Source organism: Choloepus didactylus, chromosome X (genome assembly GCF_015220235.1).
Source record: "Choloepus didactylus isolate mChoDid1 chromosome X, mChoDid1.pri, whole genome shotgun sequence".
Lineage (NCBI taxonomy): Eukaryota > Metazoa > Chordata > Mammalia > Pilosa > Megalonychidae > Choloepus > Choloepus didactylus.
Window position 1 is genome coordinate 192,923,870 of NC_051334.1, and position 72,089 is coordinate 192,995,958.

At 38.9% G+C, this 72,089-nt stretch overlaps 1 protein-coding gene across 1 annotated transcript; it reads right to left on the reverse strand.

Moving 5' to 3' along the window:
• Positions 1–20,069: 20,069 nt before the first annotated feature.
• Positions 20,070–34,938, reverse strand: RAB39B (RAB39B, member RAS oncogene family). Its single transcript, XM_037822450.1, has 2 exons — positions 34,516–34,938; positions 20,070–22,981 (listed from the first exon to the last, which is right to left on the reverse strand). Exons 1-2 carry the CDS (start codon positions 34,728–34,730, stop codon positions 22,555–22,557), a joined length of 642 nt encoding a protein of 213 aa, XP_037678378.1. The 5' UTR covers positions 34,731–34,938; the 3' UTR covers positions 20,070–22,554.
• Positions 34,939–72,089: the final 37,151 nt, after the last annotated feature.

A 72,089-nucleotide genomic window follows, 5' to 3' on the forward strand; every position in this document is an offset into this window, starting at 1 on the left:
CACCCCTGGGAGTAATGTCCCACATAGGGGGGAGGGCAGTGAGTTTACCTGCCAAGTTGGCTTAGAGAGAGAGGCCACATATGAGCAACAAAAGAGGTTCTCTGGGGGTGACTCTTAGGCACAATTATAAGTAGGCGTAGCCTCTCCTTTGCAGTAACAAGCTTCATAAGGGCAAGCACCAAGATTGAAGGCTCATCCTACCAAATTGTTAGTCCTCAATGTTTGTGAGAATATCAGGAATTCCCCAGGTGGGGAAGTTTAATATTTCCACATTTTCCCCCAGTCCCTCAAGGGGGGCTTTGCAAATACATTTTTATTCTCTGTCCAAATTACTCTGGGATATCTTGGGGTTTCACACTAACCTGTACAAACCCAACCAGATTTCTCTCCCTATTCAATGTTCCATGTAATTATGGTGTTTGAATAAACTGACCATACAAGTTAAATTATATAGTGTGCTACAGAAAATATGGATTTTACACCAAATAAACATCTCTTCCTTTGGTCTCACCCAGAAGATGAACTTTTAAAACACCATCAATATTGTCTTTCACCCTTCAGTCTGATTTACCTTAGTCCTAACCAAGTCCATTTCATTCATCTGTAATTGAAGTCTGATATCTTTTTCAGCCTCTTTATCATTTGCTGTATGGGGTAATGCTGACATTCATCGCTGTCAAACTCTGGTTCTGAGTCTCAGGTGTCATGTCACACAGATACCTAAAGTTCCAGGGACTGACCAGGTTAGACACAAAGAGCTCAGCATCTCAGAATTTAGCAATAGCCATTACAACTCAGGAATAGATGTAACTGCTGTAAGAACTTAGAATCTAGGAACCTTTACCATAAGCCTTCCCCTGATAAGCTATGCTCTCAGATTCAATTCTCAGAGCTTGCACATTATAGTTAGTCCAAATTAGTGAGGCATTATAATGTTTTTTTTCTTTTTTTTTTCATTTCTGGTTTGTTTCACTTAACACGCTGTCCTCAGTGTCCATGAACCTCACAACTTCACTCCTTCTTGTAGCAGCTCAATATTCCATTGTATATATACACCACAGTTCACCATTGTATTCATCTGTCGATGTACCCTTAGGCCACCTCCATCCACTGCAAATCATGAATTCTGACACTATAAACCCCATGGTGCAAATGTCTATTTGTGTCCCCCCTTTCAGTTCTTCCAGATATATACCCAATAACCATGTTTCAGAACCATGTGGCAACCCAGTGCTTAGCTTCCTGTGGAGCCACCACACTGCCCTCCAGGTTGGCTGCACCATTTTACTTCCCCACCAACAGTAATTAGGTACATCCCTTTCTCCACATTTTCTCCAGAACTTGTATCCCACTGTTTATTTTTTAGATGGTTTCATTCACACACCATACATTGCATCCTAAGTGAATAATCAATTGTTCCCTGTATAATCACATAACTATGCATTCACCAGCACTATCTATCTTAGGACATTTCCATTTCTTCTGGAAAGAAAGAGGAAGAGGTGAAAAAAGTAAAAAGAAAAAGAGTAAAAAATAACAACTAAGAAGCAACAAAAGAAAAAATAAAATGAAATACAATAAAAAATCAGAGAACAACACTGAAACCAAGAATCCCATACCCTTCCCTTATATCCCCTTCTTATAGACTTTTAGCTTTGGTATATTGCCTTTGTTACAATTAAGGGAAACATATTACAATGCTACTGTTAGCTATAGACTCTAGTTTGCATTGATTGTATTTTTCCCCAGTATCACCCCATTTTTAACACCTTGCAAAGTTGACATTCATTTTTTTTCCCTCAGGTAAAAACATATTTGTACATTTAATCACACTCATTGGCCACTCTAGGTTTCACTAAGTTATGCAGTCCCAGTCATTATCTTCTATCTTTCCTTCTGGTGTCCAACATGCCCCTAACCTTCCTCTTTTGGTCATGCTCACAGTCATCTTTGTTCAGCATACTTACATTATTGTGCTGCCATCATCCAATATTGCACTCCAAACCTCGCTCTCCTGTCTTTTCCTATCTGCCTGTAGTGTTCTCTAGTATTTTCTGTAGAGCCAGTATCTTGTTCACAAACTCTCATTGTCTGTCTGTCAAAGAATATTTTAAACTGTCTCTCATTTTTGAAGGATGGTTTTGCCAGATATAGAATTCTTGGTTGGCAGTTTTTCTCTTCAGTCTCTTAAATATATCATACCACTGCCTACTTGCTTCCATAGTTTCTACTGAGAAATCCTCATATAGTCTTATTGAGTTTCCCTTGAATGTGATGGATTGGTTTTCTCTTGTTCCTTTCAGAATTCTCTGTGACATTTGATAATCTGATTATTAAGTGTCTTGGCATAGGTCTATTCTGATCTTTCTGCTTGGGGTATGCTGTGCTTCTTGGATCTGTAATTTTATGTCTTTCATAAGAGATGAGAAATTTTCAGTGAGTATTTCCTCCATTATTGTTTCTGCCCCTTTTCTCCTTCTGGGACACCTATGACACATACATTCATGCACTTCATGTTGTCATTCTGTTTCCTGAGATGCTGCTTATATTTTTCCATTCTTCTCCCTATTTGTTCTCTTGTGTGCAGGATTTCAGATGTCCTGTCCTCAAGCTCATGAATCTTTTCTTCTGCCTCTTCAAATATGCTGTTATATGTCTCCATTGATTTCATCTATTGTATTGTGCCTTTTGTTCCCATAAGTTCTGCCAATTGTTTTTTCAGACTTTCAAGTTTTTCCTCATGTTCACCCAACATCTTCTTTATATCCTTTATCTCTTTTGCCATATCTTTCCTTAACCCATTGATTTGATTTTTGAATTGATTTAGCATATTTTTTTGAAGATCTTTAATTAGTTGTTTCAACTCCTGTATCTCCGTTGAAGTGTAGGTTTGTTCCTTTGACTGGGCCATATCTTCATTTTTCCTAATGTGACTCATAATTTTTTGTTGTCTAGGCATCTGGTTTGCTTCATTACCCCAATCAGATTTTCCCAGACAAGATGGGCTCAAGTCTCAGGAGGAAGGTTTAATCAGTATTAAGTTTCCCTGAGGAGCAGGTTGTCAGACTTTCCTGTGAGGCCTGTAGACTCTGTGCTTTTCCTATCCTGTCCATCAGGTAACACTTGTCAGCCTGCAGCTCCCCACTGGTGTAAAGAGGTGCAGTCCCTTTAATCTCAGTGGACCTTGTCCTGGCCAAGGGCTGAGAGTGTCAGAAGCCAAACTTAAGTTGTTTCTGATTTTTTTTCCCCCAGGCCCTAGGGTCTGAGTTCTCTGAGGGAGGGTAGCCATTTGAACTGGGCCCCACCCCCCTTTTCTTACGGAAGATACACCTTTTAGGGAGTTATTTCCTACAGTTGAATTCCTCCATTGTCTCCCTGCCTCTGCTAACTCCACTGTTGCCTGGGTCAGCACTGACAATTGAAAATGCCTGAGGCTTTCTCTAATGAGCTGCTTAGAATGAGAGAAAAAAGAGCAAAAGCCCCTTTTCAGAGCCAGTCCCCAGCCCCCCAGTTTCACTGGTTGACCAGTGTTGGGACCAGGTTCTCTGTGCCCCTTTCCTTGGGACACAGCCATTTTCCAGTATTCTGAGTTCAGCCATCTCCAAAAGCCTGCTTTTATTTATTTATGTATTTCTTTTTCATTCAGCCCTGCCTCCTCTCTGCCAGGAGGAACCTCAGATCCCTTTCCTATTTGCTCTGGGTTTATCTGTGCTTGTAACTTGTATTCAGTAGTCCAAATTTGTTAATTAAAATCTCAATTGGAGCTTGGTTGAGTTACTTGCCCTTGCTTCAGGTAACCAGCTTCTTTTTTCCAGAGGGAATTATTTCAGCTCAGCCTGCCATGCTGGTGGGGGAGGGTCACCAGCTCCACAGTTTGGGGAGATTTACTTACACTTTATGCTGTGATCTCAGCCATTCCACCCATTCCAGGCTGGTGTATGATGCATGTCCAGTCACAGATGTCCCCCAACAGTTGTTCCAGACTATATACCAATTGTTCCTGGCTATTTACTGGTTGCTTTGGAGGACTAACTAAATTACATCTCTCTATGCTGCCATCTTGCCCTGCCTCACAGAAGCCAAAGTTTTAAAACACAGTTAATATCATCCTCTACCTGTTAGTCTGATCTACCCCAATCTCAACCAAGTCCATTTCATTCATATTTCCAAAGTCTGATCTACTTTTTATCCTCTTTAACAGTTGATTCATGGAGCAATGATGACACTCACAGCTGCCAAACTCTGGCTCTGAGTCCAAGGTACCACACAGATACCCAAAGCCTCAGGGACTGACCAGGTCACACACAAACAGCTCAGCATCTAAAAATTTAGAAATATCTGTTACAACTCACAAATATATGTGACTGCTGTAAGAGCTTATGTTCCGGTTTGCTAATGATGCCATTTTGCAAAACACTAGAAATGGATTGGCTTTTATAAAGGGGGTTTATTTGGTTATAAAGTTACAGTCTTAAGGCCATAAAGTATCCAAGGTAAGGCATCAACAATAGGATGCCTTCACTGGACAAAGTCCATTGGTATTCAAAAAACCTCTTATCTGGAAAGGCATGTGGCTGGCATCTGCCTGCTCCTAGGTTGCGTTTCAAAATGGCATTCTCCAAAATGTCTGTGTCAGCTTCCAACAGCCATCTGCAAAAGTGTCTGTTTCAGCTGCAGCAGCTCCTTCTCTCTGTGAACACTTTTATAGGACTCCAGTGATTCAATTAAGACCCACCCTGAATGGGTAGGGTAACACCTCCATGGAAATTATCCAAAGGTCTTGCCCATAGTTGATTGAGTCACATCTCCATGGAAACATCCAGTCAAAACATCACACCATAATTAAAAAGATTAATCAATCTGCCCCCACAAGATTGCATCAAAGAACATGACTTTTCTGGGGGACATAATATATACAAAACAGCACAGCTTACAATCTAGGAACCTTTACCATAAGCATTCCCCTGATAACCCATGCTTCCAGATTCAATTCTCAGAGTTTGCACATTAATACTAATCCATATTAGTGAGGCATTATAATGTTTGTCTTTTTGTTTCTGGCTTATTTCACTCAACCTACTGTCCTCAAGGTCCATTCACCTAGTTGCATACCTCACAAATTCATTCCTTCTTGCCATTCCCTCATGTAAAAACATTCTTATATTTGTACATTTAATCACACTCATTGACCACTCTAGGTTTCACTAAGTTATGTAGTCCCAGTCATTATCTTCTATCTTTCCTTCTGGTGTCATACCTACCCCTAAACCTCTTCTTTCAACCATATTCACAGTCATCTTTTTCCAGTGTACTTACAATATTGTGCTACCATCACACAGTATTGTGGTATCCATTTCTGGATCTATATACGATCAATCCTGTAGAACACTCTATGCTCCTTCAGCATCAAATGTCTGATCTCTACCCTCTTTCTATCTCCTGATATGTTCATTTCTAAACTGTTCTCCAAACCTCTCTCTCCTGTCTTTTCCTATCTGTCAGTAGCACTCCCTTTAGTATTTCTTGTAAAGGAAGTCCCCTGTTCATGAACTCTCTCAGTGTCTGTTTATCTGTAAATATTTTAAACTCTTCCTTATTTTTCAAGGACAGTTTTGCCAGGTATAAGACTCTTGGTTGGCAGTTTTTCTCTTTCAGTATCTTAATTATATCATACCACTGCCTTCTCACCTCTGTGGTTTCTGCTGAGAGATCCACACTTAGTCTTATCAAGCTGCCCTTGTATGTGATGCATCGCTTTTCTCTTACTGCTTTCAGGATTCTCTCTTTGTCTTTGACATTTGAAAATCTGATTAATAAGTGTCTTGGAGTAGGTCTATTTGGATCAATTCTGTTTGGGGTACACTGTGCTTCTTGGACCTGTAATTTTATGTCTTTCATAAGAGTTGGGAAATTTTCATTGATTATTTCCTCTATTATTCTTTCTGCCCCCTTTCCCTTCTCTTCTCCTTCTGGGACATGTATGACATGTATATTCATGCACTTCATGTTGTTGTTCAGTTCCTGAGACTCTACTCATGTTTTTCCATTCTTTCCCTAGCTGTTCTTTTGTGTGTAGGATTTCAGATGTGCTGTCCTCTAGTTCACTGATCCTTTCTTCTGCCTCTCCAAGTCTGCTGTTATATGTCTCCATTGTGTTTTTCATTTCTTCTGTTGTACCTTTCATCCCCGTAAGTTCTGCCTTTTGTTTTTTCAAACTTATGAATTCTTCCTTATGGTCACCCAGTATCTTCTTTATATCCTTCATCTCTTTTGTCACATTTTCTTTCAACTCTTTGATTTGACTAAGAAGATTTGTTTGAACATCTATAACTAGTTGTTTCAAGTCCTGAATCTCAGTTGATGTGTTAGTTTGTTCCTTTAACTGGGCTATATTTTCATGTTTCCTGGTGTGGCTCATGATTCTTTGCTGTCTAGGCATTTGACTTTCTTGATTAGCTTATTCTGGAGGTTGTTTTCTCTTTTGCTTTGGATTTTCTTGTTGCTTTTCTTTGATCTCTGTTTATCTTTGTCTTGTTGGCCTGTTGTCAGTTGGCTCTGTCCCTGAGTCTTCCCCCCAAATCAGGCACCCCCGATGGCCTGCCACGGGGATGGGCACTGGGCACCCCAGCAAGTTCACTGTGTGTGGTAATACAAATCTGCTGGCTTCCAGAGGTGCTCTATTTTCCACTGGCTAGCAAGACCTGTGTTTGTTTTAGAGCCCTGCCTTAACAGTTGGGTTTTCCCTATTTCTCAGCCCAAAAGGGCCAGGTTTCCATACAGGGTATGTAGACCAGGTCCTGTGCTCCTAAGAAAGGGTCTGAAGCATCTTTTAAAAAATATCTTCATTCCCTTGCACTTTCTGGACTGTCCAGCAGATGGCAGTGTTCAGTAACTTAATCATCCTCAGAGGCTTCTTTGCCTCCAAGTGCAGGCTGTGTCTACCCGGGTGAGCTGAAACTGTGGGATTCCTATGACCTCATTTCCCAGCCAAAATCTGGCTCAATGTGGGGCTCCAGCTGTGGCAAGGTGCTTCCTCAGCTGACCCAGTACTCCAGCCATCTCCAGGGCAAGGAAACTGCCAGCTGCTGCTTCCCTCAAGGGTGGGAGAAGGGTTTTCAGACCCAGGGCTGGCAACAGTCTCTGTCCATGTTTTCTCAGTCTCTTTGTCCTTCACTGACCTGGGCCTTGAAATGTCCTCCCCTGTCCCCTGGGTCTTCAAATGGTGGGGGTGTATCTCACTGCTATGAGAGATTTTAAAATCTGAGCCCCTGGTGGGAGGGGTCCCGTCCACTGATTCTGTGCCTTTCCCACACTGAGACTGAGTGAGGGGGAGGGAGAGGACAGGCTGGTCTGGGATGGAAAATTCCTACCTGATATTTCTTCTCTTTCTTCAGTTTGGCATCTGCAGGGTCCTCCCATCTATATCCTCCTCCAGAGTTTCAAACAATTCAGAATTGTCTTTTTCTTCATTGTATTTCTGGAGAGTAGTTTTCAGTAGCTGTTTACTTCACCATGTTGATGATGTCACTCCCCCCACATCCTCTTAATTCATCTCCTACCATTCTACCCCTTGCTTGTTATGCTCTGGCCATACTGTCCTCCTTATTTTTCCTGGAACATACTCATTTTTCTCTTGCTGTTCTCTCTTCCTCAATAGTGCTTTACCAGATACCTACAGATATCCACATGTTACACTCCTTAACTCTTTCAGGTTTCCACCCAAATATAATTTTATATATAAACTTCATATGGTCACCATATAAACATTTTCCATTTTCTCCCCCCATACATATCCCTTTCCCTCTTCCTTGCTTTATTTTCTCTTAGTACCTAACTCTAGGGTGACCATATGCCATGATTTGCCAGGGGCAACCCTCGTTTATACCTGTTGTAGAACAGTTAACACCTATTAATTATTTTTAGCACCCCTTTCTACTTTCAAAAGTATCCCAGTTTTGTTGATAAATTATGTGGTCACCCCTTATCACAATCTGACATGCTATATATTTCATTTATTTATCTCATTTGTCTATTTCTCATCACTAAAATGTAAGGTCTATCTACGAGGACAGGAATTTTTGTTCTATTCTTCATTTTTCCACAGAACCTACAACAGTACTTGGCTTGAGCATTCATATATTGCATGCAGGAATGAAATGTTTAAAAATCTGTTCTGTTATGACAAAATATGCTTAAATATTTAGAAATAAGTTTGGTCCCTTTAAGAAGAGTTTATTTGGACAAGTTTCCTTGAAATTGCTGTTGATATAAAAATATATTTATGAAGTTGCTGTTCAAAGCTAGTGGAGATTGAAAATACAGTAGTTAAATAATTGGTCTGAAGCTTCATGGCTAATTGATACTATATCAGGTTTCAGCTCTTTTTCTTCCCCTCTTAGGGATAAGTTCCTATCTTTGATGAGCTTGTATTTTTGTAAGAAAATCATGTGTGCAGCAGACACAATTATAATAAAATTATTTAAAAATAAAATGTGATGTCTGTTCTAATAGAGTAAAATGTGTTTTTATCCCATATATACTGTCCTCAGACCAGAGCCCTCTTTATATTGCTTAAGTGATATTTGAACTGGGTGTTATAGGTTGAATATGAGTTTACTTAAAAGGTTGGTGACGGAAGAGCATTTGATGGCATGGGGAATAATATATATGCGATAAAGCACCAAGCTGTGAAAGATAATTACATTTTTAGTGAATAGCAAGCAGTAAAGTGTACCCAGAGCATGGGTTGCTGGGAATTAAAACTGGGAAGGCAACATCTCACTTAGGGTTTTAAGTAGGAGAGTGATTATCAGACTAGCAATTTTAGAATAAATTCTGATTGTAATATGGAGAACAGATGAGAAGAAGGCAATGATGGAAGTGGGGAAATCAATTCTAGGTTAATGGCAGTGGGGATGGAGAGAAATGAACTTGAAAGATTGTGTTAGAATTGGTAGGACTTGGGAACTTACTTGATCTATTGGGGGTGAGGGTAGGTGGGAAGAGTTAAAAATGACTTTCCAAAGACATAATTCATAAAAATAGGGAATTCAGGAATAGGGATTTAGCTGTCATATCATGGTTTGTTGGATTTGTTTTTATGATTGTAGAGTGGAAATTTACGTTAACCAAAAGATTATGAGGACCTGAACTAAACCAGTGTCAGTAGAAGTGAAGTAGTATACAGATTTAAGATTTAAGAGGCAGAATTGACAGAACTTGATGACCAATTGGATGGAGGTGGTGAGAATGAGTGAGAAAATCAAGAAATTTATGGTTAGAATTGTCAAATTCAGAGGTCCAGATTCCATAGTATGGCTACCAGATTCTTTGCAATCTGGCCGAAACCTACCTTTCTGGCTTTTATTTCCCTATGCATTGAGCTATTTATCGTTCTCAGAACATAATAACTTTCTCAGGCACCTTCCTTATGCCTTTTCAGAAGCTGTTTCCTTTGCCTGTAGTAGTTTTCTGACCCTTCTCTATTTGGCATACTCTTGTTTGTAGTTTATGAACTCCCTGGGCTCACTTCTGAACTTCACATGCTTGGATGTGTTCCTAATCAAGCATACCAAAGACAGGTGAACAAAAGGATAGACCACTGCCCAGTTCCCAGACTGGCCACTGGATGGTGCACGAACACAGGAAAGATCCAAGTGACAATGCAAAGGCTTTGAAAAGTGAACTGACATTAGAACCACAGCCCACAGAAGGCAGGTTGGAACTTGCATCCTGAACCTACTCAGGTTGATTGCCTGCTAAAACAAAAATATCAACATTCTCCATAGGATTTAAACAAGATTCAGAGTCTCATACTGTAATCAAAATGTTTCAGGGTACAATAAAAATTACTTGGCATTTAAAGAAACAGGACAAAGTATGAATTTATGAAGATACTATCAAAAATTAATGTTAGGAAGCATTTAAAAGTAAAAATGATAAAACCAAGAACTGGCTCTTTGAATATACAGATAAAAATAGGCAAATCTCTTAAGTAAATAATAAAAAGAGAAAGCACAAATACACACCATTACAAATGAGAGGCTCTATCCAATACAGGTTTAAAAATTATGTTAAGTTCAACTGTATGCAAATGCATTTGAAAATCTAGATGAAATGGATAATTTTCGAGGAAAATATAAATTGCCAAAATTTACTCAAGAGGATGTATGTATTAATCTAGATAGGCTCAGTAATGCTGCAGTATTAACTCCCAATCTCAGTGGCCACATGTCCACTGCAGGCCAGGGTTGGCTCTGCCCCATTCTATCCTCACTTGGAACCCAGGTTGATGAAGCAGGTTCTAGCTGGTAGACTGCCAGTCTTATGGCAGAGGGAAAAGCAAACATGGTGAATCACATGCTGACTAGTTAGAAATGAATGAATACCTATCACTTCTCATATTCTATTGGTCATAGCAAGTCACATAGCCAAACCTAAAGTCAGGGGTAGAGAAGTACAATATATTCCCAGGGAGGGACAGCAAATATTAGTGAACAAAAATGAAGCCTACCACATTTCCTCCTTATGGTTACAAATTCAATTCCCTTCCCTTCCCACAGCCAGAATGCAGTCAACTCCCAAGGGGCAACCCGCAAGTTCTATTCAACACTTGAGCATCAGACTCAAAGTCCAAGACCTTTCATGGGTTCTAGATGTAGTTTCTCTTTTACCAGAGGCCTACAGACTTAAAAGATGAGTAATCTAACCCCCACCCCCACCCCGCCCCGTACAAGCACTGTAACAAGGACATAATTACCACAATAAACAATCCTATTTGGAAAGAGTAATAATGGGAGACACACAGAAGTCATTTGTCCATAGCAATTCTGAACTCCAACTGGGCAAACATTAAAAGGGGTCCTTACCCTGCAAATGGAGAATGTTCCTTGGTTAGGCCCTGATTCTGTTCCCTGGCAGAAACCCAGACCAATGTTCTCCATAGCTCTTTGTGCTGCCCTCTAGAAGGCCTTTCCTCTTTTCATTATCTTTCCTTTTTTCATTATCTTTCCTTTTTTCATTATCTTTCTTGACTATATCTGAAAATATGCCCTGTTTGAGAGATGAGTAGCTTTCTTGACTTGCTTTATTGCCCATGGAAGGTTAGAAGCCCAAAGGTCATTTTGATTCTCAGATTGCCTTAGGTCAGACAAAGAGGGTCTTGAAATTATTGGGGTTGTGGCTCTGGTCCATGGAGTTGATGAAGATCTCTGTTTCTTCTTGCACTCTTCTCTCAACTTAATTTTGGGTTCATTTCATCTACCAGACTGACTGGGAAATGTTACACTCTTAGTCTCTTTTCATTGAGTCATTTTGACCAGCTGGTAGGATTTATTGGATGCCACCATAACTGATTCAGAGGTTGTAACAAATGGTACAATGACCATACTCTTGATTTGAGCCTTGCCACAAGGCTGAGTTTTAATTGACTTTTATTGCTCAAAGGCTTTCTTTTTCTTTTTTTTTTTTTATTAAATTCAGTTTTATTGAAATACATTCACACACCATACAATCATCCATGATATACAATCCACTGTCCACAGTATGATAACAGTTATGCGTTTGTGCCGGTTTGAGTGTATTGTGTCCCCCAAATGCCATTATCTTTGTAGTCTTGTGTGGGGCAGAAGTTTTGGTGCTGGTTGGATTTGCTTGGAGTGTGCCCCACCCAGCTGTGGGAGATAATTTTGATGAGATGTTCCCATGGAGGTGTGGCCCCACCCATTCGGGGTGGGCCTTGATTGGTGGAGCTATATAAATGAGCTGACTCAAAGAGAGAAAAGAGAGTGCAGCTGGGAGTGATGTTTTGAAGAGAAGCAAGCTTGCTAGAAAGGAACGTCCTGGGAGAAAGCCATTTTGAGGCCGGAGCTTTGGAGCAGATGCCAGCTGCCTTCCTAGCTAACAGAGGTTTTCCAGAGGCCATTGCCCATCCTCCGGTGAGGGTACCCGAGTGCTGATGTGTTACCTTGGATGCTTTGTGGCCTTAAGACTGTAATTGTAAATAAACCCCCGTTTTATAAAAGCCTATCCATCTCTGGTGTTTTGCATTCTGCAGCATTAGCAAACTAAGACAGCGTTCATCACCACAATCTATCTCTGAACATTTTCCTTACATCAGAAAGAACCAGAACAAGAATAAAAAATAAAAGTGAAAAAAGAACACCCAAATCATCCCCCTGTCCCACCCCATTTGTCCTTTAGTTTTTATCCCCATTCCTCCACTCATCCGTACACTAGCTAAAGGGGGTGTGATCCACAAGGTCTTCACAATCACACTGTCACCCCTTGTAATCTACATTATTATATAATTGTCTTCAGGAGTCCAGACTGCTGGGTTGGAGTTTGGTAGTTTCAGGTATTTACTTCTAGCTATTCCAATACATTAAAGCCTAAGAGGTGTTATCTATATAGTGCATAAGAATGTCCACCAGAGTGACCTCTCGACTCCATTTGGAGTCTCTCAGCCACTGAAACTATTTCGTCTCATTTTGCATCCCCCTTTTGGTCAAGAAGATACTCTCAGTCCCACGATGCCGGGTCCACATTCATCCCCGGGAGTCATACTCTGCATTGTCAAAGGCTTTCTTAGTTTTATCTTTTACCCATTGGAAATGAGAAAGTTCTATCTTCCAATCTTCAGGTCCTCAAATTTCTGAACTCTCTATTCCTTCATTCCTGCTTGCAAACTGCCCAATTCTTTTCTGAGCTCATTTTTTTTTTCAACTAATAACAACCAAAGCATGCTGCTCAGATCTGTTAGCCCACCTCTTTGCCTAAAACCATAAGTTCATTACAGACATTATTTTCCTTATCAAATGTTTCACCATTTCATAATATATTGCCATACTTCTAGTCTCCAATAACAGTTTCCTCACTGCCCACCAACTGGCCTCAAAGACAGTGCTGTGTATTTTATGTCTTCTTTGTTTTGACAGCTTCTCATTTCTAGGTACCAATTTCTACATCAGTCAGGATAGACTAGGTTATGCTGCAGTAATAAAAACTCAATACCTCAATGGCTTCCCCAACAAATTAATTTCTCATTCATACAACATGTTCTAATAAGGGTGAGCTGTGGCTCTGCTTCATATTATCTTCACTCCAGGACCTAGGCTGATGATAGGATATTTCCAGGCACATGGCCAAGCCTACATCATGGGATGGAAATATTGTCTTATTCCAGAGAAGGGCAATTAATATATGTGAACAATAAAGCAGTCTATTATATGGCTAAAAAATGACTATAACCATAACCATGAAATAAATAGAAAAAATTATCAAAGATCTGCACTGTCTCCCACCAAAAAAAAAGGAAGTGCTGGACCCAAAAGCTTTTATTAGTGAATTCTATCAAACCTTCAAGGAAAAGGCCACCATCATGTTATTTAAACTATTCTAGGGTATGGAAAACAAGACAGATTGCCAATCATTTCATGATTTCATGATGCCAAAACCTGACAGAGAGGACAAAAAACAAAAATCAAAGATCAGCATTTCCCAATGTGCTTCTCACTGAATGACTGTCTTAAAATTCTATGGAAAATACATTCTATGGAAAATACAAATCAACATACATTCTTTGTCCAATAAATTTAGGAGATACCATATAAAATTGCCTCCCATTGGAGAGGCCCAATATATAATAGTATAGTCCTACAGAATACTATTTTATTTTATTTAATCTACAGACTTTCAAATTTATTTGACTCAACCCCCCACCCCCAGATTCCTCTATCTCTGAGGAATGCATTTTTGTAAATATTGCAATAAACCAATTTTAAATATGAATGTAGATGCAAAGATCCTAAGTGAAATATTAGTAAATTACATCAAGCAGCATTTTAAAAATATACCATGAACAAGTAGACTTTATTCTAAGAATGTAAAGAGATATGCTTAAACATAAACAGACTTACTAAGATAATTAAATTAATAGGTTAAAGGAAGAAAACCATTTGATTATCTCAACGGGCACCAGAGAGACATTTGAAAAACTCAACATACATTTTTTTCTATAAGCTTTTAGTAAAATAGTAATACATTGAAAAATTCCATAACCTAATAAACATAATTTAAAGATCAAATGCTAGAAGCATATAATAGCAGGAACAAGACAAAGGTACCCACTATCCCTGCTCTTATTCACCATTTTACTCCAAGTTTTAGCCAGATCATTATTTGTTGATTATAACGTCTTTCTTAGAAACAGAAGACAATCAATTGAAAAACTACTTGAAGTAATAAGAAAGTTCAGTAAGGTGTCAGGTTACAAGATAAACATAGAAATTCACAGATTTCCTATACACTAGCAATGACCATTTAGAAAATGTAATGAGAAAGAGAACTCATGTAGATAATAGCAGAAGTTATCAAATATCTAGGAATAAACATAAAATGTCTAAAACTTATAAGAGTACTATATATTTACTTATGAACATAAAAGTTTGAATTAATGGAATGACATATTCTTGGGTAAATATTGTAAAGATGTGTGTTCCTGCCATATATGAGTGTCAGTAAATAAATGCACATTCAAAGTCCCAACCCTACCTTGGGGGAAACTTGACACATTTATTCCCAAGTTCTAATATAATGCATGTGGTAGGTTGAATTATGTACCCCAACAAAAGATATGTTCTTAATCATAATCTGCACTCCTGTGGTATGAAGCCACATGTAAATAGAACCTTTGGAATATGTTATTTTTAGTCAAGGTGTGGTCAAATGAATCAGGATGGGTCTTAATATTACTGGAGGCCTTATAAGGAAAAGAAACCTGAAGCCAGAAGTCAGAGAAAGTCACAGGGAGGCCAGAAGTCAGTGGAAACTGGAAGAGCAGACACAAGAGGGAGAGATCCCCGTGAGAGAGGAGGCAGAGATGCAAGCCAAGGAACCCCAAAGATTGTGGCAAGCCAGCACCAGAATGCTACAGACTCCAGTGGAAAGTATAGCCTTGCTGACATCTTGATTTTGGACTTCTAGCCAATAAATTCCTGTTGTTAAGCCAACCCACTTCGTGGTATTTGTCATAGCAGCCTGGCAAGCTGAGATACTGCATGAGAATAGCAAAGAACATTTTGAAGGGAAAAAAATAATAAAAACATACTACAGGATTACCATAACTACAACAAGTATTAGGACAGGAATAGACAGATTATTGAACTATAAAATGGGAGTTCAGAAACTGACCCATTTATATATGACAATTTAATATTTGAAAGGGTAGAATTTCCAGTCATTAAAGAAAACATGAAGTAGTCTGTGGATGATGTGGGGATAAATAGCTAGCCATTTGGGGAAAATAGTGTGCTGGTTTGAGTCTATTATGTCCCTCACAAAAGCCATGTTCTTTTAATCCAGTCTTGTGGGTGGAGACTAAATATGGGTGGGATCTTTTGATGAGGTTGTTTCCATGGAGATGTGACCCACCCAACTGTGGGTGAGACCTTTTGATTATATGATTTCCATGGAGGTGTGACCCCACCCATTCAGGGTAGGTCTTGATTAGTTTACTGGAGTCCTTAAGAGAGTTCAGGGAGAGAGAGAGAGAGCTTAGAGCCAACCCAGACATAGACACTTAAAGAGAAGTTGAGAGAGACATTTTGGAAAGAAGCTAAGATGAAGCCCAGAGTTTGCCCACAGGAGAAGCTAAGAGAGGACCCCCAGATGCTGAGAGAAACACCCTGGGAGAAACAAGCAAGGAGACACAGGAGCTGAGATAGAGAAGCTAAGAGGGACAGAAGCCCAGAGACATTTTGGAGAAAGCCATGTAGAAACCAGAACTCGGGAACAAAGGACCAGCGGGCACCAGCCACGAGCCTTCCCAGCTGACAGAGGTGTTCTGGATGCCATCGGCCTTTCCTTGGTGAAGGTATCCTCTTGTTGATGCCTTAGTTTGGACATTTTCATGGCCTTAGAACTGTAAACTTGTGAGCTAATAAACCCCCATTGTAAAAGCCAATCCATTTCTGTTATTTTGCATTCTGGCAGCTTTAGCAAACCAAAACAAATAGTTGTTATCCCTACTTCCACATCCTACACATAAATCAATCCTGAGGGAATCCTAAATCCATATTAGGAAATCATGGAATGGTTTTCTAGTATTTGGGTGGAGAAGGTCTGTCTAAACCTAACAGTTTTGCCAGAAAACACGAATATAATAGACTGTACAAGAAAAAAACAATAGAATGGTACAAAAATCAAAAGATAAAAAATGTTGCCCAAAGGAAATATCTTCTCCAAGCCTTGACCCATAGCCACTCAGTTCCCCAACTCTGAGACAATCACTGTTTCCAGTTTCTTATAGACGACAGATTTATCATCTAAAAATTAAAGACTTCTGTATTACTAAACACCATAAATAAAATTAAAACTCAGAAAAACCTGGAAAAATATTTATAATGTGGTAAAGAACTAATTTCCATTTATAAGGAAATCTTACTAATTAATAAGAAAAATGCCCTTGTGTCAATTAGGACTACTTCTAACTGCAAGCAGCAGAAAACTAATAATCAAAGATATAGAAATTTTAAAAAATACTGATATATTATTCACCTCTCAGATTTGCAAAGAGTTAAAAGATTGACAATAATATCCAGCATAGACATTATCATACATTGTTACTGGGCATTTAGTAAAATCCTTCTAGAGAGCAATCTGATCAATTGTATCAAAATTTTAAATATATAAATTCTTTGAGTTATGAATTACACTTCTAGGATTTTAACTTGAGAACATAATTAGTCAAATATACAAACATATATTTGCATTGCAGAATTGCTTTATAAGAACAAAAAATTGCATGCAACCTAATGTCCACTAATGAGGATCAATTAAATAACTTGTACATCCATACAGTGGAATACTGTTGTGTCAGGAGACTTTCAGCCATAAATGGAAAAAAATGGCATAAACTAAATGAAAATGAATTTATTCTCTCATGTAACAAGGAGTCTTAATATAGTGTGGCTCCAGGATTATTAAATCCTCAGTGACACCATCAAGGACCCAGTTTTCTTCTTTCTGCTTTGCCATCTTCAGTATACTAGTTAATGCTCTTCCTGATAATATTCAACAAATATGTACCAGGGGCCCTGATTGACTGTAGAGAGATAATGATTAGCAAAAAGTGATGTAGCCCCTGCTTTCATATATTTATAGGAAATGATGTCCAAGATATACTGTATGTGAAAAAGGTAATAGCACAGCATGTGTTATATGATAACATTTATGAAAAAGATTCATTTACATGCAAACATATTGTAATACCTAACATTTTCTGGGTACTATTTGACATTTGCCAAGTGTCAGGGCCTGTATTAAGTAAGTACTTTGTATGGATTATCTCATTGCATCCTCACAATAACTCAATCAGTTAAATTCTGTTATTGTCACATTTAATGTATGTGTAAAAACTGAGACTCAGAGAGATTGCATCACACATATATTAGCTGGTAGCATTAGAATTTAACTCACGTCTGTCTTACTCCAAAATCTGAACTCTTAACCACTATGTTAAACAATCTTTTGAAAAGTAAAATAAAAAACCTAGAAGGAAATGGACCAAACTTTGAACAATCATTTTCTTGACCAAAGGCAAGAGGTAGTTGATAGATGGGCAATGGGTAGTGGTTGAAGTTCCTAAAGAAATTTAAAATAGGTGGAGAGTGGACAATCAGAGATTCTAATCAGGGAGGAATTTCAAAGGCTATATAAAATTTGATATGCTTCAGGATAGGTATATATATATGTATTTACTGAAGTGAAGTAACAGTAAAGGTTAATTGGTTAAGGTAGAGCAAGAGAACAGACATTCATTCAAGTACTTATTGACTGCTTACTACCTATGTATGCTACAGGTTGGAGACATACTGGTGAACAAGGTAAGATTCCAACTTTTGTGGCGCTTACAATTGGAAAGACAGGCAGAGGCCAAATCATGTAGGACCTCATAGCCTTGTTAAGAAATGTGAGGTTTATTTGGCATTTATTCTACATTCGTTGAGAAACCACTGGTGGGTTTTAACCAGGGGAATGACTTGATCTGATTTATGTTTTGAAAAGATCACTCTGGCTGTTGAAAATGTATTATGGAGTTGGGAACAAGAGCAGAAATAGGGAGATCAGTTAGGAAGATATTGAAGTAGTTCAGGTAAGAGTTGATAATGCTTTGGACAAAGATGATAGCAATGGAGATGGAGAAATATATTTTGAAGATAGAGCTGACAGTGCTTGATGATCAGTTTTATGTGGGAGGTGAGAGGAAGTGAGTAATTAAGGTTAACTCCTAAGTTTCTGTGTTAAGCGAGGTGGTGGGTAGGGGCCTCATTTACAGAGATGAGGAAGATGGGTGGAAGGAGCATGTCTTGATAGATGTTGATTTCAGTATTGGATATGTTGCTTGAGGAATTTGTGGGTGTTTAGTAGACATGTTGGCTGTATTGGTGTAACACCCTGAAGAGAGGTCTGGAGTCACTCATGTGGCAGTCATCAATACAAAGATGGTAACTAAAGTATGGAAGTAAGATTGCCCAGGAAGAGGGTAGATAGTATGAAAAATATTGGGCCCCAGAGGGGACTGAGAACACCAACTTCCTGAGAACCGACACTACACTGACAAAGGCCACACATGATTTCCTGCTCCCTCAAATCCTATAATATATTTTAGTCCTTTTCTTTCTGAACCTACTGCTGCATTTCGATACAATTGTCCACTCTTTCTTGTGAAACCATACTCTCCAGGTTTCCTATTCTCTCATTATGTTTCCTTTTCCTTTATTTATACCCTAAACTTTGTTGTTCCCAATGGAAGACTAAAGAGTTAGACTCTAGCCAGGTCCAGCTAGCAGGAACAACTTCTGGAGCCATGTCTTATCTGGTTTCGGAAAGCTGCCTGCTCCAGAACTTGATGGAGGTGAGAAAACAACCCATGAAGATATCTCAGAGAAGAGAATTCCAGATAGAGGGAAGAACAAGTGTAAAGAGCCTTAGATGGGAATGTAGTTGATATGTTTGAAGAACAGGAAAGAAGCCTGTGTAGCCAGAATGGAATGAACAAGGGGTCAGCAGTAAGAAACAAAGTTACAGGGATGGGGATGGAATTCATTTCTAAGTGTTTTGTAGGTCATTGGAAGGACTTTAGGTTTTAAGCTGGAGAATTATGAGTTGATGATTGCTTATAATTAATGTTTTATCAGGCTGCTCTGGCTTCTCTGTGGAAATCAGGCTGGCAAGCTACTACAGTCACTCAAGCAACAAGTGATAGTGGCCAGGATCAGTATGTTAAAATAATGAAAAGCTATCAGATTCTGTTTTTATATTTTTAAGGTAACTAGAGACATCACATTTTCCAGATAAATCAGATGTGGGGTGTGAAAAAGAGGCATCAAGGATGACTCCTAGGTTTTTGGAAAGAGTACATGGAAGGACAGAATTGCCATTTACCTAGGAGGGGAAGGCTACGGGAGGAACAGATTTAGGTTGGAACAGAAGGAGCCTGGTTTGGGAAACATTAAGTTTGTGATACTTAATAATAGACATTCAATGGAGATGTTGGATAGGCAGTTGGTTATGAGGCTCTGGAGTCCATGGAAAAGAGACAAGCTGGAGATATAAATTCAGGATTCATTGGTTCATGGATGATATTTACGGCCACAGGACTAAATGAGGTCGCCAAAGGAATTAATGTAAGTGAAGAAAACATGTTGAGGACTGAACTCTGGGGAGTGTTTTAAGGATAAGGGGGTGATGGACTCTGTCCAGTACTGTTGGTGTGTCAAATAAGATGAAGATCAAGAAATGACCCTTGGATTTAGCAATATGGAGGTCATTGGTGACTTTGACCAGAGCATTTCCGTGGTATGAGCAAGAGCCTGATTGGCGAGGTTCGAGAGAGACTGGAAGAATTGGAAACAGGGAATACAGACTTCTGAGGAGTCTTTCTATAAAGGGGAGTGGAGAAACGGGGTGTTAGAATAGTACAGGTTGTATCTTATTGATCTCCGTGGGAGTGTTTGTGTTGCTGTAGTAACAAATTCTGGAAATAGCTTCAACACACTTGGAATCTCACAGTCATGTAATCAACCATTTTACTAAATACAAGCATGTTTTCATTCACATACAGCTAAATAAAGCAATTTTTCACATTTCATTACAGTGCACAACAAAGTGAGGAAAAGTATACAGTACATTTTACTGTGGAATATGAGACAATCTAATCCAACATGCAGTGTGATCTTTGTTACAAGTTAGTTTATCTTTTCTATACCTATGTAGTAAAATAGCTTCTAAAGCTTTACCCTTAGTATTATATTAACACCCGATTTTTTCACACTTATTTGCTAAAACCCACTTATTGCAGTGACAGTAGCACTGAATTCTACTAAAATGATTTTTAAAGATTCTAGAACTTATTTAAGCAATTAAGCTCAGCCACCTCTGCTGGATCTATGCCGAGTATTTTTAAACCTGCCTAAAAAACGCAAGAAATGGGAAAAGTTTACATATAATATAATTTAGTCAAGGAAACCATAGAGAAGTTTTGTTTCTATCCTTTTTTTGAACTGACAGAATCCAGTCAATGCTCATTTACCCACTGGATAATCTTGCTTTCAGTATTTTTAAACATAATTAAGCATAGCAGTTGATGAAAATTTGTGTTAACCCAATTTACCATCTTTTATTTGCCTTCTACAACCATGAAACTGGCAACTTTATTACCTAGGCCAGGTCATGTGAAACAAAGGTAGAGATGATGATTAGTTCATTTGTAGTTGATGCTGTAAATTGGTCCAAGGTGGTTTGCTCATCCAACTTGGGGCACAGGTGGCAAAATAGTTTTCCATAATTTTCATTATTTGGCTTCTTTATTCTGAAATAAACCCCCAAACTTTCAGATTCAGTCACTTTCATACTGAAGTTCAATTTGCCATTCTTAGGCTTTCCTACATAATGGATATGAGAAACCTGACTTTAATCAGGATAGTTTTGTATTATGAAAAGTATGGCTTTTGCCTAGCTGAACTGGCTACAATCCAAAATATAATTTAAAGCATCACCTCTCTTCAATAAGATAATGGAACTTCAGAGCTAGCCATTCCATTTTTTCTGATGCAACTAGTTGTCTGTTCACCTGAGAATTAAGAACTGGACTCTCTAGAATAGACAAGAATCCAGTGTAGGTATATGGCAAACAGATGGCCCATGTCATTGTGAGGTGAGTATTTTATCCTCACCCTACTTCCCATCACTGTATTTGGTTCCTTTCAATAAAATGTCCACTGTTTTAGTGATAAGAACACTTAACAGCCCATGCAGTTCTAATATATTTCAGTTGTGCAATTATTCACTTATTTAAAGCCCTCTTGTCAATAATACCTGAATGGGCTTAGATTCATCCCCAGGTGCCCTCAGGATTATAGCTGAGTTGTAATTAATAAGGAAAACGAATCCTAACATGTAGAGAACATTTATTTACAGTCACCTCTCTTCCAAAGTAAACAATTTAATAACAGTTCGTTCATCTAACAGCAGAGTGATCTGGTGAAAAGAACAGAAATTAGGAGTCAGGAGATCTTGACCATGACCAAGTGAGTCTCCTGGCTCATAGTTTGCTCTTCTGTAAAATGGGGGACAAAAACCTGACAGGCCTATTGTGACGATCAAATAAATAAGATTGCAGTGTTAACTGTAAAGTGCTTGTTAGGTTTACAGCGCCTCCAGTTTAGCAGGTACTCAGTTCACAATTCATGAATTAGTGTTTGCCTCAGGGTTATCAGAGGCAATCCCTGCATTCTTGATGCCAAATACTTCTTAATGAGAGCCCGGGCATGGTCAGAGGGGAGAGTGATTCTTCCTCCTACATATAGAGTAATTTGCGTGATAAAATTTCTTTCCTCTTCCAGATGGTTATTCTATTATAACGGTATCCACATTTTCAAATGTGATTATAATAGCATGTAAATGGCCTCCCTTTTCATATTAACATCATTTTTACTCAAACACCAAAACTCGAAAAGGCCTTAGCAAATAGTCCACTCCCCTCATTTTACAGGTGAGCTGTTTAGAAGCTTATTGGTACTTTAGCCAATCCCAGCACACATATTTTGTGTAGGATATTCTCACTGAATAAATTGATCTTATATCTTATAGTCTTTTTAAGTTCCCAATGTGATACTTTTTCCCCCTTTATATATTTCTTTATGTTCATGACCTAGGAATGAACTGAAATACCAAGAAAAAGTTGACCTGTCTATAGTGTATTTTTCTAGGACCTAGTTCCCCACATCCTAGCCCCTTAATATGTGGTCCACAATGGGCACATGGAGTAGCTAGAAAACAGTGCCTGACCCATGTCAGCAATTCAGTCCCTCAGTCACAGCACTCAGGCCCCACCATTTACCCGCACATAGGGTCTGTCAGAGTCCCCACTGGGAAGGAGGCTCACTTGGTATCCAAAATGGAATCTGAGTTCTCTTCAGTCACACAAGGGTTCTATCAATTTCAATCACTTTTAAGTTCAGGTTGGAGAGCATGTTTTAGAAATAAAAGGGCTGACTAGCACAAACATCTCCTCTCTGATTTGACAACCTCTTCTGAAGAGTGAACTACATTTGGTACAAATCCACTCTTCACCCCTTCCCAGCCCTCCTGGATTGTAATCTCCCCCCTTTTAACCAGTTCATATATGTCTCTTGTCAGGTCTGTGAAGGCTTTCTCCACATTAATGGCATCACGGGCTGATGTTTCAATGTACTTCATACCGTACGCAGCAGCCAGTTTCTCTGCCTCATGTCGAGTCACTTGCCTCTGTGTATCCAGGTCACACTTGTGACCCACCAGAACAAATACAATTTGGTAGGGCTGAACGTGTACTTTGGTCTCTTCTAACCATTCATGGACATTCTGGAAGGACCTGCGGTTGGTAATGTCAAATAAAAGAAGACCACCTACTGAGTTCCTGTAGTAGGCGCGAGTGATGGATCTAAAACACAAGAAAGAAGCAAAGAATAAAGGCCATGCCAAAACTCTTGCTCTTCATTTTACTTAGATACTGTATACTAGTGTTTCTGATTACTGACAGTCAGTAAAATTGATTTCCTCTTTTTTAACAAGGGGATAGGTCATTCCATAATAAGAATGGCATGTGAATTTTCAATTGGGCAAAACTTTGAGTTGGCTTCTTGTAGAAATGAATGCTCATGCATTTTCCCTCAATTCAGCAATGGTTAGTGACCCTGGGAGACCACTGAGTTCTATTTCTTGCCTTCATACAAAACCACAACTAACTCTCTCACCCCCAAATCTGAATAACTGACAGAAACTTCCTCTTCTACAAAATAGTATACCTAGGTTACAGGGTTATCATGAGGCAAAACGAAATAATGGATTTTAAAGTGTTCTGCGACTGGAGAATTCACTACAAACATTAGTAGTTGAAATAGGATATTATTTTTAATAAAAATGAATTTCATGGTTAACAGAGACAGGCCAATTCAGGAGCAACCAGCTGGGAAAACTGCCAGCATGCCCTAATCTACTAGAACATAACTAGGGTCTTCTTCACAGTTAAGTAATTTTCCTCACAGAGTCCATACTCTTATCCTTTTGTTAGCCATATTTCTCTGTTTTCAAATGCAATGGTGGTACATTTTTGTTGGTTAGTCTCATAGGCTGATGTCTTAACACTACACCCTCATGTTCACAGTTTCATGGCCTAAAGCACTGTTAGTGACTTTCCTGTTGGTTATTATCACATGTACTTTTATCAGACATTTGTGTGCACTTTTCTCAACTCAGCATCGAGAATATTAATTCCTCTAGAGTGGGACCTAACCCTAGATTTCTCTTTGTTTATAAGCCTCTCAGTGCTTTGCAGCTAGGAGGGTGTTAGTAAAGTATGGAACCTAACTAAGAGTTTCAGTAATTCACATTACTACAGAGATCCTCAGCCCTCAGGATGGTGAAGGGGACTCAGATTTTCTCCAGGTACCTTTGCTCAACATTGCATAAGAGACTTTAGATCTTGAAGAAAATCTACTAGCTGTCTTGAATAAAAATCACCTTCTGCATCCTTAGATGGAGAGGAGTAGGTAGGAGCTTGTGGATAGGGTAAAAGTAAAAGTAAAGTGAACAAAACATTTTCTGTGCTATGTTGAGAATAAGCTAGGGGTGGGGTATATTTGTGTGTGTGTGTGTGTTGAGTTAGGGATAAAATGGAGGAAGGAGAAGTAACAGTAAAAAGAGAACCAGTGGTATAGTCAGACAGATCTGGGAGGTAATAAAACAGTGGTTACCAGCTCAAGCTTTGGAATCAAACCAAGTGGATTTGAGCAGTGACCCTGACTCCATCACTAACTAGTTGTGTGCCCTTGGACAAGTCACTATCCTTTTCTGAGCCTCAACTTTTTTATCTATAAAATGGAAAAGGAGAGGCGGGGCAAGATGGCAGACTGGTGAGCTGTAAGTTTTAGTTACTCCTCCAGGAAAGTAGGTAAAAAGCCAGGAACTGCGTGGACTGGACACCACAGAGCAATCTGTCTTTGGGCATACTTCATACAACACTCATGAAAACGTGGAACTGCTGAGATCACCGAAATCTGTAAGTTTTTGCGGCCAGGGGACCCGCGCCCCTCCCTGCCAGGCTCAGTCTCGGGGGAGGAGGGGCTGTCAGCTCCAGGAAGGAGAAGGGAGAATTGCAGTGGCTGCTCTCATCGGAAACTCATTCTACTGATTCAAACTCCAACCATAGATAGACTGAGGCCAGACACCAGAGACTCTGAGAGCAGCCAGCCCAGCAGAGAGGAGACGGGCATAGAAGGAAAACAACACGAGAAGCTCCAAAGTAAAAGCAGAGGATTTTTGGAGTTCTGGTGAACACAGAAAGGGGAAGGGCGGAGATCAGGCCTTGAGGCGCATATGCAAATCCCGAAGCAAGGCTGATCTCTCTGCCCAGGGCACCTTTCCTTAATGGCCCTGGTTGCTTTGTCTATTAGCATTTCAATAACCCATTAGATCTCTGAGGAGGGCCGTTTTTTTTTTTTTTTTTTTTTTTAAATCCTTTTTGCTTTTTCTAAAACAATTACTCTAAGAAGCTCAATACAGAAAGCTTCAAAGAATTGAAATTTGGGCACGTCAAGTCAAGAGCAGAAATAAGAGAGCTCTGAGACAAAAGGCAATAATCCAGTGGCTGAGAAAATTCACTAAACAACACAACTTCCCAAGAAAAGGGGGGTGTCCGCTCACAGCCACCATCCTGGTGGACAGGAAACACTCCTGCCCATCGCCAGCCCCATAGCCCAGAGCTGCCCCAGACAACCCAGTGTGACGGAAGTGCTTCAAATAACAGGCACACACCACAAAACTGGGCGTGGACATTAGCCTTCCCTGCAACCTCAGCTGAATGTCCCAGAGCTGGGAAGGGGGAGCAGTGTGAATTAACAGAGCCCCATTCAGCCATCATTTGAGCAGACTGGGAGCCTCCCAACACAGCCCAGCAGCCCAGAACTGCCCTGGGGGGACGGCAATCACCTGTGACATAGCACAGTCATCCCTCAACAGAGGACCCGGGGTGCACAGCCTGGAAGAGGGGCCCACTTGCAAGTCTCAGGAGCCATACGCCAATACCAAAGACTTGTGGGTCAGTGGCAGAGACAAACTGTGGCAGGACTGAACTGAAGGATTAGACTATTGCAGTAGCTTTAAAACTCTAGGATCATCAGGGAGATTTGATTGTTAGGGCCACCCCCCCTCCCCGACTGCCCAGAAACACGCCCCACATACAGGGCAGGCAACACCAACTACACACGCAAGCTTGGGACACCAATTGGGCCCCACAAGACTCACTCCCCCACTCACCAAAAAGGCTAAGCAGGGGAGATCTGGCTTGTGGAGAACAGGTGGCTCGTGGACGCCACCTGCTGGTTAGTTAGAGAAAGTGTACTCCACGAAGCTGTAGATCTGATAAATTAGAGATAAGGACTTCAACTGGTCTACAAACCCTAAAAGAACCCTATCAAGGACAGCAAATGCCACGAGGCCAAAAACAACAGAAAATTATAAAGCATATGAAAAAACCAGACGATATGGATAACCCAAGCCCAAGCACCCAAATCAAAAGACCAGAAGAGACACACCTAGAGCAGCTACTCAAAGAACTAAAGATGAACAATGAGACCCTAGTACGGGATATGAAGGAAATCAAGAAGACCCTAGAAGAGCATAAAGAAGACATTGCAAGACTAAATAAAAAAATGGATGATCTTATGGAAATTAAAGAAACTGTTGACCAAATTAAAAAGATTCTGGACACTCATAGTACAAGACTAGAGGAAGTTGAACAACGAATCAGTGACCTGGAAGATGACAGAATGGAAAATGAAAGCATAAAAGAAAGAATGGGGAAAAAAAATTGAAAAACTCGAAATGGACCTCAGGGATATGATAGATAATATGAAGCGTCCGAATATAAGACTCATTGGTGTCCCAGAAGGGGAAGAAAAGGGTAAAGGTCTAGGAAGAGTATTCAAAGAAATTGTTGGGGAAAACTTCCCAAATCTTCTAAACAACATAAATACACAAATCATAAATGCTCAGCGAACTCCAAATAGAATAAATCCAAAAAAACCCACTCCGAGACATATACTGATCACACTGTCAAACATAGAAGAGAAGGAGCAAGTTCTGAAAGCAGCAAGAGAAAAGCAATTCACCACATACAAAGGAAACAGCATAAGACTAAGTAGTGACTACTCAGCAGCCACCATGGAGGCGAGAAGGCAATGGCACGATATATTTAAAATTCTGAGAGAGAGGAATTTCCAGCCAAGAATACTTTATCCAGCAAAGCTCTCCTTCAAATTTGAGGGAGAGCTTAAATTTTTCACAGACAAAGAAATGCTGAGAGAATTTGCTAACAAGAGACCTGCCCTACTGGAGATACTAAAGGGAGCCCTACAGACAGAGAAACAAAGACAGGACAGAGAGACTTGGAGAAAGGTTCAGTACTAAAGAGATTCGGTATGGGTACAATAAAGGATATTAATAGAGAGAGGGAAAAATATGGCAAACATAACCCAAAGGATAAGATGGCCGATTCAAGAAATGCCTTCACGGTTTTTAACGTTGAATGTAAATGGATTAAACTCCCCAATTAAAAGATATAGATTCGCAGAATGGATCAAAAAAAATGAACCATCAATATGTTGCATACAAGAGACTCATCTTAGACACAGGGACACAAAGAAACTGAAAGTGAAAGGATGGAAAAAAATATTTCATGCAAGCTACAGCCAAAAGAAAGCAGGTGTAGCAATATTAATCTCAGATAAAATAGACTTCAAATGCAGGGATGTTTTGAGAGACAAAGAAGGCCACTACATACTAATAAAAGGGGCAATTCAGCAAGAAGAAATAACAATCATAAATGTCTATGCACCCAATCAAGGTGCCACAAAATACATGAGAGAAACATTGGCAAAACTAAAGGAAGCAATTGATGTTTCCACAATAATTGTGGGAGACTTCAACACATCACTCTCTCCTATAGATAGATCAACCAGACAGAAGACCAATAAGGAAATTGAAAACCTAAACAATCTGATAAATGAATTAGATTTAACAGACATATACAGGACATTACATCCCAAATCACCAGGATACACATACTTTTCTAGTGCTCACGGAACTTTCTCCAGAATAGATCATATGCTGGGACATAAAACAAGCCTCAATAAATTTAAAAAGATTGAAATCATTCAAAGCACATTCTCTGACCACAATGGAATACAATTAGAAGTCAATAACCATCAGAGACTTAGAAAATTCACAAATACCTGGAGGTTAAACAACACACTCCTAAACAATCAGTGGGTTAAAGAAGAAATAGCAAGAGAAATTGCTAAATATATAGAGACGAATGAAAATGAGAACACAACATACCAAAACCTATGGGATGCAGCAAAAGCAGTGCTAAGGGGGAAATTTATAGCACTAAACGCATATATTAAAAAGGAAGAAAGAGCCAAAATCAAAGAACTAATGGATCAACTGAAGAAGCTAGAAAATGAACAGCAAACCAATCCTAAACCAAGTACAAGAAAAGAAATAACAAGGATTAAAGCAGAAATAAATGACATAGAGAACAAAAAAACAATAGAGAGGATAAATATCACCAAAAGTTGGTTCTTTGAGAAGATCAACAAGATTGACAAGCCCCTAGCTAGACTGACAAAATCAAAAAGAGAGAAGACCCATATAAACAAAATAATGAATGAAAAAGGTGACATAACTGCAGATCCTGAAGAAATTAAAAAAATTATAAGAGGATATTATGAACAACTGTATGACAACAAACTGGATAATGTAGAAGAAATGGACAATTTCCTGGAAACATATGAACAACCTAGACTGGCCAGAGAAGAAATAGAAGACCTCAACCAACCCATCACAAGCAAAGAGATCCAATCAGTCATCAAAAATCTTCCCACAAATAAATGCCCAGGGCCAGATGGCTTCACAGGGGAATTCTACCAAACTTTCCAGAAAGAACTGACACCAATCTTACTCAAACTCTTTCAAAACATTGAAAAAAATGGAACACTACCTAACTCATTTTATGAAGCTAACATCAATCTAATACCAAAACCAGGCAAAGATGCTACAAAAAGGAAAACTACCGGCCAATCTCCCTAATGAATATAGATGCAAAAATCCTCAACAAAATACTTGCAAATCGAATCCAAAGACACATTAAAAAAATCATACACCATGACCAAGTGGGGTTCATTCCAGGCATGCAAGGATGGTTCAACATCAGAAAAACAATCAATGTATTACAACACATTAAAAACTCGAAAGGGAAAAATCAATTGATCATCTCAATAGATGCTGAAAAAGCATTTGACAAAATCCAACATCCCTTTTTGATAAAAACACTTCAAAAGGTAGGAATTGAAGGAAACTTCCTCAACATGATAAAGAGCATATATGAAAAACCCACAGCCAGCATAGTACTCAATGGTGAGAGACTGAAAGCCTTCCCTCTAAGATCAGGAACAAGACAAGGATGCCCGCTGTCACCACTGTTATTCAACATTGTGCTGGAAGTGCTAGCCAGGGCAATCCGGCAAGACAAAGAAATAAAAGGCATCCAAATTGGAAAAGAAGAAGTAAAACTGTCATTGTTTGCAGATGATATGATCTTATATCTAGAAAACCCTGAGAAATCAACGATACACCTACTAGAGCTAATAAACAAATTTAGCAAAGTAGCGGGATACAAGATTAATGCACATAAGTCAGTAATGTTTCTATATGCTAGAAATGAACAAACTGAAGAGACACTCAAGAAAAAGATACCATTTTCAATAGCAACTAAAAAAATCAAGTACCTAGGAATCAACTTAACCAAAGATGTAAAAGACCTATACAAAGAAAACTACATAACTCTACTAAAAGAAATAGAAGGGGACCTTAAAAGATGGAAAAATATTCCATGTTCATGGATAGGAAGGCTAAATGTCATTAAGATGTCAATTCTACCCAAACTCATCTACAGATTCAATGCAATCCCAATCAAAATTCCAACAACCTACTTTGCAGACTTGGAAAAGCTAGTTATCAAATTTATTTGGAAAGGGAAGATGCCTCGAATTGCTAAAGACACTCTAAAAAAGAAAAACGAAGTGGGAGGACTTACACTCCCTGACTTTGAAGCTTATTATAAAGCCACAGTTGCCAAGACAGCATGGTACTGGCACAAAGATAGACATATAGATCAATGGAATCGAATTGAGAATTCAGAGATAGACCCTCAGATCTATGGCCGACTGATCTTTGATAAGGCCCCCAAAGTCACCGAACTGAGCCATAATGGTCTTTTCAACAAATGGGGCTGGGAGAGTTGGATATCCATATCCAAAAGAATGAAAGAGGACCCCTACCTCACCCCCTACACAAAAATTAACTCAAAATGGACCAAAGATCTCAATATAAAAGAAAGTACCATAAAACTCCTAGAAGATAATGTAGGAAAACATCTTCAAGACCTTGTATTAGGAGGCCACTTCCTAGACTTTACACCCAAAGCACAAGCAACAAAAGAGAAAATAGATAAATGGGAACTCCTCAAGCTTAGAAGTTTCTGCACCTCAAAGGAATTTCTCAAAAAGGTAAAGAGGCAGCCAACTCAATGGGAAAAAATTTTTGGAAACCATGTATCTGACAAAAGACTGATATCTTGCATATACAAAGAAATCCTACAACTCAATGACAATAGTACAGACAGCCCAATTATAAAATGGGCAAAAGATATGAAAAGACAGTTCTCTGAAGAGGAAATACAAATGGCCAAGAAACACATGAAAAAATGTTCAGCTTCACTAGCTATTAGAGAGATGCAAATTAAGACCACAATGAGATACCATCTAACACCGGTTAGAATGGCTGCCATTAAACAAACAGGAAACTACAAATGCTGGAGGGGATGTGGAGAAATTGGAACTCTTATTCATTGTTGGTGGGACTGTATAATGGTTCAGCCACTCTGGAAGTCAGTCTGGCAGTTCCTTAGAAAACTAGATATAGAGCTACCATTCGATCCAGCGATTGCACTCCTCGGTATATACCCGGAAGATCGGAAAGCAGTGACACGAACAGATATCTGCACGCCAATGTTCATAGCAGCATTATTCACAATTGCCAAGAGATGGAAACAACCCAAATGTCCTTCAACAGATGAGTGGATAAATAAAATGTGGTATATACACACGATGGAATACTACGCGGCAGTAAGAAGGAACGATCTGGTGAAACATATGACAACATGGATGAACCTTGAAGACATAATGCTGAGCGAAATAAGCCAGGCACAAAAAGAGAAATATTATATGCTACCACTAATGTGAACTTTGAAAAATGTAAAACAAATGGTTTATAATGTAGAATGTAGGGGAACTAGCAGTAGAGAGCAATTAAGGAAGGGGGAACAATAATCCAGGAAGAACAGATAAGCTATTTAACGTTCTGGGGATGCCCAGAAATGACTATGGTCTGTTAATTTCTGATGGTTGTAGTAGGAACAAGTTCACTGAAATGTTGCTATATTATGTAACTTTCTTGGGGTAAAGTAGGAACATGTTGGAAGTTAAGCAGTTATCTTAGGTTAGTTGTCTTTTTCTTACTCCCTTGCTATGGTCTCTTTGAAATGCTCTTTTATTGTATGTTTGTTTTCTTTTTAATTTTTTTTTTCATACAGGTGATTTGAAAAAAGAAGGGAAAGTTAAAAAAAAAAAAAAAATGACAAACAAGGGGAAAAAAAAAAAAAAAAATAAAGATGTAGTGCCCCCTTGAGGAGCCTGTGGAGAATGCAGGGGTATTCGCCTACCCCACCTCCATGGTTGCTAACATGACCACAGACATAGGGGACTGGTGGTTTGATGGGTTGAGCCCTCTACCATAAGTTTTACCCTTGGGAAGACGGTTGCTGCAAAGGAGAGGCTAGGCCTCCCTGTATTTGTGCCTAAGAGTCTCCTCCTGAATGCCTCTTTGTTGCTCAGATGTGGCCCTCTCTCTCTGGCTAAGCCAACTTGAAAGGTGAAATCACTGCCCTCCCCCCTACGTGGGATCAGACACCCAGGGAAGTGAATCTCCCTGGCAACGTGGAATATGACTCCCAGGGAGGAATGTAGACCTGGCACCGTGGGACGGAGAACATCTTCTTGACCAAAAGGGGGATGTGAAAGGAAATGAAATAAGCTTCAGTGGCAGAGAGATTCCAAAAGGAGCCGAGAGGTCACTCTGGTGGGCACTCTTATGCACACTTTAGACAACCCTTTTTAGGTTCTAAAGAATTGGGGTAGCTGGTGGTGGATACCTGAAACTATCAAACTACAACCCAGAACCCATGAATCTCGAAGACAGTTGTATAAAAATGTAGCTTATGAGGGGTGACAATGGGATTGGGAAAGCCATAAGGACCAAACACCACTTTGTCTAGTTTATGGATGGATGTGTAGAAAAGTAGGGGAGGGAAACAGACAGACAAAGGTACCCAGTGTTCTTTTTTACTTCAATTGCTCTTTTTCACTCTAATTATTATTCTTGTTATTTTTGTGTGTGTGCTAATGAAGGTGTCAGGGATTGATTTAGGTGATGAATGTACAACTATGTAATGGTACTGTAAACAATCGAAAGTACAATTTGTTTTGTATGACTGCGTGGTATGTGAATATATCTCAATAAAATGATGATTAAAAAAAAAAAAAAAAAAAAAAAAAAAAAAAAAAAAATGGAAAAGGAGAATGGTGCCTATATCACAGGGTCTGGGGAAGTTAATAAATGAAAAGGTGTGTAAATGTGCATGTTACACACTTAGTACAGTGCCTGGGTCATGGTAGTCTGGCAATAAATGGGAACCATGATTATTATTCACCTTTTTATCTGTTAACTGGGAATAATAACACAAGAATCTATAACCTATTGTCACAATAACCAAAGCTTCTCCTGAAAATATTATTTAAATCATTTTAATTAGAGTATTTCTAATTTGCTACACTTCTTAAACAGAAAAACCTGCATATATTTTTTCTTGATTTTAGGAACCTTATTATAAACATACATTATAGTACTTTGCTTAGAGCATATTAGAGCTTTTTAGAGGTGTATTCTACACCTCTACAATAACAGGCTACTGTGCTTTTTGATCTATGTGTATTTTTAAGTTTTCTCTCTCCTTGGAAGAAGATAAACAACAAAGGACTCAATGGCTTAAGACTTAGAGAAAATGGCACAATGTTAACAGTGAACACTGTTCAGTGAATTAAGCCCTAGCTAGATGATTGTAAGAGTTCAGGTCTCCAGAATGAAGCAAATCAACTCTGGGGACTATTTGCTTATGTATGAAGATTCATGGAGAATGGTAGGCATACAAGAAAATTAGATATGAACAAACAAAGGGTTTGATTTGTGAAAAGATAGATTCAGTAAATCAATAAGTAAGCTGTAGATCCCTGTCAAAACTCTAGAATACATTATTACATTGATGGTTTGTGATTATTTAGCAAAGAAAGTGGCAAATCCCTTTCTAAATTTGACATAAGGCCCAGAGGCTGTAAAAGTAAAAAAATGAATACATTTGTCCATATAAATATCAAAACCTTCCATATATAAAAAAGTATATTTCTTAAACAAAGTAAAAAGCAAATGACAAACTGAGAAAATATTTTACAAAATATGTGATAGAAAAAGGTTAATATTTTAAATCTATAACTGTTAGAATCAATAGGATCCAACAAATAATAAGCAATGGGTATGAACAAGCTGCTCATACAAAAAGAAATCCTAATAAAAATGAAAAGATAACTTTCTCCACTTATAATATGACAAATGCAATCACAAGTTCAAAGTGAACCTGTACAAGGGTATTTGCCATGGTGTTGTTTGTAGAAGTAGGGAGTTGGAGTAGGGAAGTAGTTGTAGAAGTAGGGAGTTTGTAATTATCTCTTTTCCTTATCCCTCCTCAATTGACTAACCAGTGTCTTTTATGCTCAGTTAGTGTTTGATGATAAATGAATAAATTATGGTAAACATGGGTTATTGAGTCCCTTTGATCTGATTCCAGCTACGCTATCTGACTGTAGCTCAAATTGCTTTCTGCAAAGTTTTCTGCATAAACTCTGCTCTCTTTCACTTCTCTGACTTTTTATACACGCTGTTTCCTCTCCCTAAGAGTTTTCCTGTCTTAGCTTGGGCAGTCACACTATCAAGCCTCATCTCCAGGTGGCCTTCCCTGATTTCCCAAACAGAGTGAGTGTCCCTCCTCTAGGTTCATACATATGATTATAAAGGATAATGCTACCAAGGAAAAGTAAAAGGTTGTGAGAGAAAATTAACCATATTCCTTGATTACCCATTATGTGCCAGGCATTTCAGTAGGCCTTAGGCATGTAAATAAGAACAAGACACTCTTTTGTGTAATTGCTCATTATCTATTTTCTCCACTAGCACAGACATTCCATGTGGGAAGGTGCTGTGTCTGTTTTGTTCACATGATTTCCCCCTTGTGTGAGTTTGCTTATGGCTGTTTCCCCAGAAACCAGCCTGGTATTTGGCACATAGTGGATGCTCACTGAATGTGAACTGACTGCAAGATGTCAGTCAAGTAAGTCATCAGTATTTCACTATTTCCTTTATATTAGGATGACGTGGGAACGTTTTTGAAAGTATGTGCATAAAGAAAGAGATTGATGAATTTCAGTGATCGATACTAGCTAGTTCATTAGCCACCAAGGGGCAGGTTGGTGGAGTTGTGGTGCAAGACTTACGTGTTATTGACCGGCCTTCCCTGCCAGGGCACTTCTCTGTGCACTGAATTCCCCGCCAGCGGAAGACCGGTTTTAGCAAAGGCTCCCTCAGAGCCTCGTTGTTGCCCACTGCGGACAGGGACCAGGACCAGGACCAGGAAATCCTCTTCCCCTCCGACCCTCCCACCGTGCTCCCGGGCCCAGGCTACGCTCCCACCTGAACCTCTCTTGACCCGCGGTATCCCAGATCTGGAGCTTGATGCGTTTTCCCGGCTCGATCTCCACCAGGCGGGAGAAGAAATCCACCCCGACCGTGGGGTCCGACACCTGGGCAAAGCGGCCCTCGGTGAAGCGGCGGATCAAGCAGGACTTGCCCACCGTGGAATCCCCGATGACAATGAGCCGGAACTGGTACAGCCAGATGGCCTCCATGGCCGTGGCTCGCCAGGTCTCCTTTGCCCGGGGCCAGGAGCGGCGGGATAGGACGCCCTGCCAAGGTTTCAGACAGTGCGGCTCAGCCCAGATCTAGCTAGGCGGTGAGCACATCGCTGGCCTAGGAGCCCGAGGCGAGGTAGGCCCAGGCGCCGAGAGCAAAAGGATGGATGCTGCGCTCTCAGAGGTGGTGAAATGGCAGTAGCATCAGCACCACGCACTCTGACTCATCACTGACAACCGTGTTACTGTAATTTCTTGCGTAAACGCGACTCCCAGTCCGCCGTACTGTTTGTAAAAGGAGCGCATGCAGAAACAGCCGAGAAAACAGCACGCTTCCTCATTCTCTTCACCCTCTCTTTTTTGTTTAAAACATTTTTGTTAGAGAAGTTGTGGGTTTACAGAACAATCATGCATAAAATATGGTATTCCCATATAACACCCCACCACCAGCACCTTGTATTGATGTGGATCTTTTGTTACAATTGATGATAGCACTTTTATAATTGTACTATTCTTTTAAAATACTAATATCTAGCATTTATTGAGAAATTCTATGTTCTAGGCATTGTGTGACACATTTTACATAGATTACCTCATTTAAAACAGCCAATACGGAGGCCTGTGAAACATGTCCTATTATTTTAATTTTTTAATTTGTTTAATTAGAGAAGTTATAAGTTTTCAAAAAAAATCATGAAAAAACACAGCATTCCCATATGCTCCCCTATTGTTGACACTTTATATTAGTATGGTACCATTGTTACAATTGTTGAAAGAGTATTAAAATTGTTGCTATTAACTATAGTTAATAGTTTACATTGGATGTTTTTCCCCCCATACACCAATACTTTGTATTATTGTCATACATTTGTTATAATTCATGAAAGATCAAACTTGTACTATTAACTAAAGTCCGTCATCTACAGTAGGGTTCACTTTGTTTTATAACTCTATGTTTCATCTTTTAATTTTTATTCTAGTAACATATAGACCTAAAATTTCCCCCTTTAACCACATTCCTATATATAATTTACTGCCATTAATTACACTCACAATATTGTGCTACCATCACCACCTTCTATATCCAAAACTTTACAATCAACTAAATAGAAATTCTGTACAATTTAAGCATCAACTTCTTACCATTCTCTATCCCCAAAGTATCCCCTGGGAACCTATTCAAGATTCTAACTCTATGAGTTTGCTTATTCAAATTATTTCATATCATGGATATCATAAAATATTTGCCCTTTTGTATCTGGTTTATTTCACTCAGCATAAGATTTTCAAAGTTCTCCATGTTGTCACATGCATCAGGACTTCATTCCTTATTACGGCTGAATCATATTCCATTGTATGTTTATACATTCTTCTGTTGATGGACACTTAGGTTGTTTCCATCTTTTTGCAGTTGTGAATAATGCTGTTATGAGCATCAGTGTGCAAATACCTGTTCGAGTTCTTGCTTTCAATTCTTCCTACTATATACCTAGTATATACCTAGTAGTGGGATTGCCAGGTCATATGGCAGTTCTATACTTAGCTTCCTGAGGAATTGCAAACTGTCTTCCATAGCAGCTGCACCATTTTACACTGCCACTAGCAATGAATGAATGTTCCACATCCTCTCAAACACTTGTAATTTTCTGTTTTTTTAAAAGTAGCCATTCAAGCGAGTGTGAAATTATATCTCATTGTGGTTTTGATTTGCATTTCCCTAATAGCTAGTGATGTTAAGCACCTTTTTTATACTTTTTAACCATTTGTATATCCTCACAATGCTGCTATGAACATCAGTGTGGAAATATCTGTTCACATCCCTGCTTTCAATTCTTCTAGGCATATACCTAGTAGCAGAATTGCTGAATCATATGGTAATTCTATACTTAGCTTCCTGGGGAACTGCCAAACTGTGTTCACAGTGAATGCATCAATTTACGTTCCCACCAAAAATGAATGTGTATTCCTATTTTTCCACATCCTCTTCAAAACTTGTAGTTGTCAATTTTAAAAATAATGGCCGTTCTAGTGGGTATGAATTGATATCTAATTGTTGTTTTGATTTGCATTTCCCTAATTGCTAGTGATTTTGAGCATCTTTTCATGGACTTTCCAGCCATTTGTATTTTTTTTTTTTTTGCAATTCCCCTCCCTCAATATCTTTTTTAAAATATTCATTTTATTGAGATATATTCACATACCATGCAGCCATACAAAACAAATCACACACTCGACCGTTCACAGCACCATTACATAGTTGTACATTCATCACCAAAATCAATCCCCAACACCTCCATTACCACACACACAAAAACAACAAGAATAATAATTAAAATGAAAAAGAGCAATCAAAGCAAAAAACACTGCGCGCCTTTGTCTGTTTGTTTCCTTCCCCCATTTTTCTACTCATCCACCCACAAACTAGACAAAGGGGAGTGTGGTCCTTATGGCTTTCCCAGTCCCACTGCCACCCCCCACAAGCCACACCGCTACACAATCGTCTTCAAGATTCATGGGCTCCGGGCTGCAGTCCGACAGCTCCAAGCATCCACCGCCAGCCACCCCAATCCATCAGAACCCAAAAAGGGCCATTTACATTGTGCGCAAGAGCGCCCACCAGAACGACCCCTCAGCTCGTCCTGGAATCCCTCTGCCACCGAAGCCCACCCCATCTCCTCTCATCCGCACACCCTCGCCCCCCTCCCAGTCAAGAAGATGTTCTCCATCCCAGGATACCGGGTCTAGATTCCTCCCCGGGAGTCATATTCCACGTTGCCAGGGAGATTCACTCCCCTGGGTGTCTGAACCCACGTAGGGGGGAGGGCAGTGATTTCACCTTTCAAGTTGGCTTAGCTAGAGAGAGAGGGCCACATCTGAGCAACAAAGAGGCATTCGGGAGGAGGCTCTTAGGCACAATTATAGGGAGGCCTAGCCTCTCCTTTACAGCAACAGTCTTCCCAAGGGTAAATCCTATGGTAGAGGGCTCAACCCATCAAACCACCAGTCCCCTATGTCTGTGGGCATGTTAGCAACCATGGAGGTGGGGTAGGCCAATACCCCTGCATTCTCCACAGGCTCCTAAAGGGGGCGCTACATTTTTTTCCTTGTTTTTTTTTTAACTTTTTTTTTTTTAAATCAACTGTATGAAAAAAAAAAATTAAAAAAAAGTAGTTAAAAAAATACAATAAAAGAACATTTCAAAGAGACCATAACAAGGGAGTAAGAAAAAGACAACTAACCTAAGATAACTACTTTACTTCCAACATGTTCCTACTCTACCCCAAGAAGGTAACCTAATATAGCAACATTTCTGTGAACTTGTTCCTACTATACCCATCAGAAATTAACAGACCATAGTCATTCCTGGGCATTCCCAGAACGTTAAATTTACCCATGATAGCTTATCTGTTCTTCTTGGATTATTGTTCCCCCTTCCTTAATTGCTCTCTATTGCTAGTTCCCCTACATTCTACATTATAGACCATTTGTTTTACACTTTTCAAATTTCACATTAGTGGTAGCATATAATATTTCTCTTTTTGTGCCTGGCTTATTTCGCTCAGCATTATGTCTTCAAGGTTCATCCATGTTGTCATATGTTTCACGACATCGTTCCTTCTTACTGCCGTGTAGTATTCCATCGTGTGTATATACCACATTTTATTTACCCACTCATCTGTTGAAGGACATTTGGGTTGTTTCCATCTCTTGGCAATTGTGAATAATGCTGCTGTGAACATTGGCGTGCAGATATCTGTTCGTGTCACTGCTTTCCGATCTTCCGGGTATATACTGAGAAGTGCAATTGCTGGAGAGAAGGGTAACTCTATATCTAGTTTTCTAAGGAACTGCCAGACTGACTTCCAGAGTGGCTGAACCATTATACAGTCCCACCAACAATGAATAAGAGTTCCAATTTCTCCACATCCCCTCCAGCATTTGTAGTTTCCTGTTTGTTTAATGGCAGCCATTCTAATTGGTGTGCGATGGCATCTCATTGTGGTCTTAATTTGCATCTCTCTAATAGCTAGTGAAGCCGAACATTTTTCATGTGTTTCTTGGCCATTTGTATTTACTCTTCAGAGAACTGTCTTTTCATATCTTTTGCCCATTTTATAATTGGGCTGTCTGTACTATCGTCATTGATTTGTAGGATTTCTTTATATATGCAAGATATCAGTATTTTGTCAGATACATGGTTTCCAAAATTTTTTCCCATTGAGTTGGCTGTCTCTTCACCTTTTTGACAAATTCCTTTGAGGTGCAGAAACTTCTAAGCTTGAGGAGTTCCCATTTATCTATTTTTTCTTTTGTTGTTTGTGCTTTGGGTGTAAAGTCTAGGAAGTGGCCACCTAATACAAGGTCTTGAAGAAGTTTTCCTACATTATCTTCTAGGAGTTTTATGGTACTTTCTTTTATATTGAGATCTTTCATCCATTTTGAGTTAATTTTTGTGTAGGGTGTGAGGTAGGGGTCCTCTTTCATTCTTTTGGATATGGATATCCAACTCTCCCAGCCTCATTTGTTGAAAAGACCATTATGACCCAGTTCAGTGACTTTGGGGGCCTTATCAAAGATCAGTTGACCATAGATCTGGGGGTCTATCTCCAAATTCTCAATTCGATTCCATTGATCAATATGTCTATCTTTGTGCCAGTACCATGCTGTTTTGACCACTGTGGCTTTATAATAAGCTTCAAAGTCAGGGAGTGTAAGTCCTCCCACTTCGTTTTTCTTTTTTAGAATGTCTTTAGCAATTCGAGGCATCTTCCCTTTCCAAATAAATTTGATTACTAGCTTTTCCAAGTCTGCAAAGTAGGTTGTTGGAATTTTGATTGGGATTGCATTGAATCTGTAGATGAGTTTGGGTAGAATTGACATCTTAATGACATTTAGCCTTCCTATCCATGAACATGGAATGTTTTTCCATCTTTTAAGGTTCCCTTCTATTTCTTTTAGTAGAGTTATGTAGTTTTCTTTGTATAGGTCTTTTACATCTTTGGTTAAGTTTATTCCTAGGTACTTGATTTTTTTAGGTGCTATTGAAAATGGTCTCTTTTTCTTGAGTGTCTCTTCAGTTTGTTCATTTCTAGCATATAGAAAAATTACTGACTTATGTGCATTAATCTTGTATCCTGCTACTTTGCTAAATTTGTTTATTAGCTCTAGTAGCTGTATCATCAATTTCTTGGGGTTTTACAGACATAAGATCATATCATCTGCAAACAATGACAGTTTTACTTCTTCCTTTCCAATTTGGATGCCTTTTATTTCTTTGTCTTGCTGGATTGCCCTGGCTAGAACTTCCAGCACAATGTTGAATAACAGTGGTGACAGTGGGCATCCTTGTCTTGTTCCTGATCTTAGAGGGAAGGCTTTCAGTCTCTCACCATTGAGTACTATGCTGGCTGTGGGTTTTTCATATATGCTCTTTATCATATTGAGGAAGTTTCCTTCAATTCCTACCTTTTGAAGTGTTTTTATCAAAAAGGAATATTGGATTTTGTCAAATGCTTTTTCAGCATCTATTGAGATGATCATTTGATTTTTCCCTTTTGACTTGTTAATGTGTTGTAATACATTGATTGATTTTCTTATGTTGAACCATCCTTGCATGCCTGGAATGAACCCCACTTGGTCATGGTGTATGATTTTTTTAATGTGTCTTTGGATTCGATTTGCAAGTATTTTTTGAGGATTTTTGCATCTATATTCATTAGGGAGATTGGCCAGTAGTTTTCCTTTTTTGTAGCATCTTTGCCTGGTTTTGGTGTTAGATTGATGTTAACTTCATAAAATGAGTTAGGTAGTGTTCCATTTTCTTTGATGTTTTGAAAGAGTTTAAGTAAGATTGGTGTCAGTTCTTTTTGGAAAGTTTGGTAGAATTCCCCTGTGAAGCCGTCTAGCCCTGGGCATTTATTTGTGGGAAGATTTTTGATGACTGATTGGATCTCTTTGCTTGTGATTGGTTGGTTGAGGTCTTCTGTTTCTTCTCTGGTCAGTCTAGGTTGTTCATATGTTTCCAGGAAATTGTCCATTTCCTCTACATTATCCAGTTTGTTGCCATACAGTTGTTCATAGTATCCTTTTATAATTTTTTTAATTTATTCAGGATCCGCAGTAATGTCACCTTTCTCATTCATTATTTTGTTTATATGGGTCTTCTCTCTTTTTGATTTTGTCAGTCTAGCTAGGGGCTTGTCGATCTTGTTGATCTTCTCAAAGAACCAACATTTGGTGTTATTTATCCTCTCTATTTTTTTTTTTGTTCTCTATGTCATTTATTTCAGCTTTAATCCTTGTTATTTCTTTTCTTCTACTTGGTTTAGGATTGGTTTTCTGTTCATTTTCTAGCTTCTTCATTTGATCCATTAGTTCTTTGATTTTGGCTCTTTCTTCCTTTTTAATATATGCATTTAGTGCAATAAATTTCCCCCTCAGTACTGCTTTTGCTGCATCCTATAGGTTTTGGTATATTGTGTTCTCATTTTCATTCATCTCTATATATTTAGCAATTTCTCTTGCTGTTTCTTCTTTAACCCACTGATTGTTTAGGAGTGTGTTGTTTAACCTCCAGGTATTTGTGAATTTTCTAAGTGTCTGATGGTTATTGACTTCTAATTGTATTCCCTTGTGGTCACAGAATGTGCTTTGTATAATTTCAATCTTTTTAAATTTATTGAGCCTTGTTTTATGTCCCAGCATATGATGTATTCTGGAGAAAGTTCCGTGAGCACTAGAGAAGAATGTGTATCCTGGTGATTTGGGATGTAATGTCCTGTAGATGTCTGTTAAATCTAATTCATTTATCAGATTGTTTAGGTTTTCAATTTCCTTATTGGTCTTCTGTCTGGTTGATCTATCTATAGGAGAGAGTGATGTGTTGAAGTCTCCCACAATTATTGTGGAAACATCCATTGCTTCCTTTAGTTTTGCCAGTGTTTGTCTCATGTATTTTGTGGCACCTTGATTGGGTGCATAAACATTTATGCTTGTTACTTCTTCTTGTTGAATTGCCCCATTTATTAGTATGTAATGGCCTTCTTTGTCTCTCATAACATCCCTGCATTTAAAGTCTATTTCATCTGAGATTACTATTGCTACACCTGCTTTGTTTTGGCTGTAGCTTGCATGAAGTATTTTTTTCCATCCTTTCAGTTTCAATTTCTTCATGTCCCTGTGTCTAAGATGAGTCTCTTGTATGCAACATATTGATGGTTCATTATTTTTGATCCATTCTGTGAATCTATATCTTTTAATTGGGGAGTTTAATCCATTTGCATTCAACGTTATAACCATGAAGGCATTTCTTGAATCAGCCGTCTTATCCTTTCGTTTATGTTTGTCATAGATATTTTTTCCCACTCTCTATTAATATCCTTTAATGTACCCATACCGAATCTCTTTAGTACTGAACCTTTCTCCATGTCTCTCTGTCCTTTCTTTGTTTCTCTGTCTGTAGGGATTCCTTTAGGTAGGGCAGATCTCTTGTTAGCAAATTCTCTCAGCATTTGTTTGTGAAACATTTTAGCTCTCCGTCAAATTTGAAGGAGAGCTTTGCTGGATAATGTATTCTTGGTTGGAAATTTTTCTCACTCAGAATTTTAAATATGTCGTGCCACTGCCTTCTCACCTCCATGGTGGCTGCTGAGTAGTCACTGCTTAGTCTTATGCTGTTTCCTTTGTATGTGGTGAATTGCTTTTCTCTTGCTGCTTTCAGAACTTGCTCCTTCTCTTCTGTATTTGACAGTGTGATCAGAATATGTCTTGGAGTGGGTTTATTTGGATTTATTCTATTTGGAGTTCACTGGTCATTTATGATTTGTGTATTTATGGTGTTTAGAAGATTTGGGAAGTTTTCCCCAACAATTTCTTTGAATACTCTTCCTAGACCTTTACCCTTATCTTCCCCTTCTGGAACACCAATGAGTCTTATACTTGGATGTTTTATATTATCTGTCATATCCCTGAGGTCCATTTCATTTTTTTTGATTTTTTTCCCCATTCTTTCTTTTGTTCTGTCATTTTCCATTCTGTCATTTTCCAGGTCACTGATTTATTGTTCAACTTCCTCTAGTCTTGTCCTATGAGTATCCAGAATCTTTTTAATTTGGTCAACAGTTTCTTTAATTTCCATAAGATATCTATTATTTTTATTTACTCTTGCAATGTCTTCTTTATGCTCTTCTAGGGTCTTCTTGATGTCCTTTATATCCTGTGCCATGCTCTTCTTCATGCCCTTTATATCCTGTGACATGGTCTCGTCATTCATCTTTAGTTCTTTGATTAATTGTTCCAAGTACTGTGTCTCCTCTGATCTTTTGATTTGGGTGCTTTGGCTTGGGTTATCCATATGATCTGTTTTTTTCATATGCTGTAAAATTTTCTGTTGTTTTTGGCCTCTTGGCATTTGCTTAACTTGATAAGGTTCTTTTAGATTTGTAGACCGATTGAAATCCTTATCTCTAATTTGTGGAGTACACTTTCTCTAACTAACCAGCAGATGGCATCCATGAGCCACCTGTTTCCCTCAAGCCAGTTCTCCCCCACTTTGTCTTTGTGGTGAGTGGGGGAGTGAGTCTTGTGGGGTCCAATTGGTGTACCAAGCTTGCATGTGTAGTTGGTGTTGCCCGCCCTGTATATGAAGCATGTGTCCGGGTGGTCAGGGAGGGGGGGCGGCTCTAACAATCAAATCTCCCTGGTGTTCCTGGAGTTTTAAATCTGCTGCAATAGTCTAATCCTTCAGTTCAGTCCTGCCACAGTTTGCCTCTGCCACTGACCCACAAGTCCTTGGTTTTGGCGTATGGCCCCTGAGACTTGCGAGTGGGTCCCTCTTCCAGGCCGTGCACCCCCTTGTCCTCTGTTGAGGGATGACTGTGCTATGTCACAGGTGAGTGACATCCCCCCAGGGTGTTTCTGGGCTGCTGGGCTGTGTAGGGACATTCCCAGTCTGCTAAAAGGATGGCTGAATGGGGTGTGTTAATTCACACTGCCTCACCTTCCCAACTCTGGGACAACCAGCTGAGGGTGCAGGGAAGGCTAATGTCCATGCCTGATTTTGTGGTTTGTGTGTGTTATTGTAAGCACTTCCATCACACTGGGTTGTCTGGGGCAGCTCTGGGCTATGGGGCTGGTGATGGGCAGGAGTGTTTCCTGTCCACCAGGATGATGGCTGTGAGTGGACACCCCCCTTTTCTTGGGAAGTTGTGGTGTTTAGTGAATTTTCTCAGCCACTGGATTATTGCCTTTTGTCTCAGAGCTCTCTTAGTTCTGCTCTTGTCTTGACCTGCCCAAATTGCAAGTCTTTGAGGCTTTCTGTATTGGGCTTCTTAGAGTAATTGTTTTAGAAAAAGAAAAAAAGATAAAAAAATAAAGGGCCCTCCTCACAGATCTAATGGGTTATTGAAATGCTAAGAGACAAAGCAATTAGGGCCATTAAGGAAAGGTCCAGGGGGCAGAGACACAGTTTTTCTTCTGGATTTGCATATGAGCCTCAGGGCCTGAGCTCTGCCCTTCCCCTTTCTATGTTCACCAGAACTCCAAAAATCCTCCACTTTTATTTTGGAGTTTTTCTTGCTGTTTTTTTGCTATGCCTATCTCCTGTCTGCCGTGCTGGCTGCTCCCAGATTCTCTGGTGTCTGGTCTCAGTCTGTCTATGGTTGGAGTTTGGATCAGTAGAATGAGTTTCCGATAAGAGCTGCCACTGCAGTTTTCCCTTCTCCTTCCCAGCACTGATTGCCCCTCCTCCCATGGGACTGAGCCTGGCAGGGAGGGGCGCGGGTCCCCTGGCCACAAAAACTTACAGATTTCGCTGATCTCAGCAGTTCCACGTGTTCATGAGTGTTGTATGAAGTATGCCCAAAGTCAAATTGCTCTGCAGTGTCCAGTCCATGCAATTTCTGGCTTTCTACCTACTTCTCTGGAGGAGTAACTAAAACATACACCTCACCACTCCGCCGTCTTGCCCTGCTGCCTCCAGCCATTTGTATTTACTCTTTGAGGAAATGTCTATTCAAGTATTTTGCCCATTTTTAAACATGTGTGTTTTCTTTTTATTGTTGAGTTATAGGCTTCTTTGTATTTTCTGGATATTAATCTCTTATCCAATATGTGCTTTCCAAATATTTTCTGCCATATAAGTAGGTTGTCTTTTCACTTTTGTGGCAAAGTCCTTTGAGGAACATATGTTTATAAATTTGAGTAGGTCCCATTTATCTATTTTTTCTTTCAGTGCTTTTGCTTTATGTGTAAAATCTAAGAAACCAGTGTCTAACACAAGATCCTGAAGATGCTTATCTACACTTTCTTCTAGGAATTTTATAGTCTTGTTCTTATATTTAGGTCTTTGATCCATTTTGACTTAATTTTTTGTATATGGTGTGTATATGGATATCCAGTTCTCCCAGCACCATTTGTTGAAGAGACTATTCTTTCCCAGTTGAGTGGACTTGACGGCTGTGTAAAAAATCAATTGGCTGGAGTGATGTCATCAACATAGTGACATAAACAGCTACTGAAAATTTCTTTTCTAAGTTTCCATTAAAAAAGGACAATTCTGAAATCTGGAGGAAGACATAGACCAGAGAAGGACCCTACAAATGCCAAATTTGAAAAAACAGAAGAAATATCAGGTAGGAATTTTTTGTCCCAGACCAGCCCATCCTCTCCCTCCCTCTCACTCAGTCTCAGTGTGGGAAAGGCACAGAATTAGCAGACAGGACCCCTCCCACCAGGGGCTCAGATTTTAAAATCTCTTATAGCAGTGAGACATACCCCTATTGTTTGAAGACCTGGGGGACAGGGGAGGACATTTCAAGGCCCAGGTCAGTGAGGGACAAAGAAACTGAGAAAACATAGACAGACACTATGTTTCCAGCTCTGGGTCTGAAAGCCCTTCCCCCACCCTTGAGGGAAGCAGCAACAGAAAGCCTATCCTTGCCTGGGGAGAGGCTGCAGACTGAGGCAGCTGAGAGAATCCTCTACCCCAAGTAAACTGGGGGAACCTCCCCACATCAAGCTGGATTTTGGCTCGTAAAGTGAGGTCACAGGAATCCCGCAGTTGCAGCCCCACCTGAGCAGACACAGCCTGTACTTGGAGGCAAAGCAGCTTCTGAGGCTGAGTATGTTACTGAACAGCACCATCTGCTGGACAAACTGGAAGTGCAAGGGAATTGAAAGTCTTTTAAAAAGATGCTCCAGACCCTTTCTTAGGACCACTGGAGCTGGTCTAGACCTTCTGCATGAAACCTGACTCTGTTTTGGCTGAGAAATACAGGCGACCCAACTGGTAAAGCAGGGCTCTAAAACAAACCTAGGTCTTGCTGACCAGTGAAAAACAGCACCACTGGAAGCCAGCAGATTTGTTTTGCCACACACAGTGAACTTGTTGGCATGCCCAGTGCATAACCCCATCCCTGGAATGCTGCTATGGCTGCCTGATTTTGGGGAGGAGACTTGGGGGCAGAGGCAATCTGACAACTTGCCAGTGAGAGAAACAAAGAACAGATAGAGATCAAAGACAACCAATAAGAAAACCTTAGGCAAAAGAGTGAAAACAACCTCCAGAATAAATTAATCAATAAAATCAGAGACCTAGACAGCAAAAAATCATGAGCCACACCAGAAAACATGAAGATATGGTCAAAGGAAAAAACTGACACCTCAACTGAGATTCAGGAGTTGAAACAACTAAAGATTTTCAAAGAAATGTTCTTCATCAAACCAATGAATTGAAAGAAAATGTGGCAAAAGAGATGAAGGATATAAAGAAGACACTGTGTCCTTTTTATATCCTTAAGGACGAATTCATAAGCTTGAAGAAACAAATGGCAGAACTTATGGGAATGAAAGGCACAATAGAAGAGATGAAAAACACAGTGGAGACATATGACAGCACACTTGGAGAGGCAGAAGAAAGCATTTCTGAACTAGAGGACAGGACATCTGAAATCCTATACACAAAAGAACAGATAGGGAAAAGAATGGAAAAATCAGAGTAATGTCTCAGGGAATTGAATGACAACATGAAATGTACTAATATACATGTTATAGGTGTCCCAGAAGGAGAAGAGAAGAGAAAGGGGGCAGAAAGAATGATAGATGAAATAATAAATGAAATTTTCCCAAATCTTATGAAAGACATAAAATTACAGGTTCAAGAAATGCAGCATACCCCAAACAGAATAAATCCAAATATACCTACTCCAAGACACTAATGAGATTGTCAAATGTCAAAGACAAAGAGAGAATTCTGAAAGCAGCAAGAGAAAATCAATCCATCACATAAAAGGGAAGATCAATAAGACTAACTGTGGATCTCTCAGTAGAAACCATGGAGGTGAGAAGGCAGTGGTATGATACATTTAAGATACTGAAGGAGAAAAACTGCAAACCAAGAATTCTGTATCCAGCAAAACTGTCCCTCAAAACTGAGGGAGAGTTTAAAATATTTAAAGATAAACAGACACTGAGAGAGTTTGTGAACAGGAGACCTTCACTACAAGGAATACTAAAGGGATCACCACAGACAGACAGGAAAAGACAGGAGAGAGAGGTTTGGAGAAGAGTGCATAAATGAAGATTAGTAGTAAGGGTAACTAAAAAGGTGAAAAGAAATTTTAAAAAGGTATGACATTCTACCAGTTTGTATATTTATGTCCCCCAGAAAAAGCCATAATCTTTAATGAATTCTTGTTGGGGCAGACGTATTAGTGTGGATTGAGTTGGAACCTATTTGTTCAGTGTCCATGGAGATGTGACCCACCCAACTGTAGGTGATAGCTCTGATTGGATAATTTCCATGGAGGCATGGCCCCTCCCATTCAGCATGGGCCTTGTTTATTTTACTGGAGCACTATATAAGCTCAGACAGAAGGAACTCAGGGTGAGCTGGAGCTGAGACAGACATTTTGAAGATGGCTGGTGGAAGCTGATGCAGACATTTTGGAGAATGCCACTTTGAAACATAACCTAGGATCAAGCAGACGCCAGCCACATGCCTTCCCAGCTAACAGAGGTTTTCTGGGCACCATTGGCCATCGTTCAGTGACACTTTATGGCCTTAAGGCTGTAACTTTGTAACCAAATAAACCCCCTTTATAAAAGCCAATCCATTTCTGGTGTTTTGCATTCCAGCAGCATTAGCAAACTAGAACAGACATATAAAATCCAAGAGAAAAACTGGTTGAAGAAAGTAATGCCTTTACAGTAATCACATTAAATGGTAATGGATTGAACTCCCCCAATCAAAAAACATAGATTGGCAGAATGGATAAAAGGTCAGGACCCATCTATATGCTATCTACAAGAAACTCACTTAAGACCGAAGGACAAAAACAGGTTGAAAGCGAAAGGTTGGAAAAAGATATTTCATGCAAATAACAACCAGAAAAGAGCTGGGATAGCTATACTAATATCAGACCAATTAGACTTCAAATGTAAAACAATTAAAAGAGGCAAAGAAGGATGCTATGTATTAGTAACAGGGAAAATTCATCCAGAAGACATAACAATCATAAATATTTATCAACCAAGCCAAGAAAATACATGAGGCAAACACTGAAAAAACTGAAGGGAGAAATAGACACTTCTACAATAGTAGTAGGAGACTTCAATACACTATTCTCATCAATGGATAGACCATCTAGATAGAAGAAAATAAGGAAACAGAGATTTTTGAATAATATGATAAATGAACTAGACTTAAAAGGCATTTACAGAACATTGCACCCAACAACAGCAGGTGTGCTGGTTTGTATATCTCATGTCCCCAAGAAAAAGCCATATACTTTAATGCAATCTTGTGGGGGCAGATGTATTAGTGTTGATTAGGTTGGAACCTTCTGATTGAGTGTTTCCATGGAGATGTGATCCACGCAACTGTGAGTGACACTTTTGATTAGGGTGTGAACTCTTGATTGAATGTTTCAATGGAAATGTGGCTGCACGCATTCAGGGTGGGTCTTGATTTAATTGCTGGAGCCCTATAAAAAGCTCACAAACAGAAGGACCTCAGAGCAGCTAGGAGTGACATTTTGGAGCTGCAGTTGAGGGACATTTTGAAGACAGCCATTGAAAGTTGATATTTTAGAGAATGCCATTTTGAAACGCAACCTGGGAGTGAGAAGATGCCAGCCACGTGCCTTCCCAGCTAACAGAGGTTTTCTGGACGCCATTGTCCATCCTTCAGTGAAGGTACCTTATTGTTGATGCCTTACCTTGGACACTTTATGACCTTAAGACTGTAACTTTGTAATCAAATAAACTCCCTTTATAAAAGCCAATCCTTTTCTGTTTTTTTGTGAAATGGCAGCATTAGCAATCCAGAACAGCAGGATATGCATTTTTCTCAAGTGCTCATGAATCATTCTCCTGATTAAATCACATCTTGGGTCACAAAGCAGGTATCCATAAATTTAAAAAGATTGAAATTATACAAAACCCTTTCTCAGACCATAACAGAATGAAGTTAGAAATCAATAACAGGTGGAATGCAGGAAAATTCACAAATACGTGGATGCTAAGCAACTCACTCTTACACAAGCAGCAGGTCAAGAAAGAAATTTCAAGAGAAATAATTAAATATCTTGAGGCAAATGAAAATGAGAAAACAACATATCAAAATTTATGGAATGCAGCAAAGGCAGTGCTGAGAGGGGAATTTATCACCCTAAATGCCTATGGTAAAAATGAAGAAAGAGCAAAAATCAAGGACTTAATGACTCAGCTGGAGGAATTAAAGACCACAAAACTAACCCCAAAGCAAACAGAAGGAAAGAAATCACAAAAATTAGAGCAGAAATAAATGAAATTGAGAACATGAAAACAATAGAATCAACAAAACCAGAAGCTGGTTCTCTGAAAAAATCAATAAAATTGATGGACCCTTAGCTAGGCCGAAGAAAGAGAGAGGATGCAAATAAATAAAATCAGAAAAGGGAGGGGAGACATAGCTGCTGACCCCTTAGAAATAACAACTGTATGCTAACAAACTGGACAATTTAAATGAAATGGACAACTTCCTAGAAAAACATGAATAACCAATATTGAATTGAGAAGAAATAGAAGACCTCAAAAAACCAATCACAAGTAAAGAATTTGTCAGTCATCAATAAGCTCCCCCAAAAGCAAAACCCCAGACCAGATGGCTTCATGTGTGAATTCTACCAAGCATTCAAGAAAGAATACTGATGAAATTCTTCAAAATTTGAAGAGGAGGGTATTAGGGTTTGCTAGGAACCAACAAGAGATATCTGTAAATATGAGATTTTATAAAAGTGTCTCATGCAACTGTGGGGATGCATGAGTCCAAATTCCATAGGGCAGGCAGTGAGCTGGCAACTCCAATGAAGGTCTTTGATGAACTCCCTAGGAGAAACTAGTTGGCCAAAGAAAAGGTGAAAATTCTCTCTTCTCTCGTAAAGGTCTTCAACTTATTGTATAAAATCGAATTGATTGGATTCTCTCCTTGCAGAAGACACTCCCTTATTTGATCATAGATGTAATCAGCCTTCTGGTTTATTAACCAGTCAAGAAATGTCCTAGCAGTAATGATTAGGCCAGTGCCTGTCGATGAGACAACTGGGCACTATCACCTGGCCAAGTTGACACATGAGCCTAAACATCACAAGGAGGGAAAGCTACCTAACCCATTCTATGAAGCCAACATCACCCTAATACCAAAGCCAGACAAAGATACTACAAGAAAAGAAAATTACAGACAAATCCCTTTAATGAATTAAGATGCAAAAATCCTCAACAAAATACTTGCAAATCAAATCCAGCAGCACATTAAAAGAATTACACACCATGATCAGGTGGGTTTTATTCCAGGTTTGCAAGGGTAGTTCAACACAAGAAAATCAATTAATGTAACACATCACAGCAATACATTAAAGACAAACATTCACTTGATCATCTTGGTTGATGCAGAAAAGGCATTTGACAAAATTCAGCACCCTTTCTTGATGAAAACTCTTCAAAAGATAAGAATAGAAGGAAACTTCCTCAACATGATAAAGGGAATATATGAAAAACACACAGTTAACAACATACACAATGGGGAAATACTGAAAGCTTTCCCTTTAAGATCAGGAACAAGACAAGGATGCCAGTGTCACCGCTGTCATTCAACATTGTGCTGGAAGTTCTAGCTAGAGCAATTAGGCAGGAAAAAGAAATAAAAGGCACCCAAATTTTACAGGAAGAAGTAAAATCTTCACTGTTTGCAGATGACATGATCCTATATGGAGAAAATTCCCCAAAATCTACAGTAAAGCTACTAGAGCTAATAAGTACAGCAAAGTGGCAGGAAAAAAGATCAACATGCAAAAAATCAGTAGTGTTTCTATACACTAGTAAGGAGCAATCTGAGGGGGGAATCAAGAAAAAAATTCCATTTACAATATCAACCCAAAGATTCAAATATTTAGGAATAAATTTAACCAAGGACATAAAAGACCTATATGCAGAAAACTACAAAAAATTGCTAAAAGAAACCAAGGAAGACCTAAATAAATAAATAAAAGGACATCCTGTGTATGTGGATTGGAAGACTAAATATAGATGAGATGTCAATTCTCCCCAAATTCATTTATAGATTCAATGCAATGCCAATTAACATCCCAACAACCTATATGCAGAAATAGAAAAACCAATAATCAAATTTATTTGGAAGGACAGGATACCTAGAATAGCTAAAAAGATCTTGAGAAAAAAAAATGAAGTGGATGTCTCACACTACCTGACTTTAAAGCATATTACAAAGCTACAATGGTCAAAACAGCATTGTGCTGGCATAATACCATGGTATACTGACCAATGGAATTGAATTAAGTATTCAGAAATAGACTCATCTATGGACAATTAATCTTTGATAAGGCAGTGAAGTCAACTCAAGTGGGACAGAGCAGCTTCTTTAACAAATGGTGCTTGGAGAACTGGATATCCACATTCAGAAGAATGAAAGAAGACTCCTATCTCACATCTTATAGAAAAATTAACTCAAGATGATCAAAGACCTAAACATTATAGCTAAGATCAAAAAATTATAGAAGAAAATGTAGGGAAATATCATAAAGATCTTGTGATAGGAGGTGGTTTCCTAGACCTTAAACCCAAAGGATGAGCAATAAAAGAAGAAATAGATAAATGGGATCTCCTCAAAACTGAAAACTTTTGTGCATCAAAGGACTTTGTCAGGAAAGTAAAAAGGCAGCTTACACAATGGGAGACAATATTTGCAAATCACATATCAGATAAGGGTTTAATATCCAGAATATATAAAGAGATCCTACAACTCAACAACAAAAGGATAAACAACCCAATTAAAAACTTGTCAAAAGACACGGACAGACACTTTTCTGAAGAGGAAATACAAATAGCTCAAAAACATGAAAAGATGCTCAACTTCACTAGCTATTGGGGAAATGCAAATCAAAACCACAATGAGATATCATCTCACACCTACCAGAGTGGCCATTACCAAACACTAGAAAACTGCTAGTGTTGGAAAGGACGTGGATAAAGAGATACAGTTACCATTGGTGGGAATGTAGAATGGTGCAACCAGTCTGGAAGGCAGCTTGGCAGTAACTCAGGAAGCTAAGTATAGAATTGTCATATTGCCATATGACCAGCAATCCCATTACTAGGTATATATTCAGAGGAACTGAAGGCAGGGACTACCAACAGACATTTGTACATGGATGTTTATAATGGCATTATTCCCAGCTGTCCATCAACAGATGAGTGGATAAACAACTGTGGTATATACATTCAATGGAATATTACACAGCTGTAAGATAAAACAAATTCATGATGCAAATAACAACATAGATGAATCTTGAGGACATTATTTTGAGTGAAATTATCCAGAAACAAAAGGTAAAATACTCTATGGTCTCCCTAATATGAACTAACTATAATGAGCAAACTCTTAGAGTTCAAGTTAAGAACACAGGCTATCAGGAAGCACAAAGAGGGTAGAGATTGGGTATTTGACACCGAAGGAGTACAGAATGTTCAACAGGATTGATTGCAAAGATCCAGAAATGGATAACACAATACTATGTGATGGTAGCACAATATTGTAAGTATAATGAACAATACTAACTATGAGTGTGGTTGAGAGGGGAAGGCTAGGGACATTTACAACACAAGAAGAAAAGATAGAGGATAAAAACTGGGATTGTATAAGACAATGAAACCTAGAGTGGACAATTATGGTGATTAAATGTACAAATATAAGAAAGTTTTCACATGAAGGAGAACGAGTGAATGTCAATGTTGCAAAGTGTTAAAATGGGATGGTATATAGGAAAAATATAGTCAATGAAAACTAGGGTCTATAGTTAACAATAACATTGTAATATTATTGGATTACATTGTAAAATAACATTGTAATATTTTACAATATTGTGTAATATATTATTGTAATAACAAAGGCAATACACCAAAGCTAATGTCAACAGAGGGGGCATATAAGGGAGGGATATGGGATTCTTGTTGTTATTTCTCCTTTTTTAAATTTTAATTTTATTCCTTATTCTTTTATCTTTTTTCTTTTTTTCTTTCTCTTCTTTTTTGCAGAAGAAAGGGAAATGTTCTCATATAGACTGTGGTGATGAATGTATAATTATGTGATTTTACTGGGAGCTATTGATTATTCACCTAGGATGAATTGCATAGGGCATGAACAAAACTGTTAAAAAATAAACAGAAAGATACAAGTGCTGGAGAAGATGTGGAGAGAGAGATATACCTATTCACTGTCAGTTGGGAAGTAGAATGGTGCAGCCACTCTGGAGGGCAGTGTGGTGGTTCCACAGGAGGCTAAGTATAGGGTTGCCGTATGACCCTGCAGTCCTGTTATTTGGTATATGCTTGGAAGAAGAGACACAAATAGACATTTACACACTGGTGCTTATGGCATCAGTAGTCATGTTGTACAATGAATAGAGGTGGCCTAAGGGTACATCAATGGCTGAACAGAAGGGCAAATTGTGGTGAATACATACAACAGAATATTGAATGGCTGCAAGAAGGAATGAAATTGTGAGGCATGCAACTAGGTGAATGAAGCTTGAGGACATTATGTTGAGTGAAATAAGCCAGGAATGAAATGACAAATATTGTAAGGCCTTACTAATATAAAATTACTGTAATGAGCAAATGCTGAGAATTGAATTTGAGAGCATAGGTTATCAGGGGCTAGATCAGGGGAAGAGATTGGACAATTGATAATATAGAGTACAGATGGTTCAGTGAGGCTTATTGTAAAGGTGCATAGATTGTAAGCTTTTAAAGCAGTCACATCTATTCCTGAGTTTTGACTGTTATTTAAGAGATGTTTATTTGGTACAAAATTTGTATTCTCTGTAGCACAATTTCTAATATAACCTGTATGGTCAATTTATTTAAACTACATGGTTGCATGAAACCTAGAATGGGGAACATGATCTTGTTATTATGTACAGGTTAATGTGATACCCTGATGCAACCCAGAGTATTTTGGGCAGAAAATATAAAAGTATTTGCAAAATCCTCTTAAGGGACTGGGGAGAATTGGAAATGTTAAACTTCCTCACTTGGGGAATTCCTGATATTCCTGCAAACATTAGGGAATCCCAATTTAATAGGCCAAGCCCTTGATCTTGGGGCTTTCCCTTATGAAACATTCCTGCATAGGAGAAGCTAAACCTACTTATAATTATGCCTGAGTCACCCCCCAGAGAACTTCTTTTGTTGCTCATATGTGGCACCTTTCTCTCAGCCAACTCTGCAGGTAAACTCACTACCCTCCCCCCTATGTGGGACATGACTTTCAGGGGTGTAAGTCTCCCTGCCAGTGAGGGACAAGACTCCCAGGATTATCCTGGCATTGTGGGATTGAGAATGCTATCTTGACCAAAAAGGGGAAAAGAAATGAAACAGAATAAGGTTTCAGTTGCTGAGAGATCTCAAATAGTCAAGAGGTCAATCTGGAGGTTATTCTTACACATTGTATAGATAATCCCTTTTAGTTTCTAGTGTATTAGAATAGCTAGAAGGAAATACCTGAATCTGTTGAAGGAAATACCTGAATCTGTTCAATGGTAATCCAGTAGACTTGATTCTTGATGTTAATTGTATAACTATATAGCTTTTATCATGTGACCATGTGATAGTGAAAATCTGGTGACTGACACTCCCTTTAACCAGTGTATGGGCAGATGAGTAATAAAATAATGACAAAAATATATATAAATAGGAGGGATAAGGGGTATGGGATGGTTTGGATGTTCCTTTTTAATTTTTTTCTTTATTTTGGAGTAATGAAAATGTACTAAAATTAATTGCGGTGATGAATGCACAAATGATACTGTGAGCCATTGATTGTATATTTTGGATGGACTATATGGTGTGTGAGTATCTCTCAATAAAATTGCATTTGAAATAAAAAGGTAAATTTATGCCACTCTCTCCAGAGTAGAAAACATCATCAAGAAGAAATAAAGAAAATAGTTTATTTCCACCCCTAAAAAAAACCCGATTGGCCATAGATGTGAGGGTCTATTTCTGAACTCTCAATTTGATTCCATTGGTCAATATATCTATCCTTGTGCCTGTACCATGCTGTTTTGACCACTGTAGTTTTGTAATATGCTTCAAAGTCAGAAAGTGTGAGTCCTCCAACTTTCTTCTTCATTTTCATGATGTTTTTGGATATTCAGGGCCCCTTAGTCTTACAAATAAATTTAATAATTGGCTTTTTTTTTTCTGCAAAGTAGGCTTTGGAATTTTTATTGGGAATGTATTGAATCTCTAAATTGTTTTAGGTAGAACTGACACTCTATTGATATTTAGTCTTCAAATCCATGAACATGGAATGTCCTTTCATTTATTTAGATCTTTGATTTCATTTAGCAATGTGTTTTCTCTGTACAAGTCCTTTACATCCTTGGTAAAATATTTTCCTATATATTTGGTTTTTTTACTTGCTATGGTAAATGGGATTTTTTTCTTGCTTTCCTCCTCAAACTGCTCATTATAAGTGTATAGAAATACTACTGATTTTTGTATGTTGATCTTGTACTCTGCCATGTTGCTGTATTAGTTTATGAGCTCTCGTAGCTTTGTTGTAGAATTTTCTAGACTTTCTATAGATAGGATCATGTCATCTGCAAATAGTGAAAGTTTTATTTCTTCCTTTCCAATTTGGATGACTTTTAATTCTTTTTCTTACCTAACTTCTCTAGCTGGAACTTCCAGCACAATGTTGAATTAGAGTGGTGGCAATGAACATCCTCATCTTTTTCCAGATCTTAGAGGGATAGCTTTCAGTCTTTCCCCGTTGACTTATGATGTTAGCTGTGGGTTTTTCCAATATGCCCTTTATCATGTTGAGGAATTTTTCTTCTATTCCTATTTTTTGAAGTGTTTTTATCAAGGAAAGATGCTGGAGTTTGTCAAATGACTTTTCTATGTCAATTGAGATGATCATATGGTATTTTCCTTTTGTTTTGTTAATGTGGTGTATTACATTAATTGATTTCCCTATGTTGAACCACCCTTGCATACCTGGGATAAAACCCACTTGATCATGCTGTATAATTCTTTTAATATACTGTGGGATTTCATTTGCAAGTATTTTGTTGAGGATTTCTGGATCTATGGTCATAAAATGAATTGGTCCCAAATTTTCTTTTCTGGTAGTATCTTTTTCTGGCTTTTGTATTAGGGTGATGTTGGCCTCATAGAATGAGTTAGGTAGTGTTTCCTCCTGTTCAATTTTTTGGAAGACTTTCAGAAAGATTAGTCTTAATTTTTCTTGGAATGATTTGTAGAATTCACCTGTGAAGCCGTTTGGTCCTGGGCTTTTCTTTGTTGGGAGGTTTTTGATGACTGAGTCAATCTCTTCTTGTAATTGGTCTGTTGTAATTGTCTATGTCTTCTGAAGTCAGTGTAGGTTGTGTATTTCTAGGAATTTTTCCATTTCATCTCAATTGTGTAATTTTTTGGCATACAGTTTTTCATAGTATTCTCTTATGATCCATTTTTATTTCTGTAGGGTCAATAATAATGTACCCTTCATGCTTCTGATTTTAGTTATTTGTGTCATCTCTTTTTTTGTCAGTCTACCTGAGGTTTTGTCTATCTTACTGATCTGAAAGTACCAACTTTTGGTGTTCTGAGTGCCCTCTATTGTTTTTGTTCTTGATTTCATTTATTTCTGTTCTAATCTTTTTTTTTTATTTTCCTCCTGCTTGCTTTGGGATTAGTTTGCTTTTCTTTTTCTGGTCCCTCCTGGTGTGCCATTAAGGCTTTGATTTTACCTCTTTCTTCCTTTAGTCATTTGGGGCTATAAATTTCCCTCTCAGCACTGCCTTTTCTGCATCTCATTGGATTTTTTTGTCCCTCCTATATATATATATATTTAGTTTTATTGAGATATATTCACATACCATACAGTCATCCATGGTGTACAATCAACTGTCCACAGTACCATCATATAGTTGTGCTTCATCACCCCAATCCATTTTGAACATTTTCTTTACACCAGAAAGAATAAAAATAAGAATAAAAAACAAAAGTAAAAACGAACATCCAAATCATCCCCCATCCCCCCCCAAATTTCATTTAGTCCCTGTCCCCATTTTTATACTCATCCACCCATACACTGGGTAAAGGGAGTGTGATCCACATGGTTTTCACCATCACACTGTCACCCCTTGTAAGCTACATAGTTATACAGTCAGCTTTAAGAGTCAAGGCCACTGGGTTGGAGTTTGATAGTTTCAGGTATTTAATTCTAGCTATTCCAATTCACTAAAATCTAGAAAGGAGTATCTATATAGTGCATAAGAGTGCCCACCAGAGTGATCTCTCAACTCCATTTGAAATCTCTCAGCCATTGAAACTGTATTTTGTTTCATTCCGCTTTCCCCTTTTGGTCAAGAAGATGTTCTCAGTCCCATGATGCTGGGTCCAGGTTCATACACGGAAGTCATATCCCAAGTTGCCAGGGAGATATACACCCCTGGGAGTCAGGTCCCATGTAGGGGGGAGGACAGTGAATTCGACTGCTGAGTTGGCCTAGATAGAGAGAGAGGGCAACATCTGAGCAACAAAAGAGGCACTCAGTGGGAGACTCTTAGGCGCAGTTCTAAGCAAGTTTATCCTCTCCTTTACAGCAACAAGCCTCACAAGGGCAAACCCCAAGATAGCTCAGCATACCAAACCATCAATCCTTAATGTTTATGAGAACATCAACAGCAACCCAAGTGAGAAAGTCCAATATTTCTGCATCTTCCCCAAGTTCCTCTGGGGGGGCCTGCATATATATTTTTATTCCCTACCTAAATTACTCTGGGATGTATCACTACTTCACAGTAACCTGTGCAAACCTAGCAGATCTCACTTCCTGTTCAAAGTTCCATGTAATTGTGGTGTTTGCACAAGCTGACTGTACAAGTTAAACTGTTTAGTATACTACAGAAAATATAGATCCTGCTCCAGATTACCATCTCTTCTCTTGGTCTCACATGGAAGTTGAAGTTTTAAAACACAGTCAGTATTAACCTTTACTCTTTGGCCTGATTTGCCCTAATCCTAACCAGATCTGCCTCATTCATATCTCTAATTGAAGTCTAGACTCTTTTTCAGCTTTTAAAACAGTTGCTGTATGCACTAATACTGACATTCATATCTGCCAAGCTCTAGCCCTGAGCCTCAGGTGTCACACAGATACCCAGTGTTCCAGAGACCAATCAGGTCATACACAAAGGGATCAGCATCTCAGAATTTGGAGATAGTCATTACAGTTCAGGAATAGATGTTACTACTGCAAGAGTTTACAGTCTAGGGACCATTACAATGAGCATTCCCCAGATAAGCTGTGCTCTAAGATTCAATTCCGAGTTTACACATTGTAGTTAGTCCATATTGTGTTTATATGTTATATTAAACATGTTTATATGTCTATAGTGTTGGCCTTTGTTTCTGGCATACTTCACTCAAAATGCTTTCTACAGGATCCATTCACCTCATTGCATGTCTCACAGCTTCACTCCTTTTCACAGTTACTTAATATTCCATTGTATGCATACACCACAGTTCACCATTCTGTTCCTCAGTTGATGTACCCTTAGGCCACCTCCATCCATTGCAAATCATGCATACTGTCTCCATAAACACCAGCATGCAAATGCCCACCCATGTCCCTACTCTCAGATCTTCCAAGCATATATCCTGTAATGAGGTTGCAGGACCTTCTGGCACCCACATACTTAGCTTCTTGTGGAACCACCACACTGACCTCCAGAAAAGCTATACCATTCTGCCTGCTCATCAAACGTAAATAGGTACATCCCTCTCTCCATGTTTTCTCCAGCACTTTTATCCCTATTTATATTTTTCCCTAAAATTTTCTAGAGATATATTCACATACCATACAATTATCCACAGTGTACAGTCAGTTGTTCATGGTATCATCATATAGATGTGCATTTATCACCAGAGTCAGCAATTGAGCATATTGATTACTACAGAAAAAGGTGCTTTTTTAATGAAAAATAAAAAAAAGATAATAAGAAAAATAAAATATCATATAATACAGTATAATTGTAAGGTCAGATAACAATGCCACTACCAATAATCCCATACCCCCCCAATCCCCCTCTCATACACGTTTAGCTTTGGTATATTGCCTTTGTTACATTTAATGGAAGCATATTACAATGTTACTGTTGACCACAGTCTCCAGTTTGCTTTGATTATATTTTTCCCCCAATACCATTCCTTTTTCGACACTTTGCATGGTTGACCTTCATTTGTTCTCCCACATGTAAAAACATTCCCACATTTGTACATTTAACCACAATCATCAACCACTCCAGCTTTTGCCAAGTCATACAGTCCCAGTCCTTATCGTTTATCTTTACCTCTGGTGTCATACATGCCCCTAGCCCATCCCTCTAAGCTTCAATCAAGACATCTTTGTTCAGTGTACTTACAATATTGTGCCACCATCACACAGTATTATGCTATCCATTTCTGGATGTATAAAATCAATCATGTTGAACATTCTGTAGTCCTTCAGTGTCAAATCCCTGATCTTTATGCTCTTTCTATCTCCTGATAGCCTGTGTTATCAGCTTTTAACTCTCAAAGTTTTCTCATTCATGTTAGTTCATATTAGTGAGACCATACACTATTTGTCCTTTTGTTTCTGGCTAACTTCACTCAACATAATGTCCTCAACATAATGTCCTCAAGGTTCATCAAGTTATTATATGTGCCATGTCTTTGTTTTTTCTTACAGCTGTGTAATATTCCATCATGTGTATATACCACAGTTTTTTTTTAATGCATTTTTTATTGTGAACTTTAACAAATATACATAACAGTGACAACTTGCAAAGTACAATTCAACAAATAGTTAGCGAGCAAATTTCAAAGAATGTCATGAGTCACAGTTCCACAACTTCAGCCATTTCCATCATTGTAAAATACAACATATATACAGAAAGGTGTTAACTTTTGATGTACAGCTCAACAAGCAGTCATATAGGTAATTTCAAAAATTGTTATGGGTTACAGTTCCACAGTTTCAATTCTTTCCATATTATGCAATATAGGGTATATACAGAAAGGTGAATAGTTTCAGAGCACAACTCAGTGAGTAACTATAGAGCTAATTTCTTTTTTGTTTTTGTTTTTTTTAATCTTCATTTTATTGAGATATATTCACATACCATGCAGTCATACAAAACAAATCGTACATTCGATTGTTCACAGTACCATTATATACTTGTACATTCATCACCTAAATCAATCCCTGACACCTTCATTAGCACACACACAAAAATAACAAGAATAATAATTAAAGTGAAAAAGAGCAATTGAAGTAAAAAAGAACACTGGGTACCTTTGTCTGTTTGTTTGTTTCCTTCCCCTATTTTTCTACTCATCCATCCATAAACTAGACAAAGTGGAGTGTGGACCTTATGGCTTTCCCAATCCCATTGTCACCCCTCATAAGCTACATTTTTATACAATTGTCTTCGAGATTCATGGGTTCTGGGTTGTAGTTTGATAGTTTCAGGTATCCGCCACCAGCTACCCCAATTCTTTAGAACCTAAAAAGGGTTGTCTAAAGTGTGCGTAAGAGTGCCCACCAGAGTGACCTCTCGGCTCCTTTTGGAATCTCTCTGCCACTGAAGCTTATTTCATTTCCTTTCCCATCCCCCTTTTGGTCAAGAAGATGTTCTCCATCCCACGATGCCAGGTCTACATTCCTCCCCGGGAGTCATATTCCACGTTGCCAGGGAGATTCACTCCCCTGGGTGTCTGATCCCACGTAGGGGGGAGGGCAGTGATTTCACCTTTCAAGTTGGCTTAGCTAGAGAGAGAGGGCCACATCTGAGCAACAAAGAGGCATTCGGGAGGAGGCTCTTAGGCACAATTATAGGGAGGCCTAGCCTCTCCTTTGCAGCAACCGTCTTCCCAAGGGTAAAATCTATGGTAGAGGGCTCAACCCATCAAACCACCAGTCCCCTATGTCTGTGGTCATGTTAGCAACCATGGACGTGGGGTAGGCCAATACCCCTGCATTCTCCACAGGCTCCTCAAGGGGGCACTACATATTTTTTTCCTTGATTTTCTTTTTTTTTTTTTAACTTTCCTTTCTTTTTTAAATCAACTGTATGAAAAAAAATTAAAAAAAAAAACATACAATAAAAGAACATTTCAAAGAGACCATAACAAGGGAGTAAGAAAAAGACAACTAACCTAAGATAACTGCTTTATTTCCAATGTGTTCCTACTTTACCCCAAGAAAGTTACCTAATATAGCAACATTTCTGTGAACTTGTTCCTACTATATCCATCAGAAATTAACAGACCATAGTCATTCCTGGGCATCCCTAGAACGTTAAATAGCTTATCTATTCTTCTTGGATTATTGTTCCCCCTTCCTTAATTGCTCTCTATTGCTAGTTCCCCTACATTCTACATTATAAACCATTTGTTTTACATTTTTCAAAGTTCACATTAGTGGTAGCATATAATATTTCTCTTTTTGTGCCTGGCTTATTTCGCTCAGCATTATGTCTTCAAGGTTCATCCATGTTGTCATATGTTTCACGAGATCGTGCCTTCTTACTGCCGTGTAGTATTCCATCGTGTGTATATACCACATTTTATTTATCCACTCATCTGTTGAAGGACATTTGGGTTGTTTCCATCTCTTGGCAATTGTGAATAACGCTGCTGTGAACGTTGGCGTGCAGATATCTGTTCGTGTCACTGCTTTCCGACCTTCCGGGTATATACCGAGAAGTGCAATCGCTGGATCGAATGGTAACTCTATATCTAGTTTTCTAAGGAACTGCCAGACTGACTTCCAGAGTGGCTGAATCATTATACAGTCCCACCAACAATGAATAAGAGTTCCAATTTCTCCACATCCCCTCCAGCATTTGTAGTTTCCTGTTTGTTTAATGGCAGCCATTCTAATTGGTGTGAGATGGTATCTCATTGTGATCTTAATTTTTTTAGTTGCTATTGAAAATGGTATCTTTTTCTTGAGTGTCCCTTCAGTTTGTTCATTTCTAGCATATAGAAACATTACTGACTTAAGGGCATTAATCTTGTATCCCGCTACTTTGCTAAATTTGTTTATTAGCTCTAGTAGCTGTATTGTCGATTTCTCAGGGTTTTCCAGATATAAGATCATATCATCTGCAAACAATGACAGTTTTACTTCTTCTTTTCCAATTTGGATGCCTTTTATTTCTTTGTCTTGCCGGATTGCCCTGGCTAGCACTTCCAGCACAATGTTGAATAACAGTGGTGACAGCGGGCATCCTTGTCTTGTTCCTGATCTTAGAGGGAAGGCTTTCAGTCTCTCACCATTGAGTACTATGCTGGCTGTGGGTTTTTCATATATGCTCTTTATCATATTGAGGAAGTTTCCTTCAATTCCTACCTTTTGAAGTGTTTTTATCAAAAACGGATGTTGGATTTTGTCAAATGCTTTTTTAGCATCTATTGAGATGATCATTTGATTTTTCCCTTTTGAATTTTTAATGTGTTGTAATGCATTGATTTTCTTATGTTGAACCATCCTTGCATGCCTGGAATGAACCCCACTTGGTCATGGTGTATGATTTTTTTAATGTGTCTTTGGATTCGATTTGCAAGTATTTTGTTGAGGATTTTTGCATCTATATTCATTAGGGAGATTGGCCGGTAGTTTTCCTTTTTTGTAGCATCTTTGCCTGGTTTTGGTATTAGATTGATGTTAGCTTCATAAAATGAGTTAGGTAGTGTTCCATTTTCTTCAATGTTTTGAAAGAGTTTGAGTAAGATTGGTGTCAGTTCTTTCTGGAAAGTTTGCTAGACTTCCCCTGTGAAGCCATCTGGCCCTGGGAATTTATTTGTGGGAAGATTTTTGATGACTGATTGGATCTCTTTGCTTGTGATGGGTTGGTTGAGGTCTTCTATTTCTTCTCTGGTCAGTCTAGGTTGTTCATATGTTTCCAGGAAATTGTCCATTTCCTCTACATTATCCAGTTTGTTGCCATACAGTTGTTCATAGTATCCTCTTATAATTTTTTTAATTTCTTCAGGATCTGCAGTTATGTCACCTTTTTCATTCATTATTTTGTTTATACGGGTCTTCTCTCTTTTTGATTTTGTCAGTCTAGCTAGGGGCTTGTCAATCTTGTTGATCTTCTCAAAGAACCAACTTTTGGTGATATTTATCCTCTCTATTGTTTTTTTGTTCTCTATGTCATTTATTTCTGCTTTAATCCTTGTTATTTCCAGTTGATCCATTAGTTCTTTGATTTTGGCTCTTTCTTCCTTTTTAATATATGCGTTTAGTGCTATAAATTTCCCCCTTAGCACTGCTTTTGCTGCATCCCATAGGTTTTGGTATGTTGTGTTCTCATTTTCATTCATCTCTATATATTTAGCAATTTCTCTTGCTATTTCTTCTTTAACCCACTGATTGTTTAGTAGTGCGTTGTTTAACCTCCAGGTATTTGTGAATTTTCTAAGTCTCTGATGGTTATTGACTTCTAATTGTATTCCATTGTGGTCAGAGAATGTGCTTTGAATAATTTCAATCTTTTTAAATTTATTGAGGCTTGTTTTATGTCCCAGCATATGATCTATTCTGGAGAAAGTTCCATGAGCACTAGAAAAGTATGTGTATCCTGGTGATTTGGGATGTAATGTCCTGTATATGTCTGTTAAATCTAATTCATTTATCAGATTGTTTAGGTTTTCAATTTCCTTATTGGTCTTCTGTCTGGTTGATCTATCTATAGGAGAGAGTGATGTGTTGAAGTCTCCCACAATTATTGTGGAAACATCAATTGCTTCCTTTAGTTTTGCCGGTGTTTCTCTCATGTATTTTGTGGCACCTTGATTGGGTGCATAGACATTTACAATTGTTATTTCTTCTTGTTGAATTGCCCCTTTTATTAGTATGTAGTGGCCTTCTTTGTCTCTCAAAACATCCCTGCATTTAAAGTCTATTTCATCTGAGATTAATATTGCTACACCTGCTTTCTTTTGGCTGTAGCTTGCATGAAATATTTTTTTCCATCCTTTCACTTTCAATTTCTTTGTGTCCCTGTGTCTAAGATGAGTCTCTTGTATGCAACATATTGATGGTTCATTTTTTTTGATCCTTTCTGCAAATCTATATCTTTTAATTGGGGAGTTTAATCCATTTACATTCAACATTATAACTGTGAAGGTATTTCTTGAATCAGCCATCTTATCCTTTGGTTTATGTTTGTCATATTTTTCCCCTCTGTCTATTAATATCCTTTATTGTACCCATACTGAATCTCTTTGGTACTGAACCTTTCTCCAAGTCTCTCTGTCCTTTCTTTGTTTCTCTGTCTGTAGGGCTCCCTTTAGTATCTCCAGTAGGGCAGGTCTCTTGTTAGCAAATTCTCTCAGCATTTGTTTGTCTGTGAAAAATTTAAGCTCTCCCTCAAATTTGAAGGAGAGCTTTGCTGGATAAAGTATTCTTGGTTGGAAATTTTTCTCACTGAGAATTTTAAATATATCATGCCACTGCCTTCTCGCCTCCATGGTGGCTGCTGAGTAGTCACTACTTAGTCTTATGCTGTTTACTTTGTATGTGGTGAATTGCTTTTCTCTTGCTGCTTTCAGAACTTGTTCCTTCTCTTCCGTGTTTGACAGTGTGATCAGAATATGTCTCGGAGTGGGTTTATTTGGATTTATTCTATTTGGAGTTCGCTGAGCATTTATGATTTGTGTATTTATGTTGTTTAGAAGATTTGGGAAGTTTTCCCCAACAATTTATTTGAATACTCTTCCTAGACCTTTACTCTTTTCTTCTCCTTCTGGAACACCAATGAGTCTTATATTTGGACGTTTTATATTATCTATCATATCCCTGAGGCCCGTTTCGATTTTTTCAATTTTTTTCCCCATTCTTTCTTTTATGCTTTCATTTTCCATTCTGTCATCTTCGAGGTCACTGATTCGTTGTTCAACTTCCTCTAGTCTTGTACTATGAGTGTCCAGAATCTTTTTAATTTGGTCAACAGTTTCTTTAATTTCCATAAGATCATCCATTTTTTTATTTAGTCTTGCAATGTCTTCTTTATGCTCTTCTAGGGTCTTCTTGATATTGTTTGTATCCCGTACTATGGTCTCATTGTTCATCTTTAGTTCTTTGAGTAGCTGCTCTAGGTGCTGTGTCTCTTCTGATCTTTTGATTTGGGTGCTTGGGCTTGGGTTGTCCATATCGTCTGTTTTTTTCATATGCTTTATAATTTTCTGTTGTTTTTGGCCTCGTGGCATTTGCTGAACTTGATAGGGTTCTTTTAGGATTTGTAGACCAATTGAAGTCCTTATCTCTAATTTATCAGATCTACAGCTTCGTGGAGTACACTTTGTCTAACTAACCAGCAGGTGGCGTCCACGAGCCACCTGTTCTCCACAAGCCAGTTCTCCCCTGCTTAGCCTTTGTGGTGAGTGGGGGAGTGAGTCTTGTGGGGTCCAATTGGTGTACCAAGCTTGCGTGTGTAGTTGGTGTTGCCCGCCCTGTATGTGGGGCGTGTTTCTGGGCAGTCAGGGAGCGGGGGTGGCTCTAACAATCAAATCTCCCTGGTGATCCTGGAGTTTTAAAGCTGCTGCAATAGTCTAATCCTTCAGTTCAGTCCTGCCACAGTTTGTCTCTGCCACTGACCCACAAGTCCTTGGTATTGGCGTATGGCTCCTGAGACTTGCAAGTGGGCCCCTCTTCCAGGATGTGCACCCCCTGGTCCTCTGTTGAGGGATGACTGTGCTATGTCACAGGTGAGTGCCGTCCCCCCAGGGCAGTTCTGGGCTGCCGGTCTGTGTAGGGAGGCTCCCAGTCTGCTGAAATGATGGCTGAATGGGGCTTTGTTAATTCACACTGCTCCACCTTCCCAGCTCTGGGACAATCAGCTGAGGTTGCAGGGAAGGCTAATGTCCACGCCCAGTTTTGTGGTGTGTGCCTGTTATTTGAAGCACTTCCGTCACACTGGGTTGTCTGGGGCAGCTCTGGGCTATGGGGCTGGTGATGGGTAGGAGTGTTTCCTGTCCACCAGGATGATGGCTGTGAGTGGACATCCCCCTTTTCTTGGGAAGTTGTGGTGTTAGTGAATTTTCTCAGCCACTGGATTATTGCCTTTTGTCTCAGAGCTCTCTTAGTTCTGCTCTTGTCTTGACCTGCCCAAATTGCAAGTCTTTGAAGCTTTCTGTATTGGGCTTCTTAGAGTAATTGTTTTAGAAAAAGAAAAAAGGATTAAAAAAAAAAAAAGGGCCCTCCTCAGAGATCTAATGGGTTATTGAAATGCTAAGAGACAAAGCAATTAGGGCCATTAAGGAAAGGTCCACAGGGCAGAGAGATCAGCTTTTCTTCGGGATTTGCATATGCGCCTCAGGGCCTGAGCTCTGCCCTTCCCCTTTCTATGTTCACCAGATCTCCAAAAATCCTCCGCTTTTATTTTGGAGTTTTTCGTGTTGTTTTTTCCTATGCCTGTTTCCTCTCTGCTGGGTTGGCTGCTCTCAGATTCTCTGGTGTCTGGTCTCAGTCTATCTATGGTTGGAGTTTGGATCAGTAGAATGAGTTTCTGATAAGGGCTGCCGCTGCAGTTCTCCCTTCTCCTTCCCGGAGCTGACAGCCCCTCCTGCCACGGGACTGAGCCTGGCAGGGAGGGGTGCGGGTCCCCTGGCCACAAAAACTTACAGATTTCGCTGATCTCAGCAGTTCGACGTTTTCATGAGTGTTGTATGAAGTATGCCCAAAGTCAGATTGCTCTGTGGTGTCCAGTCCACGCAGTTCCTGGCTTTCTACCTACTTTCCTGGAGGAGTAACTGGACTCCTCTGTCAGATGGCAAGGCACATGGTGCCATCTGCTGGTCTCTCCCATCCCTTCTCGGTTTTGTTGCTTTTGGCTTCTTGCTTCAGTGACTTCCTCTCTGTTTCTGTGGCTTTCTCTTTCAGCTTCTATACCGCAGTTTTTTTATCCACTCATCCATTGATGGACATTTGGGCTGTTTCCCTCTCTTGGTAATCATGAATAATGCCACAATAAACATCAGTTTAGAAATGTCCATTCATGTCTTAACTTTCAGTTCCTCTCAGTATATACCTAGTAATGGAATAGCTGGGTCATGTGGCAGATCTATACTTAGCTTCCCGAGGAATTGCCACACTGTCTTCCAGAGTGTTTGCACCATTCTACATTCCCACCAACAATGAATAAGTGTGCCACTTTCTCCACATCTTCTCCAGCACTTGTAATTTCCTGTTTTTTGGATAATGGCCATTCTGGTAGGTGTGAGATTATATCTCATTGTGGTTTTAATTTGCATTTCCCTTATAGCTAGTGAAGTTGAGCATTTTTTCACAATTTTTGAGCCATTTCCCTCAGCACTGCCTTTGCAACATCCCATAAGTTTTGATATGTTGTGTTTTCATTGTCATTTGCCTCAAGGTATTCACTAATTTCTCTTGTAATTTCTTCTTTTACCCACTGGTTTTCTAAGAGTATGTTGTTTAGCTTCCATATGCTTGTGAATTTTATGACTTTCTGTCTGTTATTTTTTTCCAACTTCATTCCCTTGTGATCAGAGAAAGTGTTTTGTATAATATCAGTATTTTAAAAATTTTTGAGACTTGCTTTGTGACCCAACATGTGGTATATCCTAGAAATGTTCCATGAGCACTTGAGAAAAATGTGTATCTGGCTGTTGTGGGGTATAGAGTTCTATAGATGTCTGTCAAGTCTAGTTCATTTATTGTACAATTCAACATCCCCATTTCCTTATTGATCCTATGTCTAGATGTTCTGTCCATTGATGACAGTGGTGTATTGAAGTCTCCAACTATTATTATAGTGGTATCTACTTCTCCTTTCAGTGCTCTCAGTGTTTGCCTCATGAATTTTGGAGCACTCTGGCTTGGTGCATAAATATTTATGACTGTTATGTTTTCTTGATGAATTGACCCTTTTATTAATATATAGTGTCTTTCTTTGTCTCTTTTAATTGTTTTACTTTTGAAGTCTAATTTGCCTGATATTAATATAGCTACTCCCACTTTTTTCTTGTTGTTTGCATGAAATATCTTTTTCCAACCTTTCAATTTCAGCCTATGTTTGTCTTTGTGTCTAAGGTGAGTTTCTTGTAGACAGCATATAGATGCGTCCTGTTTTTTAATCCATTCTGCCAGTCCATGTCTTTTTATTGGGGAGTTTAATCCATTAACATTTAGTGTTATTACTGTAAGGGCATTACTTTCTTCTACCATTTTGTCTTTTGGATTTTATATATCATATCTTATTTTTTCTCTCTCTCTCCTTTTACCCTTCCTGATAGTCTCCATTTCTACACTCTTCTCCAAACCTCTTTCTCCTGTCTTTTCCTATCAGTGTGTAGCACTCCCTTTAGTATTTCTTATAGTGTCAGTCTCTTATTCACAAACTCTCTCAGTGTCTGAAAATATTTTAACCTCTCCCTCATTTTTGAAGGACAGTTTTGCTGGATATAGAATTCTTGGTTGGCAGTTCTTCTCTTTCAGTATCTTAATATATATCATACCACTGTCTTATTGCCTCCGTGGTTTCTGTGGAGAAATCTGTACATAGTCTTATCAAGCTTCCCTTGTATGTGATGGATCACTTTTCTCTTCCTGCTTTCAGAATTCTCTCTTTGTTCTTTGACATTGGACAACCTGATCAGTAAGTTTCTTTGGAGTAGGTCTGTTGAGATCTATTCTGTTTGGGGTACACTGTCTTCTTTAATCTGTAATTTTCTGTCTTTCATAAGAGTTGGGAAATTTTCAGTGAATATTTCTTCTATTATTCTTTCTGCCCCCTTTTCCTTCTCTTCTTCATCTAGGACACCCATAACACGTATATTCATGTGCTTCATGTTGTCATTCAGCTCCCTATGACCCTGCTCATATTTTTTATTCTTTTTATTATTTGTTCTTTTGTGTTTATGAATTCAAATGTCATCTTCCAGTTCACTGCTCCTTTCTTCTGCCTGTTCAAATCTACTGTTTTATTCCTCCATTGTGTTTTTCATCTCTTCTGTTGTGCTTTTCATTCCCATAAGTTCTGCCATTTGTTTTTTCAATCTTACAAATTCTTCTTTATGGTCATTTAGTTTCTTCTTTATATCCTTCATCTCTTGCCATATCTTCTCTCAGTTCATTGAATTGATTTTTGAATTGATTCAGGAGATTTGTTTGAACATCTTTAGTTAGTTCTTCCCTCAGTCCATTGAATTGATTTAGGATTAGTTGTCTCAACTCCTGTATCTCAGTTTAACTATTAGTTTGTTCCTTTGGCTGGTACATATTTTCATGTTTCCTAGTATGGCTCATTATCTTAAGCTGTCTAGGCATCTGATTTTCTTGATTAGTTCATTCTGGAGCTCATTTTCACTCTTTTACCTAGGGTTTTCTTGTTGGTTGGCTTTGTTCTCTATCCTTTGGTGTTCAGTTCAACTTATTCTAGACCTCTAATTTAGGTTTTATATAGTTGATCAGAATTTTTCACCTCTTGTTTTTCTGTTTCTTGTCCTGCCTTTATGTAGCCTTTTTGTGAGAGGATCTCCTCAGATATGGTCAACCCCAGTCAGGTTTTCCCAGTCCAGAGAGGCCCAGGTCTCAGGAGGAGGATATGGAGTTTCCTTAAGAATTAAACCCTCCTGTGAGGCCTTTAGACTCTGTGCTTTTCCTATCCAGCAGGTGGTGCTTGCCAGCTCACAGCTCCCCCTCCAGTGTAAAGATGTGCATTGCCTTTAGTTTTCCAGCTGACTCTGTCCCTTTTGGGGGCATGGCTGACCGAAGCTGGTTTCTGATTTCTAGCCCTGGGGTCTGAGTTCTTTGAAGGAGGGTTGCCAATTGAGCTGGACCATGCCCCCCTTTTCTTGGGGGGAAGTTATTCCCTTCAGGTAACTGTCTCCCCCACTATGTTCATTGCTTTGTCTGTCAGACCTATGTCTGCTCTCCATTGCCCAGGTCCAGAGCTACTTAGAATAGTTATTAGAAAAAAAAATAAAAAGGAAAAATGAAAAAAAAAGAAAAAAAAGTAACCCCCTTTTAAGGCCCTTCCCCAGCACTCAAGCCTTGCCCAGAGCTTTAGGCTATTGTCCAGATAGTTATTGTCCAACACCTTTAATTCCACCCTTCCCAGGGGACTAGTGAAGTGTAAAAATGTAAGGAGTCAGAGAGGGAGAATAGGAAAGGGACAAAATGTAGAAAAAAACAAGCCTTTTGGAGGCAATGAATGGGTGCCCACTTCTGTAAAGAGCTACTTGGAATAGTTTTTTTTTCAAAAAGAAAAGAAAAAAAAAAAAAAGGAAGAAAAAGGAAAAGAAAAAAAAAGAAAATCCTTTTTAAGGCCCTTCCCAAGCCCCCAAGCCTTGCCTTGTGCTTTAGGCTAATGTCTGGATAGTTACTCTCCAACAGTTTTAATTCCACCCTTGCCAGTGGGCTATTGAAGTGTAAAAAGATAAGGAGTCAATATCTACTGCTTCATCTTGATTTATCAGGAGAACCTGGAAAGCCTACAAAAATAAGTGTTCTGTGGTTTATCTAGGAATAATACAGAAAATATTGCTATTATTTTTGGTGAAGAAAATCAATTTTGTACAGTTTATTTCAATCTAAATAAAATGTGATTTTTGTTTAAAAAGAAAAGATAAGGAGTCAGAGAGGGAGACAGGAAATGGGACAAAATATAGAGGAAAAACAAGCCTTTTTGGAGCCAAGGTATGGGTGCCCACTTCTATGTTCCCCTCCTTCCTGGTGCCTTGCCCTTCTCTAGCACTCTGAAGATCCCCAACTCCAAAAGTTAATTCATTAATTTGTTAATAATTCTGCAGTTGCGTCTGCATTGAGCCCCTGTTCTTGCTCCAAGCAGATTGTTTTCTTTTTCCCTTGAGGGAGCCAGCTGTAAGACAATCTATGGGGTTTGGGCGGGGAGAGGTGCCAGACCCCTGACCAGGGAACTTATGTGTTTGCGATCTCAGCTGTTCCACCCATTCCAGACTGTTGTAGAATGCGTGACTGGTCACTGGAGACCCTGAAAATGCTGTTTCATGCAGTTCCTGGCTAATTACCAGCTGCCCTAGAGGAGTGACTAAATTCCACACCTCATCACTCTGCCCAACCTCCCCTTATTGGTTTTTATATCTTGTGTTCTCATTTTCATTCATTTTGACATATTTACTGATTTCTCTTGTAATTTCTTCTTTGAGCCTCTGATTGTTTAAGAGTGTGTGTTTAATTTCCATGTATTTGTGAATTTTCCACTTATTCCTAGCTTCATTCCATTATGATCAGAGAAAGTGCTTTCTATAATTTCAAACTTTTTAAATTCATTGAGATTTTTTTGTGACACAACATGTAGTCTGTCCTGGAGAATAATCCATGAGCACTTGAGAAGAATGTATATCCTGCTGTTTTGGGGTGCAATATTCTGTATATGTCTGTTAGGTCTACTTCATTTATCATAGTATTCAAGTTTTCTGTTTCCTTACTGAGCTTCTGACTAGATATTCTATGTATTGATGAGAGTGGTGTATTGAAGTCTCCAACTATTGTTCAAAGACATCTGTTTTTCCCTTCAGTTTTGTCAGTGTTTGCCTCATGTATTTTGAGGTACCCTGGTTAGGTGCATAAGTATTTATGATTTTTATTTCTTTTTGGTGGATTGTCCCTTATATTAATATACTGTGCCTTTCTTTTTCTCTTGTAACAGTATTTGACTTAGAGTCTATTTTGTCCAATATTAGTATAACTACCACAGCTATTTTCTGGTTACTGTTTGCAAGGAAATATTT

Bases quoted from the DNA above. Each gene is read 5' to 3' on its own strand.
- RAB39B (XM_037822450.1), bottom strand. From the start codon at position 34,730: ATGGAGGCCATCTGGCTGTACCAGTTCCGGCTCATTGTCATCGGGGAT. The intron at 22,982-34,515 runs GTGGGAGCGTAG...CTTGTGTTTTAG, and splicing joins GCGGGTCAAGAGAGGTTCAG to ATCCATCACTCGCGCCTACT.